Here is a 72,089-nt window from a genome sequence, read left to right as displayed (position 1 = left end):
GTTTCGACAGTCAAACGTTAAAATAACAACTTTGCAGTGTGTTTTCAGATGGTTTTTATGGTTTTGGTGTCAGTTTCTTGGTATCTAGTGACAGAATGGAAGACCTATTAACCCTTTGACTATTGAGTCCCTAAATCCTGAAGTGTCTCTGTGTTGCAAAATATTAAAAAAAAAAAAATCTTACGATATAATAGAGAATCTTTTCCCGATGGTAATGACACCAAAAGTATGAAATTAGATGGAAAACTTACGGAATTATGCTCTGGTGAAGTTAGAAATCTTGACAATATATACACATCAGCGATTTCACCCACTTTGAGCCCTATTTTCAGCCAATTCCATTGTTCCGGTCGACCAAACTCATAGCTATTTCTTTATAACTCGATTTGTTCTATTGAATGAGTACATGAACCCGCCCATCTACCAATTTCAACTACCCAATAAAGTGGTCAGAAGTTGGCAATTTAGCCAATTTCACCCAAATTAAAAAAGATGCCATTTTCAAAATAGGGTCCAGAATAAACAATACATACATTCCTGCTACTAAAATAACATTTTCTCTGTTCATTAGTCACGTCTCCAGGCCCCTCTTGTACTGTATTATTCTTGCCTTCTACTTTGAATTTTTTCACACAAAAAATAGAAGATTTACTATTATGCAGACTACTGCATTATTGTAATACTGTAATGGTATAAATAATGTCAAGCCATTCATGACTGCGTATTAGAATGGCTAGTTGGACACTCATTTGTTTACTCTTGAACATGGGCAAAAATCAAATATTTCTGCTAATTTGAGCTCAATTTCAAGGTCCTCTTCATTGTGAAACCAATCAAAATCATCTCTATTTCTGTAATATGTCCTCCATTCTATCAAATGAAACCAAGAAAATGAGAATACAACCATAAATACTATACATTTTAACCCTTTGAGGGTCGACAGGCCCTCTCCGGGACTCGTTCTCAGGGTCGGCCAAATTTAAAAAAAAAAAATAATAATAATTTTTTCTTATGAAAAGATAGAGAATCTTTTTCCCGATCATAATGACACCAAAAGTATGAAATTTGATGGAAAACTTACGGAATTATGCTCTCGTGAAGTTAGCAGTCTCAGCGATGTTTACGCATCAGCAATTTTGCCCACTTTGAGCCCCATTTTCTGCCAATTCCACTGTACTAGTCGACAAAAAACATGAATATTTCGCTAGAACTCCATTTTTTCTATCGAATGAGTGCAAGAAACCACCCATTTACCGATTTCAACTATCCAGTACAGTGGTCAGAATTTAGCAATTTTGCCAATTTCACACAAATTTCAAAAGATGCCAATTTCCGAATAGGGTCCAGAATAAACAAGAAAGACATTCCTGGCACTAAAATGACATTTCCTCTGTTCTTTAGTCACGTCTCAAGGCCCCTCTTACATTCTTTTACTTTCCACTTTGAATTTTTATTCTCACAAAAAATAGAAGATTTACTGTTATGCAGACTACTGCATTAGTGTAAAAAATGGTATAAATAATATTGGCACACTTGCGAAAGAATATTAGACTCACCAGTTGACGTGTATTGGATGCTTGGCATGATTTGTTTACTTTTGAACTTTGGTAAAAATCGAACATTTCTGCTACTTTGAGCTCAATTTCAAGGTACTTTTCATTGTAAAACCAGTCAAAATCATCTCAATTTCTGTAATATGTCTTCCATTCTATAAAATGAAACTAAGAAAACTAGAATACAACAATAAATACCATACGAAAATGCAGTGCAAAGTCGCTGTTTTATTCCAAAAAAAACGGTCAAAGTTTTTTTTCTCATGCACTGTGTGCTGCAGGATTTTTTTTATACTGTGCACACTGACCACATAAACCCATTCTTTCATATGTAGGCCTACCAGCTTTCTCCCACTAGATTTGAGGGCGCTAGAATTTAGGTGTACTAGTACGTCAAAAACCCTGGGTCGTAAGCCGTACTAGTACGGCCGAAACCCTCAAAGGGTTAATCCCAAAACACAGAGTTTTTTTTTTTCTCATGCACTGCGTGCTGCAGGGTTTTTTTTAAACTGCGCACAGTGACTACACAGACCCATTCTCTCACATGTGGGCCTACCAGCTTTCTCCCGCTTGATTTGAAGCCGCTAGAATTTTGGCGTACTAGTACATCACCGACACTGGCTCATAAGATGTATATATACGACACCAACAGTCAAAGGGTTAATGAATTAGAGATGATTTCGGTTGGTTTCTAGACTAGAAGTAGGTTGTTATTGAGCTCAAAGTAGCAGAAATATTAAATTTTTATGTGTATTCCTAAGGACTTAAAGCCTCCCTACCACTCCCAGTCTGGTCTAATTCAATTATTGGGACACTGTAAACCATGATCAATCTTTCCTGGTTGTATATTATTATCCGAGAAATAGAATAAATGTTCTATTTTTTTGTGTGAATGATGATTCAAAATAGAAAGCAAGTGCAATATAGGAAAGGCCTGGGGACACGAATATGAATATGAATATGAAACTCCTCGAAGCATAGTGTAAGACTGAGTGTTACTCCATTGCTGACAGTGCAGCAGTGACATCTGATCATGCACTGCCTTGGCTTTGTTTGTTGTCACTGTTACATATAAACATGTCTATCTGTTTGTCTTTTTGTCTATCTAGCTCTGTCTCTGCTTATCTGTCTGCCTGTGTGTGTGTGTGTGTATTCCTGTCTCTCTGTCTGCTTCTCTCTGTCTGAGAGAGCCGCTCATGAACTAACAGGTATTACACACGATGCAGAGTCATCACATCTGATTCCTGAACAAGTGAAAATGCATATTACTTGCTAGTCATGCTTATTATGTCTTATATCTACAAGCACTGTATAGCACTTTGTCTGGATTTTTTGAGTTATCCTAGGTAATTTACACTATGTATGATAACTGTGTGTACCTGTGAGATAGAGACAGATACAGACAGACGGAGATAGACAGCCAAAGTCAGCCAACCACCCGGCCTGCCAAACATGTATTACACAAGCAGGGCTCACCTGCACACCACTCTGAATCACAGCACATGTGTATGTGTTCCAGAACTGTTTCTCTTTACTTAGGGTATAGGTTATAGGACATTTTGGCAGGATGATACTACCAGTGGTATCAAAATTGAAAGGATGTTGCACAAATATTGCACATTGGCTAGTATCGAGGTTTTCGATATTTCCTCGACCACTTGTGGCCATATCCATCTCAAAGCCACTAAACTCGGGGTCAACATCATTTTCCTCTTAAAGGGAGTTTTGAGACATGACATCAGTGAATCCCTGGTGTTTGCCATGCTGTTTGCTCTAGCTGGCACTCAATTGAACTGGTGCTCCCACAAGTTACTAAGTGGTCCCAGATTTTTTTTAATACTGCGCACACCGAGTATTAAGACCCATTCTATGCTGACCAAGCATCGTAGGCCAATTGTCCCAAATTTGGAGGCAGGAAAAATAAAACGATTTACGTTTGGAGCACTAGTGGTAAGAACGTAAACCTACGTTTGGACAGTCAACGGGTTAGACCCACCAGTTGGACATATATTGGAAGAGTGATGTGATTTGTTCACTCTTGAATATTGGCAAAAATCTAATATTTCCACTATGAACTCAATTTCAACCTATTTTCAGTCCTGAAACAAAAAATCATTTCTATTTCTGTAATATATCTTCCAATCTGGAAGTTAGGAGGAGTTAGGAGGTGCGGGATTACCAAAACTGTTGTCCAGAGGGCTGAGGAAGGGTTGTTGAGGTGGTTCGGACATGTGGAGAGAATGGAGCGAAACAGAATAACTTCAAGAGTGTATCAGTCTGTAGTGGAAGGAAGGCGGGGTAGGGGTTGGCCTAGGAAAGGTTGGAGGGAGGGGGTAAAGGAGGTTTTGTGTGCGAGGGGCTTGGACTCCCAGCAGGCATGCGTGAGCGTGTTTGATAGGAGTAAATGGAGACAAATGGTTTTTAATACTTGACGTGCTGTTGGAGTGTGAGCAAAGTAACATTTATGAAGGGGTTCAGGGAAACCGGCAGGCCGGACTTGAGTCCTGGAGATGGGAAGTACAGTGCCTGCACTCTGAAGGAGGGGTGTTAATGTTGCAGTTTAAAAACTGTAGTGTAAAGCACCCTTCTGGCAAGACAGTGATGGAGTGAATGATGGTGAAAGTTTTTCTTTTTCGGGCCACCCTGCCTTGGTGGGAATCGGCCAGTGTGATAATAAAAAAAAAAAAAAATAATCTTCCAATCTATCCAATGAGACCAAGAAACCAAGAATACAACCATAAAAACCATACAAAAATACACTGCAGTCGCTGTTTTAAACCAAAAACACAGCCGCAGTTTTTTTCTCATCATGCACTACATGCTGCAGGAGTATTTTTTTTATATGGTGCACACTTATCATACAGACCCATTCTCAAATATCTAGGCCCAAATTTACCATTCACAACTCATCTGAGTGAACTGAGCCCGTGGCATAGTACTACAGCATGGCCAGTGAAGGAGTTAAAGCAAATCTGTTACCTCTATTTTCTTTACTAGAGGCATGGCTTCATGCTTAAACTTCTTGGCATCTTTATCTACACTAGATTTCCTATTTGCTGCCATGATTAATATCTAGACATGACACAGAAATAGAGTGATAACACAGGAGAGAGTAATCATATGTTACCTCTTCAAGGGGGGCTCCTTGGCGTGGTGAAGAGGCTCTTGGTCTGAGGAATTAGACCTGTCGGTCTTCTTCCTCAGACCGAACCTAATTACCCCCCAATCTCCCCTCCCCTATCCCATCCTCCCCTTTTTCCTTTCCTCCTCCTCCTCCCCACCCCTCCCTTTTGCCCTTCCTCTTTTCGGCCTTTGGGATTTCTCCCACAGGCGCGCTAGTTCCTAGGTAGGGGAAAGGATACTGGGGTCCATCCCATTCCGTTGAGGTTCTTGGCGGTGGCGTAGTTTGCCGTGGAATCTGGATCGCCTGGGGATGTCCCGATCCCTCTCCGGTATCCCGGAGTAGCTTTGGGTGTCTCGGGCGACGGGTGTATCTCTGGAAGCCACCTTTCGGATTCCGGGGGTGGTGGCCGAAGGAGGTATGCTTTGTGGCGGATATCCGGCCGCCCTCTCTTTTGTCCACCGAGGTAACTCGGCAGATGTGAGGTTGCTATCCCGGATTGTTAATTTACTAGCATGATGGGTAGGGTATGGCACGGGTTCCATGCTGCATCTGCGCTACTTGCGGTGCTGAGGTCCTCTTGGGCACGGAGGGAGATTTCTGGCCCTTTCATTCCTCCTAGGAACTATCCCTCCCCGGTCCCCCTTTTTTTTTTATTCTTTTTTTTATTTTTATTTTCTTTTCTTCTTTCTTTTTTTTTTCTTAAAAACAAAAAGAAAGAAGTAACCTAACCATGGCAGCCCTAGTCCATGAACCTCCTACCCCCGGGTCCCTTCTTGATACCGCACCCCGTTCTGACCCCGCCTCGTCTTTGGACCACTCTTCAGACACTCCTCATGCCTCTGTACCTCTTGCCGGTGCTGTTTCCTCACCCGCTTCAGGTACTGAGGCCTCGACTGACTCCTTCGATTTATCGGACCTTCGCTCTCCTCTGACTATGCTTCCGGCCTCTCCCTCTACGATGCGGCAATTTTCAAATCACCGACCCGTTCCACGTCGGACCAACTCTGGTCCCACGCCTAAACCCCAACGACAATTACCTGCTGATGATACTTCTCCACCTTCTCGTTCTTCTCAGAAACGATCGCCACGTCCTTCACTACCTTTCCACGCTGTTTCAGACTGAACAATGGACTAAATTCTTCACTTTACGACCGAATTCCTCTACTGCCTATCTTTCTGACCACAGTATTGGCAAGGCACTCCTACGCCATGTTGGTAAAGATATTTTTTTTCATGCTCTTAAGAGCGGTACTCGCATCATCACCGTACAGAATGCTACCCAGGCTCATGAGCTCTCTCGTCTTTCCCATATCGATACTGTTCCTGTCACTCTTGAAAAACATCATTCCCTCAATTCTTGTAGTGGTACCGTCATTCTGCCCCATACTATATTTCAAAAAAATTTCCAGACATGTGGCACTGACATTCTTGAACAGCTGGAACTCCAAGATCTCCCAATCCTCAAGGTAGACACTTACGTTCTTCCTGCCCGCGGGCGGAGACGATACCCTAGCAATGTGGCTCGTTTAACTTTTGACAGCCGAGAACTCCCATCCTCAGTTTATATAGCAGGACATCGGTTACAAGTCCGAAAGGTGATCCCTACACCGCAACAGTGTAGAAATTGCTGGCGATTTGGCCATCCAGCGAAATAGTGCAGATCTATCTCCAAATGCGCAGTCTGTGGTGCAGATGACCATTCTCATACGTCTTGCAATCGATCTCCCTCTTGCCTTAACTGTCATGAGGCTCACCCTTCGTACTCTCGCCGTTGTCAAGTCTGTTTAAACGAGCGGGAAATCCGTTACCTCAAAGAGACAGAAGGTCTCCCTTATGCCATGGCAGTTTCTCATCTCCGCCTCCAAGGGAGACTCCCATGTGTTTCTTATTCCCGTGTTTCAAAACGTCCCCCAACTTCTCGTATCCCATCTTCTACACCCACCTCTGTGGTTACCTCTCCCATAGTCACTCCTGTATCTAATCCTTTTGCTGTCCTCGGCTCAGACGTCCCTACTTCAACGCCTCAGTCTGATCTCGCTTCTTCGTGTTCTCTCTCACAAGCCTCAGTAACGACGAGATCTCGTATGACACCTCCTCCCAATCGTCCCTCTACTTCTCAAAAGTCAAAAAAAGGTCCGTTAACATCTCCTACCCATCTTCCACCTCCTCATTTTACCCTTCCTGTCTCTGTCCCTGGTTCTCCCCCTCTCACTGGCTCTGTTACAAGTGTAGAGGTTCACCCTCCTCCTCGTACTGTACCTTCCTCCCCTGTTCCCTCCCAGGTTTCTTCCTCTTCTGCCACCTCCCAGGTTTCTGCCTCTTCTGTTCCCTTCCACGCTTCTCCAGTTCCCTCCACCCTTTCGCCCCCCCCCTGTCTTGGTACAGTCCAATACAGTTCCAATCTTTACTCATCCTCCCCCTACCATTTCCAATATTGTCTCCCATATGACGTCTCTGAATTCCGAAACACTTGAAGCAATCTCTGAATGTATTGCAGAGACCAAACCATCAATGGACACTGATCCACCCTCTGTTCCTTCTCTCTCCTCTCCTCCATCTGCGCAACTCCTTTCTTCACAGCGCACCGTTCCTTCGCTGCTTGAACGTTTTCCACTGCCTCTGCATGTGGACTTTTCTAACCCCTCTAGTCTGTAGGAACCCTTACCTGCGGATTTCAAGTATCTTTATCATTGCCAATCATGGCCTATTTACAGTGGAATATACGCGGCCTAAGGGGTAATCGGAGTGAGCTTCAGATGTTACTCTCCCAGTTTGCCCCTGTTGGTGTTTGCTTACAGGAACCAAAATTACACTCTGCTGTTATCTCTCCCATCTCAGGCTATAATTTATTGTATTCTTCAGATCCTTTTCCTGATGGGACCTTTAATGAAAGTGCCCTTCTTCTACGCACTGATATTCCATACCATCAGCTATTTGTTCATACTTCGCTGCATTACACAGCAGCCCGTATCCACTTGCATAGGTGGTATACGCTCTGTTCTTTATATCTCTCTCCTTCTCGGGGATTATCTATTCTGGATATTGCCTTTCTTGTTTCGTCATTACTGCCACCGATTCTGTTACTTGGTGATTTTAATGCCCACCATTTCCTCTGGGGGGGTTCTCACTGTGATTCCCGTGGAATTCAGTCAGAGGCTTTTCTTGCCACCCACCCCCTCCATGTTTTAAATACAGGTACGCACACCCATTTTGATCCTCGGACTCATACTCTCTCTTGCATCGATCTCTCAGTCTGCTCTTCCTCCACCGCATTAGACTTCACTTGGTCTGTTCTCCCGGACTTACATGACAGCGATCATTTCCCAATCATTCTTACTTCCCCTTCATATTCACCACCTCTTCACATCCCACGCTGGCAATTTGATCGGGCAAATTGGAACCTTTACTCACACCTAACTGTTTTTAGAGAGGTTCCTTCTTCGTCCTCCATCGATGAGCTTTTACACCTCTTCTCGTCCTCCGTTTTAACAGCAGCTTCTCATTCTATACCCGAAACTTCGGGCATGCATTCTCAGAAATGCGTGCCTTGGTGGTCTCCTGCTTGTGCTCGTGCAGTACGTTTGAAACGCGCTGCATGGGGCAGGTACCGGTACAATAGAACCACAGAGAGACTCCTTGATTTTAAACAGAAGCGTGCGATCGCTCGCCATGTCATCCATGACACTAAACGCACTTGCTGGCGAGATTGTCTCCACCATCACCTCTGCTTCCTCTATGAGTGCAGTCTGGAAAAAAGTACGAAAACTGAGTGGTAAATATTCTCCTGACCCGGCTCCTGTTCTGCGGGTTGCCGGTGTTGATATAGCAAACCCACTAGATGTTGCCAATGAAATTGGCAATCATCTGGTCCGTATTTCTCAGGGACTCCATCTATACCCCTCATTTCTTTCCTCAAAGTCTGCCAGAGAGTTAGCACCCTTGGACTTTTCTTCTTTCAGAGAAGAACAGTATAATGTGCCTTTTACACTCCAAGAACTGGAGGCAACACTCTCAGCTTGCCGATCATCGGCAGCTGGGCCCGACGACATTCATATTCGTATGCTACAACATTTACATCAGTCAGCCCTTGCAGTCCTATTACGCCTTTACAATCTTATTTGGTCACAAGGAGTTCTTCCACAGCTGTGGAAATCCGCCATTGTTCTCCCTTTCTGCAAACCAGGCACTACGGGACATGAAACCTCCCACTATCGTCCCATTGCTCTTACCAGTGTAGTTTGCAAAGTGATGGAATGCCTAGTAAATAGATGTTTAGTGTGGTATTTAGAGACACATAACAGTCTCTCCACTCGTCAATATGGCTTTTGTAAGGGACGTTCTACCATAGACCCCTTACTACGCTTGGATACGTATGTTCGTAATGCCTTTGCGAATAACCACTCGGTTATTGCCATATTTTTTGACCTTGAGAAGGCATATGACACAACTTGGAGGTATAATATTTTAGCCCAAGCCCACTCCTTAGGCCTTCGAGGCAATCTACCATCCTTCCTTAAGAACTTTTTAACTGACAGGCATTTCCGTGTTCGGGTTAATAATGTGCTCTCCCCGGACTTTATCCAAGCTGAAGGTGTCCCCCAGGGATGTGTTCTGAGCACAACACTTTTTCTCCTTGCTATTAATGATTTGGCCTCTAGTCTTCCATCAAATATTTGGTCATCACTCTATGTTGATGACTTCGCTATTGCCTGTGCAGGCGCTGACTGTCACCTCATTACAGTTTCTCTCCAACATGCAGTCGACTGTGTTTCCAATTGGGCCACCACACGTGGGTTTAAATTTTCCAGCACTAAAACCCACCAAATTACTTTCACTAGACGCTCTGTCATCTCTGATCATCCTTTGTACCTCTATGGCTCCCGTATCCCTGAACGTGATACAGTCAAGTTTCTGGGCCTCCTCTTTGATCGTAGGTTATCCTGGAAACCTCACATTACCTCTCTGAAGGCAACTTGTCACAGCTGGCTGAACCTTCTTAAAACCCTTGCTCATCTTTCATGGGGAGCTGATCGTCGAACCCTCCTCCGCCTACATTCCACCCTTATTTTATCGAAACTTGATTATGGTGACCAGATCTATTCAGCGGCATCTCCTGCTACTCTCTCTAGCCTTAACCCCATTCATCACCAAGGATTACGTTTATGCCTTGGTGCTTTTCGCTCTTCCCCTGTCGAGAGCCTCTATACAGAAGCGAACGTTCCATCCTTATCCGATCGCCGTGATGCCCATTGCCTGCGCTACTATGTACGCTCTCATGAGCTCCGCAATCCTTCCATTTATAGAATGGTCACTGATAGACATTCTTTATTTGTTCGCCGCCCCTGTTTACTCCGTCCCTTCTCTCTTCGCCTTCATTCGCTCTTGTCTTCTCTTCAACAACCACCTTTCTCTGTACATGTAGCATCTCACTTTTCCCTACCCCCCTGGGAAGTTCCAGCTGTTCGAGTCTGTTCTTTCTCCCTCCCTTGCTCGAAAGCCCAACTGTCTACGGTCGCTTCCCACTTTCTTTTTCTTGACCACTTTCACTCTCATTCTCATGCCATTGCCGTGTACACAGATGGCTCTAAGTCTTCTGACGGCGTAGGATTCGCAGCAGTGTTTCCGGACAGCGTCGTACAAGGGCATTTACTATCTTCGACTAGTATTTTTACTGCTGAATTGTATGCCATCCTTACAGCACTTATCCGTATTGCATCTATGCCTGTGTCATCATTTGTGGTTGTCTCAGACTCCCTTAGTGCTTTACAGGCTATACAAAAATTTGATACACCTCACCCCTTAGTCCTCCGTATCCAACTTTAGCTACGCCGCATCTTTACCAAGCATAAAGATATTGTTTTTTGTTGGGTCCCTGGTCATGTTGACGTACAGGGCAATGAACAGGCAGACACTGCTGCGCAGTCAGCAGTACATGACCTACCAGTTTCTTATAGAGGTATTCCATTTACGGACTATTTTGCTGCAATATCTTCCCACCTTCACACCCGTTGGCAACAACGTTGGTCTACTATGCTCGGCAACAAACTTCAATCTATTAAACCGAGTATAGGTTACTGGCCATTTTCTTATCACCAGTGTCGAGGTTGGGAGACTACTCTCTCCCGTCTTCGCATTGGCCATACTCGTCTTACTCATGGATATCTCATGGAGAGGCATCCTGCTCATCTCTGTGAGAATTGCCAAGCTCCATTATCAGCCAGCCACATTCTGTTGGACTGCCCACTTTATCAACGAGCACGCAGAATTTACCCGTCGTCGTCTTCGCTCCGCTACTCTCTCTTTACCTTCCCTTCTCGCTGATGGACCCACCTTTCATCCGGACTCTCTCATTGACTTTTTGACAACTGACTTCACAAATTCTGATACCTTCAGCCCTTTCTATTTCAATCTCTTGCTACCCTCTACCCCCGTACTATCCCCTGCCCCGCTGTTTTCTGTAACCTGCTGATCATCCCTCCTCCCTTCTGCCATCCAATGCCCTCGCTTCCTTCCCTACCCTGCAGCGCTGTATAGCCCTTGTGGCTTAGCGCTTCTTTTTGATTATAATAATAATAATCATATGTTACACACCCATAAGGTAACTAGTGGTGGGAGGTGAGAAATATAAACAAAGCTAGGTCTACCATGCAACCAAGGAGGCCTGAGGTACATAGGAGGAAAATTGGCCTACTTATTCCACTGTAATAACTGGCCATGTTGGAGCACAAGGTGGAATTGGGTAGAGCCTCCACATACAGTGGTGAACCTTCAGACCAAAAGATGGGGAAAAAAAATTACAAACAAGCAAAAATGTGGTCTACTGTACAGTACTGTATATCAGTCTGCTGTATAGTCCTTGTGGCTTAGCGCTTCTTTTTTGATTATAATAATAATAATGTATATCAGTCTAGGTATAATTAAAACAGATATTCAGACACATTTATATTAATAACAAATTATCATTATTCACATATTTCCCAAAATCTCAAAAATATTTTTATATTTTTGCAATGATTAATTCCACTTAGAATTCAAATTAAACCTCCTAAATACTTTCTAATAAAATTTATTCCCACACCAGCTCACTCAGTACTCTAATTACAAAGTGCAATTAAAATAAATATAACCAAAGTATGCAATACGTACAATACACAGTATTGCATTAATTCACACAAAGCTTTAATTAAATAGGGTAAAAATCAGTATCATATTTATTACATTAAAAATCTCGACAAGAAAAATTATCATAAAAAAATAGGAGAAAACATATGAAATGTAACCCTTTAATTTTATTTCTCAAATTAAGTTATGAACATTTGACAACCAAGCAAATACTTGGATATTTCATCCAAGCTAGGGTGTAAGTCTCTTGGGGTCTCGGGGGAACATAGACGTCTTGCGGATATTGTCCAGACCTAGATATAGCATAGTCACTCTCTCCAAACCAATTCCCCCACCAGCATGAGGAGGACAGCCATACTTGAAAGAATCTATGTAAGACTGAATGGTGTCAATTGGAATTTCATGAGCTTTGGCTCTCTCCACCAATAAAGTGGCATCATGTATTCGCTGAGCACCTGACAATATCTCTTCCCCACGCATAAACATGTCATAGGAGTTACTCCATTTTGGATTGTTAGGGTCAGGCATGGTGTAGAAAGGCCTTACAGCTAGAGGGTACTTGTCCAATATATAAAAATCAGTATCATATTTAGCCTTCACCAGTCGGCCTAACAGTTTCTCATTTGGTGTACTTAGGTCTTCAGTTTCTTCCATTTCTATCCCTGCCTCTTTTAGCAAAGCAACTCCTTCTTTGAATTCTAGACATAATGGTGGGTCTAAAAACTTAAAAGGTTCAGCAGGGAACTGATGGTTCACTGTGGCAATCTCATCAGCATAATTATCACGAAGACCTCTAAAAATCTCTGTAAACATATTGCCAATAACATTAACAGCTTCATGGTAATGGTGAGTGAATGCCATCTCTAAATCCAGTCCAACAAATTCTGTTAGATGTCTATGAGTGTTTGAGTTTTCAGCTCGGAACACTGGGCCAATGGTGAAAACTTTACCAAAGTCAGCTGCAATAGCCATTTGTTTGTACAACTGAGGACTCTGAGCAAGAAAAGCTTCTCTCTCAAAATATTTCATTCCAAATACATTTGCTCCACCTTCTGAGGCAGAAGAGATGAGCTTAGGACACATAATTTCTGTAAAACCTCGCATCCTGAGGGCTTCCCTGAAAAGATGGCAAACTCCTGCTTCCAGCCTAAAGATTGCCTGATTTGTAGGTGTCCGCAAATCCAAGACACGATTGTCCAATCTAGTGTCCTGATTTACCTTAATTTGTAGACCTTCTGGATCATCTGCTTCTGGTCGCATAGCATCGTCAATCTGTAAGTATAAATTTTCTTTTGAAAAATCTTCTATCAGCCATAAGAGATTATTATTATTTCTGGATGTCGTGGCAGAAGAAACATTATTGTAGCAATCCCATGGTACATTACACATTTGCAATACTCCAAATACAGGACTCCCTCAACATTCGCGAGGGTTAGGGGATCAAGAGCCTCACGAATGTTTGGTGCCCCAATATACTGTAGGGAAATGTAATACAATACTGCTTCCTTAACTTGTTGAACCATGAACAATCATAAAATACACGAAAACGTCGTAAAATATTGTACTAAATACATGTTATTAAACCATAACATGTTATTAAATACCACTGCCACAACCACTGCGGGGGCACTGCTCGTATTTTGGTACAATTTCTTTCTTCAATTCTATCGTATTTCTCAATTTCTTTACCAAACGGCTGGCACTAGCAAGTTTCTTTGGGCCCATGGTTAATTATGTAGCAGTCTCACTCAATCTACAAGCACCAAACACAATGAATTATTGTGAAATGTTTGGAAGAGAGCGGAGACTAATGCTCACTCCAGCATAAACAAAGCCACACTGACTGACAATGCCTCAATCACTTCCTCCACCACTGCTTCAACCCTCGTATTTTTCTACAATTACCTTCTTCAATTCTATCATATTATTATTATTACGATAGAATTGAAGAAGGAAACTGTACAAAAATATGAGGGTTGAAGCAGTAGTGGAAGAAGTGATTGAGGCATCATCAGTGTGGCTTTGTTTATGCTGGAGTGAGGATTAGTCTCCGCTCTCTTCCAAACATTTCACAATAATTCATTGTGTTTGGTGCTTGTAGACTGAGTGGTAGAGGCAGTGGTATTTAATAACACTTATTAATAATATGTATTTTTATTATTAATAACATATATGTTATTAAATACCACTGCCTCTACCACTCCAGTTGTACTCAATCTACAAGCACCAAACACAATGAATTATTGTGAAATGTTTGGAAGAGCATGGAGACTAATGCTCACTCCAGCATAAACAAAGCCACATTGCAAGGGGCTTCAACCCTCATATTTTTGTACAATTTCCTTCAATTCTATCGTATTATTATTATTATTATTAGCAGCAGAAATGTTTGATTCTTTGCTGTGTTCAAAATTAAATACATGTATATGATGTCACCGTCCAATACCTGTCCGAATAGCCATTCCAATATGCAGTCATGAATAGCCATTCCAATGTGCAATCACGAACAGGTTGACATTATTTATACTGTAGTTTAAATATGATTTGGCAGTTGCGAATGTGTGAATCCCGCGAAAGTTGAAAACGCGAATGTTGAGGGAGACCTGTATACAGTACAATAGAACTCTCATATCCTTGAATTCGGTTTCCACGATTTCAGTTATCCACAGTTTATTGTGGCTCAAAAATAACACTGAATTTTGCTTAACCCTTTGACTGTTTTCAACGTATAAATACGTCTTACAAGCCAATGTTTCTGACGTATATATACTCAATAATTCTAGCGGCTTCAAATCAAGCGGGAGAAAGCTGGTAGGCCCACATGTGAGGGAATGGGTCTGTGTGGTCAGTGTGCACCACATAAAAAAAATCCTGCAGCACACATTGCGTAATGAGAAAAAAAAAACTGATTGTTTTTTTGGAATAAAACGCCGACTTTGAGGTGTATTTTTGTATAGTATTTATTGTTGTATTCGCGTTTTCATGGTCTTAGGTGATAAAATGGAAAACATATTACAGAAATAGAGATGATTTTCATTACTTTGACAATGAAAACGACCTCGAAACTGAGCTCAAAGTAGCGGAAATGTTCAATTTTTACCAATGTTCAGGAGTAAATAAATCACACCACACGTCCAATACACATCAACTGGGGAGTCTAATATTCTTTCACTAGTGCACTGATATTATTTATACCATTTTTACAATAATGCAGTAGTCTGCATAACAGTAAATTTTGTATTTTTTTGTATGAATAAAAAATCAAAATAGAAAGCAATAATAATATAAGAGGGGCCTAGAGATATGACTAATGAACAGAGCATGTGTTATTTTAGTGCCATGAATATCTACCTTGTTTATTCTGGACCCTATTTTGAAATTGGCATCTTTTTTAGTTTGCGTGAAATTGGCCAAATTGCCAATTTCTGACCACCATATTGGGTAGTCCAAATTAGTAAATGGGAGTTTTCTTGTACTCAGCTGATAGATAAAATGGAGTTCTAAAGAAATAGCTATGAGTTTGGTCAACTGGAACAATGGAATTGGCTGAAAATAGGGCTCAAAGTCGGCGAAATCGCCGATACGCATATGTCGCCGAGACCGCTAACTTCGCGGGAGCATAATTCCATGAGTTTTCAACCAAATTTCGAACTTTTGGTGTCATTACCATCGGGAAAAGATTCTCTATCATTTCATAAGAAAAAATATTTTTTTTTTTTTTAAAAATTGAGCGACATAGAATGACAGTTTCAGAGAGGGGCCTGAAACAGTCAAAGGGTTAACCCTTTCAGGGTTGAGAGGCCCTCTCCTAAACTTGTTCTCAGGGTCGAAAATTTTTCGGAAAAAAAAAAATTATTTTTTTCTCATGAAAAGATAATCTTTTTCCTGTCATAATGACACCAAAAGTATGAAATTTGATGGAAAACTTACGGAATTATGCTCTTGCAAAGTCAGCGATTTCACCTACTTTGAGCCCTATTTTCAGCCAATTCCAGTGTACTAGTTGACAAAAATCATAACTATTTTGCTAGACTTCATTTTTTCTATCGAATAAGTACAAGAAACCACCCATTTACCGATTTCAACTATCCAACTTGCCAATTTCATACAAATTTCAAAAGATGCCAATTTCCAAATAGGGTCCAGAATAAACAAGACAGACATTCCTGGCACTAAAATAACATTTCCTCTTTTCATTAGTCATGTCCCCAGGCCCCTCTTACATTTCTTTTGCTTTCCACTTTGAATTTTTATTCCCACAAAAAATAGAAGACTTGCTGTTATGCAGACTACTGCATTAGTGTAGAAATGCTATAAATAACATGAGTGCACTTGTGAAAGAATATTAGACTCACCAGTTGACGTGTATTGGATGCGTGGCATGATTTGTTTACTTTTGAACTTTGGCAAAAATCGAACATTTCTGCTACTTTGAGCTCAATTTCAAGGTATGTACTTTTCATTATGAAACCAATCAAAATCATCTCAATTTCTGTAATATGTCTTCCATTCTATAAAATGAGACCAGGAAAACTAGAATATAACCATAAATACCATACGAAAATACAATGTAAAGTCGCTGTTTTAAACCAAAAACACGGTCAAAGTTATTTTTTTCTCATTACACACTGTGTGCACTGACCACATAGACCCATTCTTTCATATGTAGGCCTACCAGCTTTCTCTCGCTAGATTTGAAGGCGCTAGAATTTACGCGTACTAGTACGTCAATAACCCTGGTGCATAAGCCGTACTAGTACGTCAGAAACCCTAATAGGATTAATAATGGTCCCAAAGTGCAAAAGTACAGATGGTGACAGTTCTTCAAAACCTACAGGGCACTGTGAACTGCTGCCCAACAGTGAAAAAGTGCTAATTCTCAACTTATTGTGCATAATTTATCAATTGAACTTCATCATAAGTATGTATGTAAACAAAAAAAATAACTCTATATACGAGTTTGCTACTATCCATGGTTTCAGGTATCCACAGTAGGTCTTGGAATGTATCCCCAGTGGATATGGGGGGGGGGGACAGGACTACTGTATAACCCCTCTTAACATAGGGGTTATGTTCCTGAAAATAAGCAGTTAATGAAAACCAAGTTTGTGTAAAGAATACATAGGAGACATACAATTATACTCTAGACACCTCCAAGTTTGGCAATCAATTTTTACTATTTTACTAAGCAAAAATTACCACAACTTGATTGCCTCACATTCTGTCAGGCATTTGAAGTGTATGGAGGATTAATATGGGTCTACTGGGCCATGTTGGATGTAGCAAGCTAATTTGGTGTGTGTACACAATGTAAAATAAAAGTCACATTCCCTTACAAAACTGTACCAAACATATAACTCACTACACCTATTCCATATGAACATACGAGAGGGCCCTGCATATACAGCACCCTCTTTTTTTTGTGTTCCACATTTTCGCTGGCTCTCAATCAAGCCATTGTTCATTATGTTCAGTGCTTTTATCACTTTTCCACAGTTTCTGTGCAACAGTTGTGTAAGAGAAGGGTGATCAGCACCATAATTTAAAGTATGTATTATATTTATTTTACTTTTTTATTTTTCTTTATGCCTACCTGTACTGAGCACTTAATATATGATAGAGTAAACACATCAGGTTTTAGATACATTCAATAATAAAAAAAAACCATTTCCACCTGCCAGCTGAAATGTGAAGGGTGTGCATACCACCAAATTTATGTGCCACTAAACATGCAAGGTAATGGAAAACTAATCACAGCAGGTAATTTCTAACTTCAAAAAACTACACGAATGCAATGTTTCAAAAGTGCTTTAAAGTGACCTCGGACACTGAACTGACCCTAAGAGAGTTCTGGAGGCATCACTTCAATATCCTCATTTGCATAACCCTTATAGGTAAGGCTTGGCAGAGAGTGACTTCCAGGACTTTGAACTCTGCTTGGAGAAAATTGTGGCCAGAATGTGTCCTCAACACATTGTGGCCACAATTTTGAAAGGTTTGAAGCTGGACCCTGTCAACCCTATGCCTGTTTGGAATCTACTGTGTCTTTGGGGAAGTCCATGGGGTTGGAAGTGAGTGGCCAGGATGTGGAAGAGTTGGTGGAGGACTACAGGGAAGAGTTAACCACTGAAGAGCTGCAAGACCTTCATCTAGAACAGCAACAGACCACAGCTGAGGAAATTGCTTCAGAGGAGGAAGAAGAGAGAGTCGAGAAGGTGCCGCCTTCGGTGATTAAGGACATTTGTGCAAAGTAGAATGAGGTGCAAACTTTTGTGGAAAAATATCAGCCTGCCCAAGCTGATACAAGCCATATCTGCAACATGTTCAGTGACAATACCCTAGTCCCATATTAGGCAACTCTTAAAGATACGCCAGGAAAAGAGCTCTCTGGACAGATTTTTAGTGCGACAGAGGTCCAGTGCCAGTAAAAGACAAAGAAGGGAAGTAACCCTGGCTGAAGTCCTTATGGAGGGGGACTACCTTTCCAAACGATAATCTCTGCTCCTCCTCCCTCTCCCCTCCTCACCGTCCATACCCCAACAACTTCAATAAAAGTATGTGTGATGTTAAATGTTCATTTATTCATATCATTAGTCATTTATATTTCTTTCTCATTGTTTTCTGTATGTAAACTATTGTTATTCTTTAAAAAATGTATTTTTTTTTAATATTTTCAGGTGTCTGGAATGGATTAATTGTATTTACATTATTTCTTATGAGAAATATTGCTTCGGTTTTCATCCGTTTCGGATTTAGACTGACCTGGAATGGATTAACCCTTTCAGGGTTGGTGCTGTACTAGTACGGTTTGCACGCCAGGGGTGGTGCCATATTAGTACACACAAATTCTAGCGCCTTCAAATCTAGAGAGAGAAAGCTGGTAGGCCTACATATGAAAGAATGGGTCTATGTGGTCAGTGCGCGCAGTATAAAAAAAATCCTGCAGCATACAGTGCATAATGAGAAAAAAAAACTCCAACTGTGTTTTTGGTTTAAAACAGCAACTTTGCAGTGTATTTTCATATGCTATTTATCGTTGTATTCTAATTTTCTTGGTCTCATTTTATAGAATGGAAAACATATTATGGAAATTGAGATGATTTTGAGTGGTTTCATAATGAAAATTACCTAGAAATTGAGCTCAAAGTAGCAGAAATGTTTGATTTTTGCCAAAGTTGAAAGGTAAACAAATCATGCCACGCATCCAATACATGTCAACTGGTGAGTGTAATATTCTTTCACAAGTGCCCTGATATTATTTATACCATTTCTACATGAAAGCAGTCTGCATAACATAAATCTTCTGTTTTTTGTGAGAATAAAAATTCAAAGTGGAAAGCAAAAGAAATGTAACAGAGGCCTGGGGACATGAGTAATGAATAGAGGAAATGTTATTTTAGTGCCAGAAATGTCTGTCTTGTTTATTCTGGACCCTATTTGGAAATTGGCATCTTTTGAAATTTGTGTGAAATTAGCAAAATTGCCAATTTCTGACCACGTTATTGGATAGTTAAAAATCGGTAAATGGGTGGTTTCTCGTACTCATTCGATAGAAAAAATGGAGTTCTAGTGAAATAGGTATGATTTTTGTCGACTGGAACATGGAAATTGGCCGAAAATAGGACTCAAAGTGGGCAAAATCGCCAATGCCTAAACGTCGTCGAGACCGCTAACTTCGTGAGAGCATAATTCCGTAAGTTTTCCATCAAATTTCATACTTTTGGCGTCATTATGATCGGGAAAAGATTCTCTATCATTTCATAAGAAACAATAATAATTTTTTTTTTAAATTTCCGACCCTGAGAACAAGTTTAGGAGAGGGCAACTTACAGAATTAAAGATAATATTTTTGTGAAGGTAATAAAACAAAACAAAAAAAATTTCTGATCAGTACTTACTGAGATACAGCGGCGGGAAGATGACCCAAAATGACCCGGTGGCGACAACATCAGTGCTTTCCGCAAAATCGCATTTTTTTATTTTACGTTTTTTTTATATTTTTTCTTTTCTTTTCTATTTTTTTCTTTTTCTAGTACATTTGTGGCCTGTGAGACCAATATAATGTATAATGTATAAGTGTACACTCATTGTATTAAACACAATACCTGCACTAATTTGTTTATCATTATATTGCTTACAAAACTTGTTTACAAGTTTATTGTAAACAAAATGATGAAAATATTAGTACTTTTATTGTGTTGAATACAACGGTACCATATAGTACCATATGGTACAATGGTGCCATAGGGTGCAATGGTACCATATAGTATAATTGTACCAATGGTAAAATGGTACCATATGGTACATGGTACAATGGCACATGATACAATGGTACTATATGATACAATGGTACCATATGGTAGAATATGGTACAATGGCACTATATGATACAATGGTACCATATGGTCCAATGGTACCATATGGTACATTGTACCATACAGTACAATGATACCATATGGTTCATTGTACCATATGGTACTATATGGTACTGTTGTATTCAACACAATAAACACACTTATATTTTCATCATTATTTTGTTTACAATAATTGTTTACAACAAAAATATGCAAAAATGTTGTATATTAGTAATGTTCTATTATATATATTTACAAATGTACAGGAACTGGACATGTTCTTTGAGGTGGATGACAAAGCACTTTGTCTTGGAAACTGCCGAGTCAGTAGCTAGCTTGTGTTGCCACTCACTCAGTCTTGGCTGGTGTCTCATGCTGCCACCACCACCACCTATTGACTATATGGTACATGGTATCATATGTTACAGGGTACCATATGGTACATTGTACTATATGGTATAGGGTACCATGCAGCACAGGAAAACATATGGTGCAGGGTACCATATGGTACAGGGTACTATATGGTACAGGGTACCATATGGTACAGGGTACCATATGGTACAGGGTACCATATGGTACAGGGTACCATACAGTACAGGACACCATATGGTACAGATACAGGGATCCCTATGGAAATAAGTCACCCTGACTTTTTTGGGTAATCCTAGGATTTTATACATATGCTGCTATGTATAATAATCCATGTAATTGTATTTCTGTACACCTGAATAAACTTACTCAAGCGCATGTGGCATCCTAAGTTTATTTAGGTATACACAAACAAGGTTACATAGAATATTATACTTAGCAGCATATGTTTGGAGAACCTAGGATAACCCAAAAAATTCAGAGAGACTTATTTCCATTAGGGTCCCTGTACCCTGTACTATATGGTACAATGTACCACATGGTACAATGCACCATATGGTACAATGCACCATATGGTACAATGTACCATATGGTACAATGTACCATATGGTACATTGTACCATATGGTACCACAGAATGCCATATGGTACAATGTACCATATGGCACATTGTACCATATACCATTGTATGACATGGCACCAATGTACCATATGGTACCATTGTACCATATGGTACATTGTACCATATACCATTGTATGACATGGCACCAATGTACCATATGGTACCATATGGTACAATGGTACCATATGGTTCAAAACCATAGAATTCCTCTTCAGCTTCATTTCCATCAGTCTTAGAACTGTAAGTTGTGAAGAGGAGAGTCAGAATTAGCCCGGAGAGTGAGTGGGGAGTGAGAGCTTCCTTGCCGCCAGGCACGATGAACAAAGCTACTTTGGCGGCGTTCCCACCATGCCATGCGGGCGTCCAGATTTTTTCTATAGTGTGCACACTGACCACCCAGACCCATTCTCTCAGATGTAGGCCTACCAGCCTTCTCGTGCTAAATTTGACGCTGCTAGAATTTTGGCGTAGATCTACGGTTTGGACCCTCAACATAAAGCCATAGATCTACGGCACGGACCCTGAAAGGGTTAAGGACGAAATACGGGGTTCCACTGTACTGTGCATAAAAAAAATTCATGAACAGACACAGGAAATAAATAATGACTGATAAACAAGCTAGTAACTGAGACTGTCCAAGTCAAGAATGCAAGAGAACAAACAGTATGCCAAAATATTTACCACAATACTTGCCAAACGTTAAAATAAATTCATAACTACAGTATATGTAATTTCTAACAAGCCTAAAGAATTTACCATTTTGTCCTTTGAACACTGGATTTAAAAGAGCATTTTGTGGTTTCTCATACCTGCAATGGTAGACGCTGTGCAGAAGCTGAGACAACGAACACCTTGGTGGCATAAATTTCAATGTCTTGTATGCTACAGGACTCAATTTTTTGCCCTGTCACCACAACCTGAAATCACACATAACGATAATATAAAAAAGCCACTATCATTTCATTTATGTAATCTTCCAGTGATAATCTTTTATCAACAAAGACACCTAGGTTTTTCTCTGCTTGATGTGTATAATACAGCGGAGCCTAAGTTTTCGTATGCCTTAGATGGAGAAAATTCTTAAGAGATAATTCTCTGTAAAATGTATTTTTTTGTTAATATTTTTGGAAGTCTGGAGTGGATTAACTGGTTCCATTCCAGACACCCAAAAATATTAAAAAAAAAAAACATTTTATAGATAATTTTCCCCAAGATTTTTCTCCAACTAGACCATACAAAAACCAGAGGTTCCACTGTATATTATATGTACATACGAGGGGATGCATACACCAAGTGTTTACACTAAAGCATAAAAGTGAACAATATTTAGGTAAAGGTAGGGATGTTTTCATTGCATTTGTGGATTCAGAAAAGGCATATGATAGGGTGCATTGGGGATAAATGTGGCAGATGTTGCAAGTGTATGGAATAGGTAATAAGTTATTAAATGCTGTAAAGAGTTTTTATGAGGATATTGAGGCTCAGGTTAGGGTGTGTAGGAGAGAGGGAGATGCTTCTTTCAACAAACTGGCCATATCCCACTGAAGCAGGGTGGCCCAAAAAGAAAAATGAAAGTTTCTCTTTTTAACTTTAGTAATGTATACAGGAGAAGGGGTTACTAGCCCCTTGCTCCTGGCATGTTAGTCACCTCTTACAACAAGCATGGCTTATGGAGGAAGAATTCTGTTCCACTTCCCCATGGAGACAAGAACTAGTAAGAAAACAAAAGAAAACCTAGAGGGGTGTGTATATATATGCTTGTACATGAAAGTGTAGTGTGAACTAAGTGTAAGTAGAAGTAGCAAAATATACCTGAAATCTTGCATGTTTATGAGACAGAAAAAAAGACACCAGCAATCCTACCATCATGTAAAACAATTACACTCACTTGGCAGGATGGTAGTACCTCCCTGGGCAGTTGTTGCCTACCAACCTACTACCTAGGAGAGGGAGATTACTATCCAGTAAAAGTAGGCCTTAGACAGGGATGTGTAATGTCACCATGGTTGTTTAACATATTTATAGCTGGAGTTGTAAAAGAAGAAAATGATATGGTGTTGGGAGAGGGGTGTGGAATCAAATACAAAATGGGAGTTGACACAGTTACTTTTTGCTGATGATACTGTGCTTTTGGGAGATTCTAAAGAGAAGTTGCAAAAGTTAGCGGACAAGTTTCGGAGGGTGCTTAAAGAAAGTAGAATGTGAACATAGATAAGAGTAAGGTGATGAGGGTATCTAATAAGTTAGGTAAAGAAAAACTGGATATCACACTGGAGGGAGGGAGTATGGAAGAAGTGAATGTGTTCAGATATTTGGGAGTAGATTTGTCAGCAGATGGGTTTATGAAGGATGAGATTAACCATAGAACTGATGAAAGAAAAAAAAGGTGAGTGGTGCATTGAGGTGTCTGTGGAGACAAAAAAAAAAACATTATCCATGGAGGCAAAGAAGGGAATGTATGAGAGTACAGTGGTACTGACATTCTTATATGGGTGTGAAGCATTGGTTGTGAATGCTGCACAGTGACCCTGGTAGGTTTAGTGCTTCCTTTGATTATAATAATGTGAATGCTGCAGTGAGAAGGCTGGAGACAGTAGAGATGTCATTCTAAGGGTAATGTGTGGTGTAAATATTATGCAGAGAATTCGTAGCATGGAAAATAGGAGGTGTGGAGTTACAAAAAGTATTATTCAGAGGGCTGAAGAGGGGTTACTGAGGTGGTTTGTTCATTTAGAGAGGATGAAGCAAATTAGAATGACTTGAAGAGTGTATAAATCTGTAGTGGAGGGGAGGAGGGGTAGGGGTTGTCCTAGGAAAGGATGAAAGGGGTAAAAGAGGTTTTGTGTGCAAAGGGCCTAAATATGCAGCAGGCATGTGTGAGCATGTTAGATAGGAGTGAATAAAGATGAATGGTTTCTGGGACCTGACAAGCTGTTGGAGTGTGAGCAGGGTAATATTTTCTGAAGGGATTCAGGAAAACCGGTTAGCCGGACTTGAGTTCTGGAGGTGGGAAGTACAATGCCTGCACTTTAAAGGAGGGGTTTGGGATATTGGCTGTTTGGGGTGACATCTAAACTGTCATATTTGGGCACCTCTGTAAAGACAGTGATTATGTCTGAAAGTGTTGAATGATGATGAAAATGTTTCTCTCTCTTTTTGGGTCACCCTGCCTCGGTGGGAGATGGCTGACATGTTAAAAAATTCTTTGTGTGACCTATTTTTACTTTCATCAATTTCTATTACATGACACTTAACAACATTAAATTTGAACATTCATCCATCAACCCACTTGCTCAATCTATCCATTTTTTAAAGCAGGGATACCCAATAATTTTTGTCTTAGCATACACAGGAGCTATGTATCATTAGTATAAATGTTCATAAATTTTTCTTATATAAACTAGAAAATTTATCAAAGCATGTTCCAATCCCTGTTGCACCAGGCTTGTGATCCCAAGAGGACATTTTGCTTCATATCACTGTTCTGGTACTCTTTCAAACAAGAAGTTTCTAATCCACTATAATAGTTTACCTTTTTTTTCTCCTGTGAGTTGCAGTTTAAACATCAGCCTTATGTAAGGAACTTATCTGAAAACTTTCTTGAAATCAATATAAATGTAATCTCCCATCCGTTTTGTTCCTGGATAATTTGTGTCTTTTTTTCACTATCCTAAGGTTTTTAACCATTTTCCCTAATGTTTTTTCCCAGTAATTTCAGAACACATCAGTGAGACAGGTTTGTAGTTTGGTTAGTCTTCCTGTTGCCTTTACCATTTGTCTACCAGGTTTCTCTGTAATTGAACTCATTCCTTCCACCATAATACCATTTTGGTTACATAGATATATACACACCCGATATATATGCTAGATATAGAGGTGTATACAGTTCAATCTCCTGATCATTAACATGTTAAGATCAAGAATGGAATATCAAAAGCAAAATTTTGCCTTAACCATGAAGTAAATCTCTGATGCCCCCCCTTAAAGTATATATTACTTACCAATTTTTGTTTAAATTACATCCTATGTAGACATCATCATAAAAGGCTGATTATAAGTGACAGCATAATAAAACCATGTGCTCAACAACAGGGGAAATTACCTGTAGTTTACCCATAGATAGGTCCAGGGATTATCTTCCCTATGGCCAAGTTCCAGACCAATGCTGTTGGTGCTTGCCACACAATCCAATACACTAGGGCCCCACTTACACAGCAGGTTAGGTTCCAGGCTACCACTGGAAAGCGGACATTGCCGGAAAGCAGAACATCATTTTTTTCCACTTATAAATGCATATAAATGCCAGATAACAAGTTTACACTAACATATATTAAGTAAGCAATAGAATTAGGCATTAAAAACAATAAAAAGTAAAATTACACAGACAGTATGCTCATTACTTACCTTAAAATATTTGTAGTCTTAATGTAGAGTGAGATGAGTAGTATTTATTGTAAGAAATCAGGTGTGGTAGGTATCGTAGCCCACCAGGCCACCCCACTCACATGTAATACAGCCTCTCCTCACCTAGCGATGTACTCGTTTACCGACAACTCGGACTTACGACAGGCTCTCTGACAAGTATGCATAACTAAATATTAGAGCTGATTGCTTCTATTCTGTTTATTACAATATACAACACACTAGTGTATAAAAATTTAAAAATATACCAGAAATGTTATAAATGGTGCAAAGGTGACATTAAAACAATATCAAATATGGTTGACACAAATCCACTACCATTATAGTATGCTCCTCACTTAGTGATGAATTCATTTACCAATGTGGTCTTAGGAATGGAGCTCCATCGTTAAGTGCGGAGAGGCTGTATACTATGACATTTAAAGCTCTCCAGAGCGATAAAATGCATATACAGTTTACTCACTACCTACCTTAAAATATTTGTAGTTTTAATGTAGGGTGAGAGGCGAGTAGTATTTGTTGTAGGAAGTTAGGTGTGGGAGGTATGGTAGCCAGCCAGGCCACCCCACTCACATAATACTATGACATTTAAAGCGCTCCAGAGCGATAAAATGCATATACGTACAGTTCACTCATTACCTACCTTAAAATATCTGTACAAGTCTTAATGTAGGGTGAGAGGTGAGTATATGAGATAAAATGAATAAACGAGAGAGAGAGAGTAAATGAGAGGACAGAAACGCAGAGTATGTAAACAAGCAGATGAACACATCTGGTTATGGGATGATACAAGTTCATGTCCATGTTTGTGAAGCTTATACCATAATACAAACACCTTACACTGTGTACAAGTTGTCTCCACATTGGTACAATAGAATAAACAAAGAGCGACACTCCCATTCTCATCTAACACACCATTTTTTGAAGAAATGATGCTCTGAGTGAAGGCATACAAAAGGAATAATTATCTAAAGTTACCCCTAGTAATACAGTGGAACCTCAGCACTTGAACTTAATTGGTTCCAGAAGGCTGTTTGAGTGTCGATCTGTTAGAGTACAGAACAAATTTTCTTTTTGGTTGGCTGATATCACTAACCCTCTTAGGCCCTATAGTAACTTATTTATACAATATAAAAAAACACCAAAAAATGCAAAAACACAAAATAATTTACAGCAAAGTTCTGGCAGGTTGTGTTTGTTTGGTAGAGCGCCAAGTAAATGATCGACTACCGAGCAATTTGTTTACCCAACAAAGCATTCGAATACCGAATTGTTTGAGTACGGAGCTGTTCGAGTACCAAGGTTCCACTGTACTATTGTGTACATATTTACTTTGGTGCTGAACTAGAGAAAACATTATTCTTTCTGACACTCCAACAAGATGACTGGAAAAATATCTCATACTTATGTTAAGTTATTCTACTGTGGGGTGTATTTATCATGTTTAGATGTTATGTAGCATGTTTATTGTATAATTTTAAAAAATATCCTAGATGGATTAATGAAAATGTGCATATTAATGTAAATCATGACATTTAATGCACCTCAGATTGATTATTATTGCATATTATCATTATTAGTGTGGCATCCTCAAGGCTAATAAGACCTTCTTAGTGATTTTAATGTGTACCTGCATGCCAGCACAGTGTTTAAGTTTACTGAGGTACAGGTACACATAAGTATAATTATCAGAGTACAGTGGAACCTCTACTTACGAGTGCATCCATGTGCATGTTTTTCCTGATAGAAGCAGTCGCTCAGTCGATTTCTTGCTTCCAGACGCGAGTGAAATTTCCAGATGCCAGCAGGCCTCAAGGGAGGTTCCTTGATGCTGGTAAGGGGCTCTTGCTCTTGATCTAGGGAACTGGATCTAAGTTGTTTGTTGGACTATCTTATTGAAACTTGGGCAATGTATGATTGAAAGATGCTTCTCAACGTACACAAAAAATAAAAGAAATCAGACCATAAATAACGGAGTTCACTTCTCGGCCATTAGCCGCCCCTAAGCGGTATTTTTGTATGGTTTTCATGGTTGTATTCTCGTGTTTTTGGTCTCATTTAATAGAATGGAAGATATATTGCAGAAATAGATATGATTTTGATTGGCTTCACAATGAAAAGTGCCTTGAAATTGAGCTCAAAGTAGCAGAAGAGTTCTATTCTTTGGTGATGTTCAAAAGTAAACAAATGACGTCACTGTCCATTCCAATATGCAGTCATGAATGGGTTGACATTATTTATACAATTATTACAATAATGCAGTAGTCTTGATAACAGTAAATCTTCCATTTTTTTTGTGAATAAAAATTACAAATTATTTATATTGTAATAATAATAATAATTCTCCATGGGGAAGTGGAACAGAATTCTTCCTCCGTAAGCCATGTGTGTCGTATGAGGCAACTAAAATGCCGGGAGCAAGGGGCTAGTAGCCCCTTCTCCTGTATATATTACTAAATTTAAAAGGAGAAACTTTTGTTTTTCCTTTTAGGCCACCCCACCTCAGTGGGGTAAGGCCGGTACGTTGAAAGAAAGAAAAGAATAATACAGTGGACCCCCGAGTTTCATGATTAATCCGTTCCAGAGAGCCCGCCGAAGGTCGAAATTCACGAAACTCGAAACCATTTTCCCCATAAGAAATAATGGAAATAAAATTAATCCGTTCCAGACACCCAAAAATATTAAAATAAAATATTTTTTTTCAAATTAAATAAAGATTTACATAATGAAAACAATCAGAAATCAAGTATATGCATTTAAAATAAATAATAATAACATTACACTTACCTTTACTGAAGACTTCTGGGTGGATGGAAGATGGGAGGAGGTGATAGGAGGAAGGTGTACACTATTGTTTGGAAGGAGAATCTCCTTCCATTAGGACTTTAGGTAGCAAGTCCTTATCTGGGGTTACTTCCCTTCTTCTTTTAATGCCACTGGGAACAACTTGAGAGTCACTGGACCCCTGGCACACAAAATATCTATCCAGAGAGGTCTTTTTTTGGCGTTTCTTTAAGATTTCCCTGAAGTGGGACAAACACTGTCATTGTACTTGTTGCAGATACGGCTTGTTTCAGCTTGGTCAGGGTGATACTTTTCAACAAAACTTTGCAACTCATTCCACATTCCACACATGTCCTTAATCACTGAAGAAGGCACCTCATCCACTCCCTCTTCCTCCTCCTCTGAAGCAAGTTCCTCGGCTGTGGTCTGATGCTGTTCCAGTTGAAGCTTTTGCAGTTCGTCAGTGGTTAGCTCTTCCCTGTGGTCCTCCACCAACTCTTCCACATCCCCGTCACTCACTTTATTTACCAAAGGGCTTGCACTAGCTTTCCTTGGGTCCATGATGACTTATTTAGCGGTTGCAAGCACAAAAAACAATGGATTATTATGAAATGTATTGTATGACCCCGCGGGGTGATGGTCACATGTTGGTAAACAATGGCACACTGAGCGTGAATGGCGTGGGATACTGGCTTTGTGTGCATGGTGACGGGCAGACGGGTACCGGACGGTCGCTGAAACACAAGTTTTTTCACGAAACTCGAGGCCAAATTTTTCCAAAAAAACTCGCCGAAGGTTGAATTTCGCAAAACTCGAGGCTGCTGAAACTCAGGGGTCCACTGTAATAATAATAACATGTACAGTGGACCCCTGAGTTTCGTCGGCATCAACTTTCATGAAATCCGACTTTTGGCAAGTTTTTTCGGCAAAATTTAGCCTCACGGTTCATGATTGGACTCGTGATTCGGTGACCGTCCGGTACCCATCACCACGCACACAAAGCCAGTCTCCCGCACCATTCACACTCAGTGTGCCATTGTTTACCAGCACATGACCATCACCCCGCGGTTTCACAATACATTTCATAATAATCCATTGTTTTTTTGTGCTTGCAACTGCTAAATAAGTCACCATGGTCCCAAGGAAAGCTAGTGCAAGCCCTTTGGTAAGGAAAGCGAGGAACATGATCGAATTCAAGAAGGAAATCATTGAAAAATACGAGAGCGGAATACGTGTTACAGAACTTGCCAGGATGTATGGCAAACCCCATTCAACCATCACTTCGATAGTGGAAAAGGAAATAAAGTGTGCTGTTGTTGCAAAAGGGGTAGATAGGTAAGGCTTGGGAAGGAGTGACTTGCAGAACTTAGAATTCTGCTTGGAGAAAACTGTGGCCAGAATGTGTACAAGAGAGGGATTTTGAAGGGTTTGGGGCTGACCCATAAGGAGCCTATGCCAGTTGTGGAATCTATTGTGGCACTGGGGAAGTCCCTGGGGTTGGAGGTGAGTGGTGAGGATGTGGAAGAGTTGGTGGAGGACCACAGGGAAGAGCTAACCACTGAAGAGCTGCAAGAGCTTCATCTGCAACAGCAAGAGATCACAGCTCAGGAAACTGCTGCAGAGGAGGAAGAGAGATGGAGGAAGGTGCCTTCTTCAAAGATTAAGGACATTTGTGCAAAGTGGACTTAAGTGCAAACATTTATGGATGAACTTCACCCTAACAAAGCTGTTGCAGGCCATATTGGCAACATGTACAATGACAGTGTTGTGTTCCACTTCAGACAAATCTTAAAGAAATGCCAGAAACAGAGCTCTCTGGACAGATATTTTGTGTGACAGGGATCCAGTGACTCTCAAGTTGTTCCCAGTGTCTTTAAAAAACAAAGAAAGGAAGTAACCCCAGATAAGGACTTTGTACCTGAAGTCCTAATGGAAGGAGAATCTCCTTCCTCCTATCCCCTCCTCCTGTCTTCCAACCACCCAGAAGTCTTCAGTAAAGGTAAGTGTAACGTTATCATTTTTTATATGTATGTACTTGATTTCTCATTGTTTTAAGTATGTAAATCTTTATTTAATTTGTAAAAAAATATTTTATTTTAATATTTTTGGGTGTCGGGAACAGATTAATTTTATTTCCATTATTTCTTATGGGGAAAATGGTTTCGCCATTCGGCAATTTCGACATTCGGCAGACTCTCTGGAACTGATTAATCACGAAACTCGGGGGTCCACTGTATAATAATAATAATAGTATAATAATAGTATAATAATATGTATAATAATAATACATGTATAATAATAATGCACTATATAATAATAACAGATGGCTTCGAAAGGCCGTCACTAGTGACATTGATTACCACAACAATGCAGGAGTGGTTGTGTCTGCCTCCCCTTATCACATGATGACATATATTATTCATTCTGGAGTATATATCAAGTTTTTATGTTATTTATATTGTTTATGTCATTAGTTGAATTGTGAGAGATAAATAAGCTGTAGAGTTGATATCAGCGAAATATTCAAGGAGCATTTTGTCCAGTCTCCAGACAAACTCTCATCCACTGCCGATACCACTATGTTGCCACATGTGTAATGGCATATTTTATTCATTCTAGAGTATATATCAAATTTCTATGCTATTTATATTGTTTATTATATCATATTAGATGAACTGTGATAGATAAATAAGCCACATAGATGATATTAGCGAAATATTGAAGTATCTTGTCATGCCTCCTGAGAGCCAGAACGGATCAATTGCATTTCAGCTAATTTAAATGAGGAAAACTGACTCTGTAAACGAGCAAATCCAGATGCAAGCAAGGTCACAGAACGGATTAAACTCGCAAGTAAGATGTTCCACTGTATATATAAATATGAAATAACTTTAAAACACTTGAAATTTTGGAAAGTTTCCAGACGTAATTGCAAGACATGGAGTTCACGGAGAATGTAAATAAACAGGGTGGCGTGCAGTGACCATATTTGAGTCATGTGGGAGGAGCCATATAGCGAGTTTTGGTCATAATTTGAAATGTCCATATTAGTGGAAAACCATAAGGTGAAACGTCATGAAGCGGGGCTGTACTGTATAGGCATTACAACTCATCTAATCAGAAATCTTTTTTCCACAAATTATCAAGCTTCTTGAAAATACCTATGGGTGTAGTGGTGATTCCACTTTTATTTGAAGGGAAAATCTGAAAAATCATAAACATTTTAGACTTATGAATTATGTCCATGTAATACTGCACCTCTGGAGTAAAATAAGTGTTTTTACCTATTTCTCAATCCTCCCCCTCTCATTAGCTATAATTTCACTGTGGAAATTTGGAGCCAGTCTCATCTGCATCTTTCATGTGCAAATTATAGTACTATATATCTTTCTTGCCTGCACTCCAGCAATACAATTTGAGAGATATTAGACATATGAATGAGTAAAGGTTGTGAACTCATGCTGAAGCATACTTATTGTACTAGAAAAATATGGAGACCCCCTGCAACCTTTTTTTTAAGATTAGGTTTCTTATATCACATACTGTTCAGAACATAGTACTAATACTCTTAAACTTGTACACAATAATATATTCACTAGCACCTACCTTGCCTTCCACATCAATGATGCTCTCCTTGGCAATATTGCAAACAAATTTGATCATTTGTTTGGAGACCATTTCACCAACAGCTATTACACACTGAACAGTATGCTCGCAGCTTCTTAACACAAAGAATGCTTGTCTTCCTGAGGAAAAAATCACATAAACAATGAATTCTTTCTTATTCTTGTCTTTTTCCATAAAATAGTTCATTATTAAAATTTCTCTATTTTCCCATGAATGCTGCCTTGCTCTAGGTATATGGTATTCCTTAATTACTTATTTTTTAACACACCAGCAGTCTCCTGCTGAAGAAAAGGGACCCAAAAAAGAAGAAACACTTTAACCATCATTCATTCTCTCAGTAGTATGTATATACCCATTATGTATACCCACTCACCCACATAATCGTTAAGACTGTTCCCATGGCTTGGGGTATGGTAGTGGTATTTCAAACACTGTGAGATGCTAGTCAGTGCTCACTCTCCACAGTCAGTTGTGGTTTACACATGGGCGACACAGGATGTGGAACGGGCTGCTTACGAGATTCTCATCAATAAAGCCGATGTTACCGCAAGATGAAGTATTAATTCCACTCCCATCACTCATCCCAACCATCATCAAATCCCCATGACAATTCAATCAGTTTTGCCAGAAGCATGCTGACATTACAGCTCAAACAACCCTCCAAACTGCAACAATCCCACTTCCCTTCAGAGAGGTGGAGATAAGTTGCATGCCTTTGTAATTAAAAGGTTGCAAGTGTTTCAGCAAAAACACAGGCATTCTTCAAGTCATCTGTTCTGCTGGCATACTGATGTTCAGAAATGAGTGTTTGGAGGTCTCTGGATATATCGCTCATGAAAATAGGGTTGTAATCATTGCATGGGACTGTGTATACACTTGCTTATGATGTCCTTAACTGTAGTGGATGCAGTGGAAGTTACTTGGAATTAAATGTTGAAGAGAATGTTAGAGATGTGATTGGCAGTGGAGTTGGTAGGGAAGACTATGTATCTTCTTTCACTGGTATCATGTTTATTTAAATTGAATATGTTATGTACACAGCATCTACAGTCTGATGAAGCGATAAGGATAGTGAAGTTTTGAAAATACTGGTTCAGTGATTACAGGAAAAAAACGCTCAATCTACTCTATGACTCAGACACCTATAAGCCTCTCGGAACAAACCAAGTGGACAACCTAACCAAAACTTTTCTATGCAAGACTTGTCTCATTATTAAGGACTCAGAACAAGGAAAGAAACTTCTACATACCATCCCCAGCAATCCCAGACCTGCCAGAATGTACATCCTGCAAAAGATTCATAAGCCAAAAATTCCATTATGGGTCATCTGCTCTGGAATACCATATTTTACAGCAAACAAGATGCCCCAGTGTCAAGGACATCCATTCCCCCCCAAGTCTGACTGGCTAAATTAAAAAAAAAAAAAAAAAAAAAAAAAGTATCCACTGTAATAAGAGTAATAAAGTTACATTAAGCCTGAGGCATTGTGTACAAAAACACACATTGATGGTTCGTTCTGCATTTAATCATCAGACACTGCTGACTGGCAGGGTTGCCAGTCTGTTGCATCAGCTAAAACATGCTACATTTACATGAAACAGCACTAAGAAATGCGTCATTATACAGGCGATTATTCTAGATCTGCTAAATCATAATTCTGAGCTTAAAAGGTCCTTACATCCAAAACTGACAGCAAAATGTTCTAGTGTTCTGTTCTTACATCATCATTTAGATTTTCAAATTAGGAAGTTTATTTAGGTACAGGTACACATAAATACAGTTACACAAATTATCATACATAGTAATGTGTGTAAATTACCTAGGATAAACCAAAAAAGACAAGTGGCTTATTTCCATTGGGGTCCTTGATTTCCATTTTGTCTTTGTATACTGAATGGTTCTTCAGTTTTCTTGTGCTTGGCAATATTTTTGTCTTTCAGTGTTACTCAACTAATTGCAGTTGAACATTTGCAGGATACTATTATACTCATATGAGTCATGTATAATATATGAACTGGACCTGACTGGCCATGTTAAATTTTTGCTGATATTCCAGAGTACACAGAATAAAATGAATAAAGATTTTATTTTTTTGCAAAGGTTACAATGTGTAATTACAATTTTGATTCGTTAAAAACAAAGAAAGCCACTATCATGCTGGATCAGACTAATCCTACTTAAGTCTAGACAAGAAAACTGTGGCTAACTTTTTAATAAATCTATATTTTATCTTAATATTAATGTGAGGCAGTCAAGATGGAGGTTTGTAAATATGTACAATAATCTTGAAGTTGCACATAATAAAAACAATATTACAATTAATGGTTCACACAGTAATGTTTTATGGATTGGCAGATGTTTTAATAGACTAGAGGTCATATAAAATAATACAGCAGTACCCCGAGTTTCAAACTCAATCCGTTCCAAGAGCTAGTTCTAAAATCGAAACGCTCGAAACTCGAAACAGTATTTCCCATAAGAAATATTGTAAATCCAATTAATTCATTTCTGCTGTCAGGAGGCATGACAAAATAGTACTTCAATAGGACACTATTATCAACTCTACTGCTTATTTATCTATCACAATTCATCTAATATGACATAATAAACAATGCATATAAATAACATAAAAACCTGATATACACTCTTAGAATGAATAAAAGATGTATGTCATTACGTATGTGGTGGCGGGGGAGGATACAGTCGTGGGCAGTCTTCCTCCAGCTATGAAAACGTCTTCCCATTCTTTCCTCCTTCGGACGTGTTAGTATAAGAGAAAATGGAGTTTGTAATGCTAACTGCATTAGATTACTTCTTTCATAAGAAAACCATAATGTAGAAATGAAATGGTGTACATACACCATTTACATACCTTGCAGGAAAATAGGCTTTAAATTCCACAACTTGCACCCATGCTGGCATGCAGGAACACATTAAAATCATTAAGTGTGTGTTATTAGTCATGAAGATGCCATATTAATAATAATAATAATAATAATAATAATAATAATAAAACAATAATAATCACTCTGAGGAACATTAAATGTCATATAAAACGTTAATATGGACATTTTGCTTAATCCATCTATGATATTTTTTTCAAAATTATATAATAAACACTCTACATAACATATAAACATATAAATTAACATAAATATGAGATGTTTTTCCAGTCGGCTTGACGAAGTGAACAAAAACCATTCGTGTCCTGGTATCAATAACAACAACTGGTTTGTTTACAAAACCTGTGAATATGGGGGTCATATACCTACCACACTTTAATACCTACCTACCTCACTATGCACCCTACATTAAGACCATTAAGACTACAAATACAGTGGGCCCTTGGGTAACGGCGGCATCGGCTAACGCCCAAGAACTCGGTTAAGGGCATTCGTCCCGAACGTGTCTGCCTGTCCGCCCGGCCTGAGTGCTTGAGCCACCCTGCCTTCAGCTAGTATGCCATTGTTTACAAGCCAGTCCCGACGATTCCACGCGTGCATGCGATACATTTTGTATTATTCCATTGTTTTTAGTGCTTGTAACTGCTAAATAAGCCACCATGGGCCCAAAGAAAGCCTCTAGTGCCAACCCTGTGTTAAAAAGGGTGAGAAATACTACTGAATTAAAGAAAGAGATAATCGCAAAGTATGAAAGTGGAGTGCGTGTCTCCGAGTTGGCCAGGTTATAAAACAAACCCCATTCAACCATCACTACTATCTTGGCCAACAAAAACGCAATCAAGGAAGCTGCTGTTGTGAAAGGTGCAAGTATGCTTACAAAACAGAGATCGCAAATACTCAAAGATGTGAAGAGACTGTTGTTGGTGTGGATCAATGAGAAACAATTATCAGGAGATAGTGTTTCTCAGTCAATAACATGTGAAAAGGCAAGGCAGTTGCATGATGATCTAATTAAGAAAATGCCTGAAACTAGTGCTGATGTTAGTGATTTTAAGGCCAGCAAAGGTTGGTTTGAGAGATTTAAGAATCGTAGTGGCATACACAGTGTGATAAGGCATGGTGAAGCTGCCAGTTCTGACAAAAAAGCAGCTGAAAAATATGTGCAGGACTTTAAGGGGTACATAGAGGCTGAAGAATTAAAACCCCAACAAGTGTTCAACTGTGACAAAACAGGCTTGTTTTGAAAGAAAATGCCACACAGGACCTACATTACTCAGGAGGAAAAGGCACTCCCAGGACAGAAGCTTATGACAGACAGGCTAACTCTCATGTTTTGTAGTAATGCTAGTGGGGATTTTAATGTGAAGGACATTTGTGCAAAGTGGGTTGCAGTGCAAACCTTTATAGGTGAACATTACCCTGACACAGCTGTTGCAAGCCATATTGGCAACATGTACAATGACACTCGTGTCCCATTTTAGGAAAATCTTATTAAACAGACCCCAGAAACAGAGCTCCCTGGACAGATTTTTGGTGTGACAGGGGTCCAGTGACTCTGAAGCTGGTCCTAGTGCCATTAAAAAACCAAGAAGGGAGGTAACCCCAGAAAAGAACTTGTTACCTCAAGTCTTTATGGAAGGGGATTCCCATTCCAAAAAACTGTAAACTCTTCCATCCTCTGCCCTCCTCCCATCTCATCACTCATCAATAAGTCTTCAATAAAGGTAAGTGTCATTTCAGTATTGTTTATTGTGCATGTCTCATTGTTTTCTGTGTAGGGAAATGTATATTTCATGTAAAAAATTTTTATTTTGTTTAATACTTATGGGTGTCTGGAACGGATTAATTGGATTTCCATTATTTCTTATGGAGAATATTAATTCGGCTAACATCCAAATCGGTTAAAGGTGAGCTCTCTGGAACAGATTAATGCCGTTACCTGAGGGTCCACTGTATTTTATGGTAAGTAATGAGTGTACTGTATATGCATTTTATCGCTCTGGGGCACTTTAAATTCCTACTATATAATGTGTGGGGTGAGGTGGCCAGATGGGGGTTGCATAATTACCACACTTTGATACCTACCTGCCTTACTATTCACCTTGCACCCTATATAAGGCCATTAAGACTACAAATATTTTAAGGTAAGTAATGAGTGTACTGTATATGCATTTTATCACTCTAGGGCACTTTAAATGCCTAGTATATAATGTAATGTTCACTCGAGAAACAAAGCCAGACTGACTCACGATGCCTGTACGGGGAGGCGCACAGGCGTGGGGCAGGCAGACAGGTCTGGTACATGGTTCGAAACATGGGGCAGTTTTGATACTTGGGACAAAATTGGTGCGAAAAAAAGAGGTCGAAACTCGGGGTTCCACTGTATTTGGGAGAGTTGCCTCAAACTGATTAGAAGTTGTTTTGGTTGGTTTAGTTAACCCTTTGACTGTCGCGGCCGTATATATACGTCTTACGAGGTACCGTGTTTGATGTATATATACTCATAAATTCTAGCGGCTTCAAATCAAGCAGGAGAAAGCTGGTAGGCCCACATATGAGAGAATGGGTCTGTGTGGTCAGTGTGCACCATATAAAAAAAATCCTGGAGCACGTAGTGCATAATGAGAAAAAAAAACTCCGACCGTTTTTTTTAATTAAAATGCCGACTTTGTGGTCTATTTCCGTATAGTATTTATGATTGTATTCTCGTTTTCTTGGTCTCATTTGATAGAATGGAAAACATATTATAGAAATAGAGGTGATTTTGATTGATTTTTCTATAAAAAGAACCTAGAAATGGAGCTCAAAGTAGGGGAAATGTTTGATTTTTGCCAATGTTCAAAAGTAAACAAATGATGCCATTGTCCAATAAATGTCCAACTAGCCATTCTAATATGCAGTCATGAATGGGTTGATGTTATTTATACAATTATTACAGTATTGCAGTAGTCTGCATAATAGTAAGTCTTCTATTTTTTGTTTGAATAAAAATTCAAAATAGAAAGCAAGAGTAATATCAGAGGGACCTGGAGACATGACTGATGAGCAAAGAAAATGTTAATTTAGAGCCAGGAATGTCTGCATTGTTCATTCTGGACCTTATTTTGAAATTGTCATATTTTTTAGTTTTCGTGAAATTGGCCAAATTGCAAATTTCTGACCACATTATTAGGTAGTTGAAATCGGTAAATGGGCAGTTTCTTGTACTCAATCGATAGAAAAAATGGAGTTCTAAAGAAATAGCTATGAGTTTGGGCGACTGGAACAATGGAATTAGCCGAAAATAGGGCTCAAAGTGGGCGAAATCGCCGATTTGTAAACAGCGCCGAGGTCGCTAACTTTGCGAGAGCATACTTCCGTCAGTTTTCCATCAAATTTCGTTTTTTTGGTGTCATTACAATCGGGAAAAGATTCTCTATCATTTCATAAGAAAAAAATTTTTTTTTTTTTTAAATTTTGCGACACCAGGAGACACCTCAGGATTGGGGGTTGCGACAGTCAAAGGGTTAATATTGAGAGATGAGATGATTTTTAAGCATAGCCCTAAATTGGTATGTAGTCAGGGGATCCCTTACTGGTTCAGGTAGTGAATTCCAGATCTTCAGGCCCTTTATGTGAATTGCATTTTCGCACAGTGTGAGACTGACATGAGGGATGTCGAAATGTGTCTTGTGCCTTGTACTGTGACTGTGCATTCTGTTGTAGCTATCAAGAAGTTTAAGCAGAGGGTTTATATTGGAGTTTAATGTTCTGTATATGTAGTAGGCACAATAATACGAGTGTAGTCTTGTATATTTAGTAGATTCAGGCTTTTGAAAAACTGGTGGGGTGTGCTGTCTGGCATAGGAGCTGGTAATCAAGAATATACAACTGGCTAGTCTAATACACATTTAGGAATGCACTGACATTATTTATACAATTATTACAATAATGTAGTATACATGACAGTACATCATCTACCTTTTTGTGTGAATAAAAATTCAAAATGGAAAGCAAGTGTAACATAAGAGGGGCCTGGAGACTTGATTAATGAACAGAGAAAATATTATTTCAGTGTCAGGAATGTCTGCACTGTTTATTCTGGACCCTATTTTGAAACTGCCATTTCTTGAATTTTGTGTGAAATTGGCTAAATTACTAATTTCTGATCACTTAATTGGGTAGCTTAATTACTTGAATGGGCAGTTTCTTGTACTCAATCAATAGAATGGAAGACATACTAGCAAAATAGCTAAGAATCTGGTCAACTGGAACAATGGAATTAGCCTAAAATCAGACTCAGTGGACAAAATCGCCGATGGGTAAATATCGCTGACATGGCAAAATTCACGAAAGCTGGTTTTATGTGCTGCTTTTTCAACAGACTTTTGGACTTCCCATTGGTTTCCCCAGTTAGTGCTGTACTGGTGAACCTATACATGGAACATCTTGAGGTTGAGTGGTTTTCCCCTATTATTCCTTCCTCACTCCCTAGCTTTGTTATGTGACAGCATACTCAACATGCTGTTCAACATTTAACATATATTCCTGCTCTATAACACAAGCTCAACCAGGTCAAGCTTCAATCCAATTTATACTCCAAGTAGTGTATGACACTTACTTTCTTTAATGTTCTTCTCTGCAAAGCTGACCATGAGCTTTTTTAAAGTCTACTATAAACCAACCAATCAGCACAATCTTCTCCAATTCTACTCACACCACAATGCCAAAATTAAATGTGGAGTAATCACAGGCTACTTCCTATGTGCCCTCTGTATTTGCAGCACTGAATTCCATGAAGAACGCTCTTTCATTGAACAAGTATTTTCTATACTTCACTATCCTCATCACTTCATCAGACTGTAAACGGCATGCACATAACATACTTAATTCACTTAGATGTGGTACTAATGAAAGATACATGCACAGTCTTCCCTACCAACTCTACTGCCAAGCATGTCTCTAGCATTCTCTAACACCACTGAAGGATATCATCAGTAGGATCAACCCTCTGCAGGTGCATTAAACAATCTTTTGCACCAACTGCAACCAAATATACATGTGCAAAACATCCAAACCTCCAAACATTCATTTCTGAACACCAGTACACCAGCAGAATGGATTACATGAAGAACGCCTGTGTTTTGCACTGAAATTTATACAACCATTTAATTACAATGACACAACTTATTGCCATTGAAGAAAACATACTGAGATGCAAGATCTGGAAATTATCAGTCATTAGCATATCCATCAATTTCAACCAGAATAATGGATTCTACATCACAGATGAGCCTCTTGCCAGGAAACTTTCATAGTTATCCCACACAGCAACAACATTACAGCAGGCCTACTGACCTATGGTAGACAGGTCTTGCTCACATCCAACCTTTTCCTAGTCATCAGTCTACCTAAGAAATAAGCTTCAGCATACATCACCTGACTCTTCATGCCACCACACTATATATATCTTTCTTTCTTTCAACACACCGGCTGTATCCCACCACGGCAGGGTGGGCCAATAAGAAAAACAAAAGTTTCTCTTTTAAATTTAGTAATTTATAAGGGAGAAGGGGTTACTAGCCCCTTGCTCCCGACATTTTAGTCGCCTCTTACAACACGCATGGCTTACGGAGGAAGAATTCTGTTCCACTTCCCCATGGAGGTAAGAGGAAATAAAAAGAACTAGAAAGAAAATAGAAGAAAACTCAAAGGGGTGTGTATATATATGCTTGTACATGTATGTGTAGTGTGACCTAAGTGTAAGTAGAAGTAGCAAGACGTACCTGAATCTTGCATGTTTATGAGATAGAAAAAAGGACACCAGCAATCCTACCATCATGTAAAACGATTACAGGCTTTCATTTTACACTCACTTGGCAGGACGGTAGTACCTCCCTGGGCAGTTGCTATCTACCAACCTACTACCTAGGATATATATATTCTTCTTTCAACAAACCGGCCGTATACCACCAAGGCAGGGTGGCCCAAAAAGAAAAACGAAAGTTTCTCTTTTTAAATTTAGTAATTTATACGGGAGAAGGGGTTACTAGCCCCTTGCTCCCGGCATTTTAGTCGCCTCTTACAACACGCATGGCTTACGGAGGAAGAATTCTGTTCCACTTCCCCATGGAGATAAGAGGAAATAAACAAGAACAAGAACTAGAAAGAAAATAGAAGAAAACCCAGAGGGATGTGTATATATACATATATATGCTTGTACATGTATGTGTACTGTGACCTAAGTGTAAGTAGAAGTAGCAAGACGTACCTGAAATCTTGCATGTTTATGAGACAGAAAAAAGGACACCAGCAATCCTACCATCATGTAAAACGATTACAGGCTTTCGTTTTACACTCACTTGGCAGGACGGTAGTACCTCCCTGGGCGGTTGCTGTCTACCAACCTACTGCCTAGGATATATATACAGTGGACCCCCGCTTAACGATCACCTCCCAATGCGACCAATTATGTAAGTGTATTTATGTAAGTGCGTTTGTACGTGTATGTTTGGGGGTCTGAAATGGACTATTCTACTTCACAATATTCCTTATGGGAACAAATTCGGTCAGTACTGGCACCTGAACATACTTCTGGAATGAAAAAATATCGTTAACCGGGGGTCCACTGTATTCTTCTTTCAACACACCGGCTGTATCCCACTGAGGTGGGGAGGCCCAAAAGGAAAAACGAAAGTTTCTCCTTTTACATTTAGTAATATATATAGGAGAAGAGGTTACTAGCCCCTTGCTCCCGGCATTTTAGTCGCCTCTTACAACACGCATGGCTTACGGAGGAAGAATTCTGTTCCGCTTCCCCATGGAGGTAAGAGGAAATAAACAAGAACAAGAACTAGTAAGAAAAATGGAAGAAAACCCAGAGGGGTGTGTGTATATACATATATGCTTGTACATGTACGTGTAGTGTGACCTAAGTGTAAGTAGAAGTAGCAAGACGTACCTGAAACCTTGCATGTTTATGAGACAGAAAAATGGACACCAGCAATCCTACCATCATGTAAAACAATTACAGGTTTCCGTTTTACACTCACTTGGCAGGACGGCAGTACCTCCCTGGGCGGTTGCTGTCTACCAACCTACTGCCTAGGATATATATATATATCTATACACATATATACATGTATATACTTGCATCTTATTCCAGGCAGATGTGTTTGTTACTTGATAAAGCCCACTACATGGGCGAGACATTGTCAATAAATTACTGCATTTGTCTCTCTTTTTTTTTATGTTGATATTTTATACCATTACACTCCAAGATATGACATGCAATAGGAAAAAATAGGAAAAAAATTTTGCTACTTGTTAATCAAATTTTATGCAGTTTCTAATTAAATTTATGCACAAATATTTCTTTCTTGAAATAGTTTCCCCCAAATGTTCTGAAATCTTGGAACCAACCCCAAATGTTGAGGAAGATATGCCTCTACTGTAACAACAATTATATGATACAAATACACAGTAAAGCCTCAGTATAACAGACCTTAATATAACAGACTTTTAAACTTATAGGCAAAGTTTAGTATTTATTGTAGTATATCTATAAACTTCTACTTACACTTAGGTCACACTACACATACATGTACATGTTTATTTATACACACTCATCTGAGTTTTCTTTGATTTAATCTTAATAGTTCTTGGTCTTATTACTTTTCCTTTTATATCCATGGGGAAGTGGAATAAGAATCTTTCCTCCGTAAGCCATGCGTGTTGTAAAAGTCAACTAAAATGCCGGGAACAATGGGCTAGTAACCCCTTTTCCTGTAATAATTACTAAAAAGAATAAGAAGAAGAAAATTGTCAAAGTGGGAAGTCTGAATGTACGTGGATGTTGTGGAAATGATAAGAAAGAGATGATTGTGGATGTTATGAATGAGAAGCAGCTGGATGTCCTGGCTTTAAGTGAAACAAAGATGAAGGGGGTAGGAGAGTTTCAGTGGAGAGGAATAAATGGGATTAGGTCAGGGGTTTCAAATAGAGTTAGAGCTAAAGAAGGAGTAGCAATAATGTTGAAGGATAAGTTATGGCAGGAAAAGAGGGACTATAAACATATTAAGTCAAGGATTATGTGGAGTAAAATAAAGGTTGGATGTGAAACGTGGGTTGTAGTAAGCGTATATGCACCTGGAGAAGAGAGAAGTGTAGAGGAGAGAGAGAGATTTTCGGAAATGTTGAGTGAATGCGTGGGGAGTTTTGAACCAAGTGTGAGTAATGGTGGTTGGGGATTTCAATGCTAAAGTGGGCAAAAATATTGTGGAGGGAGTAGTAGGTAAATTTGGGGTGCCAGGAGTAAATGCAAATGGAGAGCCTTTAATTGAGCTATGTGTAGAAAGAGGTTTAGTAATAAGTAATACATATTTTATGAAGAGGATAAATAAATATACAAGGTATGATATAGCACGTAATGAAAGTAGTTTGTTAGATTATGTATTGGTGGATAAAAGGTTGATGGGTAGGCTCCAGGATGTACACATTTATAGAAGGGCAACTGACATATCGGATCATTATTTAGTTGTAGCTACAGTTAGAGTAAGAGGTAGATGGGAAAAGAGGAAAATGGCAACAAGTAAGAGGGAGGTGAGAGTGTATAAACTAAGGGAGGAGGATGTTCGGGTGAGATATAAGCAACTATTGGCAGAAAGGTGGACTGGTGCAAGTATGAGCAGTGGGGGGGGGGTTGAAGAGGGTTGGAATAGTTTTAAAAATGCAGTATTAGAATGCGGGGCAGAAGTTTGTGGTTATAGGAGGGTAGGTGCAGAGGGAAAGAGGAGTGATTGGTGGAATGATGAAGTAAAGGTTGTGATAAAAGAGAAAAAGTTAGCTTATGAGAGGTTTTTACAAAGCAGAAGTGTTATAAGAAGAGTAGAGTATATGGAGAGTAAAAGAAAGGTGAAGAGAGTGGTGAGAGAGTGCAAAAGGAGAGCAGATGATAGAGTGGGAGAGGCACTGTCAAGAAATTTTAATGAAAATAAGAAAAAATTTTGGAGTGAGTTAAACAAGTTAAGAAAGCCTAGGGGACAAATGAATTTGTCAGTTAAAAATAGAGTAGGGGAGTTAGTAGATGGGGAGAGGGAGGTTTTGGATAGATGGCGAGAATATTCTGAGGAACTTTTAAATGTCGACGAAGAAAGGGAGGCGGTAATTTCATGCACTGGACAGGGAGGTATACCATCTTTTAGGAGTGAAGAAGAACAGGATGTGAGTGTGGGGGAGGTGCGTGAGGCATTACGTAGAATGAAAGGGGGTAAAGCAGCTGAAACTGACGGGATCATGACAGAAATGTTAAAAGCAGGGGGAGATAGGGTGTTGGAGTGGTTGGTATTTTTGTTTAATAAATGTATGAAAGAGGGGAAGGTACCTAGAGATTGGAGGAGAGCATGTCTAGTCCCTTTATATAAAGGGAAGGGGGACAAAAGAGATTGTAAAAATTACAGAGGAATAAGTTTACTGAGTATACCAGGAAAAGTGTACGGTAGGGTTATAATTGAAAGAATTAGTGGTAAGACAGAATGTAGAATTGCGGATGAGCAAGGAGGTTTTAGAGTAGGTAGGGGATGTGTAGATCAAGTGTTTACATTGAAGCATTTATGTGAACAGTATTTAGATAAAGGTAGGGAAGTTTTTATTGTATTTATGGATTTAGAAAAGGCATATGATAGAGTGGATAGGGGAGCAATGTGGCAGATGTTGCAAGTACGTATATGGAATAGGCGGTAAATTGCTAAATGCTGTAAAGAGTTTTTATGAGGATAGTGAGGCTCAGGTTAGGGTGTGTAGAAGAGAGGGAGACTACTTCCCGGTAAAAGTAGGTCTTAGGGTCTTAGACAGGGATGTGTAATGTCACCATGGTTATTTAATACATTTATAGATGGGGTTGTAAAAGAAGTAAATGCTAGGGTGTTTGGGAGAGGGGTGGGATTAAATTATGGGGAATCAAATACAAAATGGGAATTGACACAGTTGCTTTTTGCTGATGATACTGTGCTTATGGGAGATTCTAAAGAAAAATTGCAGTTTAGTGGACGAGTTTGGGAGTGTGTGTAAAGGTAGAAAGTTGAAAGTGAACATAGAAAAGAGTAAGGTGATGAGGGTATCAAATGATTTTGATAAAGAAAAATTGGATATCAAATTGGGGAGGAGGAGTACGGAAGAAGTGAATGTTTTCAGATACTTGGGAGTTAACGTGTCGGCGGATGGATTTATGAAGGATGAGGTTAATCATAGAATTGATGAGGGAAAAAAGGTGAGTGGTGCATTGAGGTATATGTGGAGACAAAAAACATTATCTATAGAGGCAAAGAAGGGAATGTATGAAAGTATAGTAGTACCAACACTCTTATATGGGTGTGAAGCTTGGGTTGTGAATGCAGCAGCGAGGAGACTTGGAGGCAGTGGAGATGTCCTGTCTAAGGGCAATGTGTGGTGTAAATATTATGCAGAAAATTCGAAGTGTGGAAATTAGGAAAAGGTGTGGAGTTAATAAAAGTATTAGCCAGAGGGCTGAAGAAGGGTTGTTGAGGTGGTTTGGTCATTAGAGAGAATGGATCAAAGTAGAATGACATGGAGAGCATTTAAATCTGTAGGGGAAGGAAGGCAGGGTAGGGGTCGTCCTCGAAAAGATTGGAAGGAAGGGGTAAGGGAGGTTTTGTGGGCGAGGGGCTTGGACTTCCAGCAGGTGTGCGTGAACATGTTTGATAGGAGTGAATGGTGACGAATGGTATTTGGGACCTGACGATCTGTTGGAGTGTGAGCAGGGTAATATTTAGTGAAGGGATTCAGGGAAACCAGTTATTTTTATATAGCCGGACTTGAGTCCTGGAAATGGGAAGTACAATGCCTGCACTCTAAAGGCGAGGTTCAGGATATTGGCAGTTTGGAGGGATATGTTGTGTATCTTTATACATATATGCTTCTAAGCTGTTGTGTTCTGAGCACCTCTGCAAAAACAGTGATTATGTGTGAGTGAGGTAAAAGTGTTGAATGATGAAAGTATTTTCTTTTTGGGGATTTTCTTTCTTTTTGGGTCACCCTGCCTCGGTGGGAGACGGCAGACTTGTTAAAAAAAAAAAAAAAAATATCTGTAAACTGTGTGCTCATTACTATATTAGGTATACAGTAATTTATGGCACTTTTTTACTATTTTTTAACTTCATTTAGATAAAATAGACACCCCTATTATTCTGTTATACTGAGGTCCACTGTCCAAGGCTAATCTTCTAAGAATAACAACCTGACCTAACAGGTGAAAAAATCTGATAAATTAAAGAACATATATCTAGACAGAAAAGGTACCAGATGATGATAATATTGAAGCTTCTATTTCAGACTAGAAGTAAATAACAAAACAGCATGTAGAAATGGCATAGTGAAATGCCAGAGAAGATTGCAGGGTTATAAAATAAGGAAGATGACTCAGTACTGATGGTTGCATGGAAATATCAATGAATATGGTCGCTTTAAGATACCAGAAGTAAATTTCTTTGCTGGAAATCAAGAACTAAAATATTAAATACATTATACATTATTATACCTTTGCCACGACTTGTATGAAGTCGTGCTCGAATTGTAACATTTTGGTTGGCTAAACTTTCATCGAGATCTTTTAACTCTTTGTGTGTAACTGGTAATTTCTCTTGACTTTTATTCAGTGTTAGGTTTCCATACAAACCCACTGAACAGTCTACTTCTGCTCCCTCTTGGGTTGCATCCTGAAAAAAAAAAACTCAGTTCAACAAATTAATATAGCAATACAAAATAAAATAGACAAAACAAGCAGTTTAACTTACAGTAACCTGCTTAAAATAAGTACCTCCTAGATCATAGTGATCATTAAGAATAATGAATTCTTAGGATATTGATTAGAAAAAAAATCAGATCTTATAATTTATTCTCAAACACAAATACTCAACCCTCAAACTGGCCCTGACATATATCTGCGTGGAAAACTGGGCAAGATACACTACAGTGTATATAACAGTAGAGAGCTCAAAGTAAGGCCTAAGTTCCTTGATTTATGTTGGGAGAATCTTGTAACCCTAATGTACAAAATTTATGTCTAGTCAAAAAAATTTTTGTGTCAGTGTAAAAACCAGTGTTTGTATGTAACCTCTTGACAGTTACCAGGTCAGGACACTTCACCACCTTCCACCACACATCACCACCCTCCACCACACGTCACCACCCTCCATCACACGTCACCACCCTGCAGCAACAGCAAGCAGCCGCAGCAAGCAGCAACAAGGCTGCTCCTATATCTTGCCGTCCCCTGTGTAATAAGGGGTTCACTGTAAGGGGTTTGTGAAGTTAAGGGAAAAGTGAGCAGTGAAGAGGGTTTTGAAGAAGAAAATTTACTAGTAATTCAGTGGTGATTGCTAAAGCAGATACTAGGGTGTACTAGGTGACTAGAAAAGAGAAATAAATATTATTGTATATGAGTCAAAGAGCGAAGAGTGAAAATGGCAGGCATTAGGGGGGTACAGGATGCCATAATTATATTTATCTTTCTTCTTCAATTCCATGAAGAAAGAAATCAGTCATGGGGGCTGGAAAAGGTGAATGGAGTAACAGCGCCCTGGACAGTAAAAGCCCAACAGTTGCCATCCTACCAGAAAAGTAAATGTCACTATCGCCGCAAGGTATGGCAACACCGCATACCCAAACAAAAACAGTGGCACACAGCTCTTATTGTAGCGCTCTTAAGTGGTGATATCCAAATTAATCCAGGACCTCAAACTATTGTGCAGAGGCAAAACAGACAGATAAATGACGGTGATAATGACAGTCTAGTAGCTAGGAATGATAACCTTAACTCCATATGTAATGCATACATAGGTCAATGTGAGACAATACAACCATTATTATCTCAAACACTACCAAACAGGTGCATACACTGTACTAAAGTATGCATGAAAAACAGAAAAGGCAAATTATGTAAAATGTGTAAGGGGTGGGTGCATGATGGATGTATGTACAATTATAGCAACGGTGCCAGAATTCATTTTGTGTGTAACAAATGCACTTTGGCACAGTTACCCTTTAGCAATGATGACATTGATTTACCTAATTTTAATACAAATGACCCATTGCCATATACTGATGATTAAAATTGTTTTATGAAAACAGGCCTTCACTTTATTCATGTCAACGCAAGATCACTTCTTCCTAAATTGGCAGAGATTAAGATTCTAGCTAACAAAATTAGGGCGGCAGTTATAACCATCTCTGAACCCTGGTTGGATGATACGGTGACTGACGACGAGGTCAAAATAGGTTACAATATAAAACGCTTAGATAGGAACAGAAAGGGTGGTGGAGTATGTGCCTACATTAGAAATGACTTAGCTTACAACCCAAGACCTGATTTAAATAACAATAAACTGGAGATTCTATGGTTTGAAGTGCTGCTTCCCAAGACCAAACCCATCTTAGTAGGAACTAGTTACCGCCCTCCTACCCAGGACCAGCTCTTAGAAGACTTTTCCAGAGTATTGTCCGGACTTGAAAACAATTGCAAGACAATAATACTGGGCGACTTCAATATCTGTTTTCAGCAGCAAAATAACGGGATATGCAAAAGGTATAAGCAAATTCTAGGTTTAAATAGTTACACTCAACTAATTAATACACCATCCTGGATCACACAGTTCTCAGCCACCCTAATTGACCACATACTTTGTAATCGCTCTGAGAACATTAGTCAGTCAGGCGTCATTACCACAGGTCTTAGTGATCATTTCATCATTTACTGCACCAGGAAAATCACTAGGGATAGGATAGGTCTACACAGGACAATAAAAATGAGGTCAACTAGAAACTACAGTGAAGAAACACTGGTAAATAGGCTACACAATTGTGACTGGACAGAAATAACAAGTTGCACGGACATAAACGATGCCTGGGAAAAATTCAAAACAATGTTCAGTACCATCCTTGATAATATTGCACCAGTTAAAGAGGTTAGGATTAAACGAAGAACTGAACCCTGGATGACTACTGAGATATTTGATAATATGAAATTCAGAGACCAGCTGCTAAAAAGATTTAAAGCAAACAGACAGGATATTGCAGCACTAAATGAATTCTAAAGGGTGAGGAACAGAGTACAGAGACTTATAAAAGGAGCAAAGGCAAAGCACTATTGCTCAAAAATTGAAGAGTATAAGCATAACCCCAGAAAGCTCTGGCAACAACTAAAACAGTTGGGGTATAGCCATAAGCCAGTAGATAGGTCTAACATAGTACTCACTATCGATAATGAGGTATGCCACAAAACATCTAAGGTGGCAAATTGCTTTAATTCCTACTACACATCTGTTGCATCAACACTAGAAAGTAAACTACCAGCTGCATCAAATACCTTTAACACAGACTCTGATAAGTTTCAAACATACTATACCAATAAAGGGGTAACCCCAAATAGTTGTCAACTAGTAAGTATATCTCATGACTTTATTCAAAAAGAACTGAGCAGGTTAAACCCAACTAAGAGCACAGGCCCTGATAACATTCCGTCTAAGTTCCTAAAAGATGGTGCTTCTGAACTGTCAATCCCTATTGCTCACATAATAAATCTATCAATCACCAATAATACCGTACTGGAGGGGTTCAAGGAGGCCAGAGTTACTCCTATCTTCAAGAAAAATAGTAGGTCTGATGTCAGCAACTATATTCCTGTTAGTATACTCGGTATAATATCCAAAATTCTAGAGAGGGCGGTGTCCCGGTGGCCTGGTGGCTAAAGCTCCCGCTTCACACACGGAGGGCCCGGGTTCGATTCCCGGCGGGTGGAAACATTCGACACGTTTCCTTACACCTGTTGTCCTGTTCACCTAGCAGCAAATAGGTACCTGGGTGTTAGTCGACTGGTGTGGGTCGCATCCTGGGGGACAAGATTAAGGACCCCAATGGAAATAAGTTAGACAGTCCTCGATGACGCACTGACTTTCTTGGGTTATCCCGGGTGGCTAATCCTCCGGGGTTAAAAATCCGAACGAAATCTTATCTTATCTTATCTTACTCTCAAGTAGTTAAGTACCTTAATAACAACAACATTCTCCATAGCTATCAATCGGGCTTTAGAAGATCTTACTCAACCGACACCTCCCTAATTAATCTGATGGATTACCTGAGAACTGAAATGTCAAAGGGGAACCTCATAGGTATGGTAACCTTAGACCTGCAAAAGGCCTTCAATACTGTCAACCACAATATATTATGTAAGAAACTTCAAGCTATCGGTATAGGTTCTGTAGACTGATTTAAGTCCTACCTTAGCAACAGGAGACAAATTGTCAAAATCAACAAAACGGAATCAGAACCCCTGCCGATAGCATGTGGAGTTCCCCAAGGTAGTATTCTGGGTCCCTTATTATTCTTATGTTATGTCAATGACATGCCTATCAGTGTCAAGTGCAAACTCCTACTGTATGCAGATGACAGTGCCCTGTTAGTGTCAGGTAAAGACCCACAAGATACAGCTAATGTTTTAACACTGGAAATGGAGTCCTGCAGCAAATGGTTAGTAGACAACAAACTATCATTACACCTCGGGAAAACTGAGAAGGGTAAATAATTTTAATGTCCAGTGTAATGGGGAGCCCATCACTTTGGTTTCATCAGTAAAATATCTGGGAATCCCCTTTGACCCATGCATGTCAGGAGAATTGATAGGGAACAGTGTAGTAAAGAAAGCGAATGCCAGACTGAAGTTCCTGTATAGACAAACACAGTGTCTACCTACTGAGGCTTGCAGGACCCTATGTCTAGCCCTTATACAATGCCATATGGATTACGCTTGCTCTTCATGGTACTCTGCCTTGACAAAAAAACTGAAAGATAGACTGCAAACCACCCAGAACAAAATCGTAAGATTCATCCTGGGGCTGGGACCAAGAGAACATGTAGGCCAGGATGAATTACAGCAGTTGGATATGCTGAATGCTGAAGACAGAGTAAAACAACTGAAGCTAAATCTTGTTTATAAAATTGCTCACAAACAGTGTCCAGAATATCTTGCTGTCAATTTTGTCAAGGTTGGGAACCAAAGCAATCATAGTACTAGGGGGAAGAGAGCACAACTTTGTAGTACCCACAGCCATTGGCCAGGCTTCAAACACCTTTTATTGTACAGCAATAAAGGAATGGAACAGACTACCCGCACATGTCAAAGCCAGTCATAGCATGAACCAGTTCAAGAAGAGTGCCAAAAGGTGTCTGATGAATGTAGCTACAGAAAGGGAGGGGAATGATTTTCTATTTTTTAGCTAACATACATGTAAATTTTACCTTGTTCCTAGTAATGACCCTTGTATTGTCGATAGTCTTAATGACCCTCGTGTAGTAGATAGTCTTTTTAGTATGATAATAAGATGTTATCTTCATTATAGAATAATAACAAAATATTATAACCTTTATATTATAATAATAAGGTAAAAGGACCCCAATGGAAATAAGTTACTCTGTCTGACTTTTTTGGGTTATCCTAGGTTCTCTACACATATGCTGCTATGTATGATAATTCTATGTAACTGTATTTGTGTATACCTGAATAAACTTACTTATCACATGTCACCACCGTCCATCACGTGTCACCACCCTCCACATTTCACCCTCCATCACACATCACCACCCTCCACCACATGTCACCACCCTCCTCCACATGTCATCACCCTCCATCATGTGTCATCACCCTCCATCACATGTCACCACCTTCCACCACTTGTCACCACCCTCCTCCACACATCACCACCCTCCATCACATGTCACCACCCTCCACACTTCACCCTCCATCACACATCACCGCCCTCCACCACACATCACCACCCTCCTCCACATGTCATCACCCTCCATCATGTGTCATCACCCTCCACACTTCACCCTCCATCACATGTCACCACCTTCCACCACTTGTCACCACCCTCCTCCACACATCACCACCCTCCATCACATGTCACCACCCTCCACACTTCACCCTCCATCACATGTCACCACCCTCCACCACACATCACCACCCTCCTCCACATGTCATCACCCTCCATCATGTGTCATCACCCTCCACACTTCACCCTCCATCACATGTCACCACCCTCCACACTTCACCCTCCATCACGTCACCACCCTCCTCCACACATCACCACCCTTCACCATACATCACCTTCCATCACATGTCACCACTCTCCATCACATGTCACCACCCTCCACACTTCACTCTCCATCACATGTCACCACCCTCCACACTTCACCCTCCATCACATGTCACCACCCTCCTCCACACATCACCACCCTCCATCACACATTATCACCCTCCATCACACATCACCACCCTCCATCACCCGTCACCACCCTCCATCACCCGTCACCACCCTCCATCACACATCACCACCCTCCATCACACATCACCTTCCATCACAAGTTATCACCCTCCATCACCCATCACCACTCTCCATCACACATCACCACCCTCCATCACACATTATCACCCTCAATCACACATCACCACCCTCCATCACATGTCACTACCTTCCGCCACACATCACCACCCTTCACCATACATCACCCTCCATCACATGTCACCACTCTCCATCACACATCACCACCCTCCACACTTCACTCTCCATCACACGTCACCACCCTCCACACTTCACTCTCCATCACACGTCACCACCCTCCACACTTCACTCTCCATCACATGTCACCACCCTCCACACTTCACCCTCCATCACATGTCACCACCCTCCACACTTCACTCTCCATCACACGTCACCACCCTCCACACTTCACCCTCCATCACACGTCACCACCCTCCACACTTCACCCTCCATCACACGTCACCACCCTCCACACTTTACCCTCCATCACATGTCACCACCCTCCACACTTCACCCTCTATCACACATCACCACCCTCCACACTTCACCCTCCATCACACATCACCACCCTCCACACTTCACCCTCCATCACACGTCACCACCCTCCACACTTCACCCTCCATCACACGTCACCACCCTCCACACTTCACCCTCCATCACACGTCACCACCCTCCACACTTTACCCTCCATCACATGTCACCACCCTCCACACTTCACCCTCCATCACACATCACCACCCTCCACACTTCACTCTCCATCACACGTCACCACCCTCCACACTTCACCCTCCATCACGTCACCACCCTCCACACTTCACTCTCCATCACACATCACCACCCTCCACACTTCACCCTCCATCACACATCACCACCCTCCACACTTCACCCTCCATCACACATCACCACCCTCCACACTTCACCCTCCATCACATGTCACCAACCTCCACACTTCACCCTTCATCATATGTCACCACACTCCACACTTCACTCTCCATCACATGTCACCACCCTCCACACTTCACCCTCCATCACATGTCACCACCCTCCACACTTCACCCTCCATCACATGTCACCACCCTCCACACTTCACCTTCCATCACACGTCACCACCCTCAACACTTCACCTTCCATCACATGTCACCACTCTCCACACTTCTCCCTCCATCACACATCACCACCCTCCATCACAAGTCACACATCACTACCCTCCACCACATGTCAATAACTTATAGAAATAAAGTTTAGAAAACACCTCAAAGTCACTATTTTAAACCAAACACATGGTCAGAGTTTTGCTTTACCCATCATGCACCACATGGGGCAGGATTTTTGTTATTACTGCACACATTGCACAGACCCACACCACGGCTTATTTATGGGAGCTGAGCTCAAAATGTAGATCTACGTGAGTGACACTGGTATCAATGATATTGGTCTACATGAGTGACACTGGCATCAATGATATAGGTCTACATGAGTGACATTGGCATCAATGATATAGGTCTACATGAGTGACACTGGAATCAATGATAGATAGATCTATCTGAGTGATATTGGTATCAGTGACAGGTCTACATGTGAGACAGTGAAAGGGTTAATGTATTTTTACTGATGTAAATACTGACAACTACATATACTGTACTGACTAGCCTCTCTTTCCTTGACTTCTTCCCTCACTGCCTTTGGTATTCCTGGTAGTAGTGTAATGGTGATAATAGTAACTAGTACAGGTCAGCCATCACTAATCCAGCATCATTGGGATCTGTAGTGTGCTGGATTAGTGAGTTTGCCTGATTACAGAGTGGGTAGGTTAGAATACACTTACATTTCGGCCTTTTTTTTATTAGTTTATCCTGCAGCATGTAAACATTCATTATTTCTTGTTCACTTATAAAACTGCATTGCTCTAGACCTTTTAGCAGTTCACCTGTCAACTGAATTAACCTATCAATAGAGAGACTTTCTGCTACATCATCCTCATTTTCATCACTTTCTCCCCCACTGGCTTGATGCTGTGGATTTTACAACCATTTTCACAATTTCTTAACCAGTATAATGATGAAATTTGAGTCAGTATAATGATCTGAGTAAGTATAATGATGAAATTTGAAATTATGATAGCTGAAATTAGTGCCGGATTACTGATGGAACCGGATAACTGACTGCCGGATTAGTGATGGCCAACCTGTACATAAATACAGTGGAACCTCTACTTGCAAGCGTGTCGACATGCGAGCTTTTCCAAATACGAGCAGTCGATGGATTGATTTTTTGCTTCCATATGCAAGCAAAATTTCCACAAGCGAGCAGACCTCAAGGCAGGTTCCTTGACACTGGTGAGGGGCTCTTGCTCTTGATCTCGGGAATTGTATCTCATTTGTTTGTTGGGCTATCTTATTGAAACTTGGGCAATGTATGATGGAAAGATGCTTCTTAACGTACACCAAAAATGAAAGAAATCTAAGCATAAATAATGGAGTTCACTTTTCAGCAATTAGCCGCCCCTTAGCGGTAATATCGAATGGCTTTTATGGTTGTATTCTCGTTTTTTTGGTCTCATTTGATAGAATGGAAGATATATTACAGAAATAGATATGATTTTAATTGCTTTCACAACAAAAAGTACCTTGAAATAGAGTTCAACCTAGGGGAAATGGTCCATTGCTTGGCTGTTTCAGAGTAAACAAATGACATCACTGTCCATTCCAATATGTAGTTGTGAATGGGTTGACATTATTTATACAATTATTGCAATAAGGAATAACAGTAAAGCTTACATTTGTGTGAATAAAAATTAGGTAGTAGGTTGGTAGACAGCAACCACCCAGGGAAGTACTACCGTCCTGCCAGATGACTGTGAAACAGAAACCTGTAACTGTTTTGCATGATGGTAGGATTGCTGGTTTCTTTTTCTGTCTCATAAACACGCTAGATAACAGGGATATCTTGCTACTCTTACTTACACTTTGGTCACACTTCACAGACACGCACATGCATATATATATACATACATCTAGGCTTTTCTCCTTTTTCTAAATAGCTCTTGTTCTTCTTTATTTCTTCTAGTGTCCATGGGGAAGTGGAAAAGAATCTTTCCTCCGTAAGCCATGCGTGTTGTATGAGGTGACTAAAATGCCAGGAGCAATGGGCTAGTAGCCCCTTCTCCTGTAGACATTTACTAAAAGAGAGAAGAAGAAAAACTTTATAAAACTGGGATGCTTGAATGTGCGTGGATGTAGTGCGGATGACAAGAAACAGATGATTGCTTATGTTATGAATGAAAAGAAGTTGGATGTCCTGGCCCTAAGCGAAACAAAGCTGAAGGGAGTAGGGGAGTTTCGGTGGGGGGAAATAAATGAGATTAAATCTGGAGTATCTGAGAGAGTTAGAGCAAAGGAAGGGGTAGCAGTAATGTTGAAGGATCAGTTATGGAAGGAGAAAAGAGAATATGAATGTGTAAATTCAAGAATTATGTGGATTAAAGTAAAGGTTGGATGCGAAAAGTGGGTCATAATAAGCGTGTATGCACCTGGAGAAGAGAGGAATGTAGAGGAGAGAGAGAGATTTTGGGAGATGTTAAGTGAATGTATAGGAGCCTTTGAACCAAGTGAGAGAGTAATTGTGGTAGGGGACCTGAATGCTAAAGTAGGAGAAACTTTTAGAGAGGGTGTGGTAGGTAAGTTTGGGGTGCCAGGTGCAAATGATAATGGGAGCCCTTTGATTGAACTTTGTATAGAAAGGGGTTTAGTTATAGGTAATACATATTTTAAGAAAAAGAGGATAAATAAGTATACAAGATATGATGTAGGGCGAAATGACAGTAGTTTGTTGGATTATGTATTGGTAGATAAAAGACTGTTGAGTAGACTTCAGGATGTACATGTTTATAGAGGGGCCACGGATATATCAGATCACTTTCTAGTTGTAGCTACAGTGAGAGTAAAAGGTAGATGGGATACAAGGAGAATAGAAGCATCAGGGAAGAGAGGTGTGAAGGTTTATAAACTAAAAGAGGAGGCAGTTAGGGCAAGATACAAACAGCTATTGGAGGATAGATGGGCTAATGAGAGCATAGGCAATGGGGTCGAAGAGGTATGGGGTAGGTTTAAAAATGTAGTGTTAGAGTGTTCAGCAGAAGTTTGTGGTTACAGGAAAGTGGGTGCGGGAGGGAAGAGGAGCGATTGGTGGAATGATGATGTAAAGAGAGTAGTAAGGGAGAAAAAGTTAGCATATGAGAAGTTTTTACAAAGTAGAAGTGATGCAAGGAGGGAAGAGTATATGGAGAAAAAGAGAGAGGTTAAGAGAGTGGTGAAGCAATGTAAAAAGAGAGCAAATGAGAGAGTGGGTGAGATGTTATCAACAAATTTTGTTGAAAATAAGAAAAAGTTTTGGAGTGAGATTAACAAGTTAAGGAAGCCTAGAGAACAAATGGATTTGTCAGTTAAAAATAGGAGAGGAGAGTTATTAAATGGAGAGTTAGAGATATTGGGAAGATGGAGGGAATATTTTGAGGAATTGTTAAATGTTGATGAAGATAGGGAAGCTGTGATTTGGTGTATTGGGCAAGGAGGAATAACATCTTGTAGGAGTGAGGAAGAGCCAGTTGTGAGTGTGGGGGAAGTTCGTGAGGCAGTAGGTAAAATGAAAGGGGGTAAGGCAGCCGGGATTGATGGGATAAAGATAGAAATGTTAAAAGCAGGTGGGGATATAGTTTTGGAGTAGTTGGTGCAATTATTTAATAAATGTATGGAAGAGGGTAAGGTACCTAGGGATTGGCAGAGAGCATGCATAGTTCCTTTGTATAAAGGCAAAGGGGACAAAAGAGAGTGCAAAAATTATAGGGGGATAAGTCTGTTGAGTATACCTGGTAAAGTGTATGGTAGAGTTATTATTGAAAGAATTAAGAGTAAGACGGAGAATAGGATAGCAGATGAACAAGGAGGCTTTAGGCAAGGTAGGGGGTGTGTTGACCAGGTGTTTACAGTGAAACATATAAGTGAACAGTCTTTGAGGTCTTTGTGGCATTTATGGATTTGGAAAAGGCATATGACAGGGTGGATAGGGGGGCAATGTGGCAGATGTTGCAGGTGTATGGTGTAGGAGGTAGGTTACTGAAAGCAGTGAAGAGTTTTTACGAGGATAGTGAGGCTCAAGTTAGAGGATGTAGGAAAGAGGGAAATTATTTCCCAGTAAAAGTAGGCCTTAGACAAGGATGTGTGATGTCACCATGGTTGTTTAATATATTTATAAATGGGGTTGTAAGAGAAGTGAATGCAAGGGTCTTGGCAAGAGGCGTGGAGTTAAAAGATAAAGAATCACACAAAGTGGGAGTTGTCACAGTTGCTCTTTGCTGATGACACTGTGCTCTTGGGAGATTCTGAAGAGAAGTTGCAGAGATTGGTGGATGAATTTGGTAGGGTGTGCAAAAGAAGAAAATTAAAAGTGAATACAGGAAAGAGTAAGGTTATGAGGATAACAAAAAGATTAGGTGATGAAAGATTGGATATCAGATTGGAGGGAGAGAGTATGGAGGAGGTGAATGTATCCAGATATTTGGGAGTGGACGTGTCAGCGGGTCTATGAAAGATGAGGCGAATCATAGAATTGATGAGGGGAAAAGGGTGAGTGGTGCACTTAGGAGTCTGTGGAGACAAAGAACCTTGTCCTTGGAGGCAAAGAGGGGAATGTATGAGAGTATAGTTTTACCAACGCTCTTATATGGGTGTGAAGCATGGGTGATGAATGTTGCAGCGAGGAGAAGGCTGGAGGCAGTGGAGATGTCATGTCTGAGGGCAATGTGTGGTGTGAATATAATGCAGAGAATTCGTAATTTGGAAGTTAGAAGAGGTGCGGGATTACCAAAACTGTTGTCCAGAGGGCTGAGGAAGGGTTGTTGAGGTGGTTTGGACATGTAGAGAGAATGGAGCGAAACAGAGTGACTTCAAGAGTGTATCAGTCTGTAGTGGAAGGAAGGCGGGGTAGGGGTCGGCCTAGGAAAGGTTGGAGGGAGGGGGTAAAGGAGGTTTCGTGTGTGAGGGGCTTGGACTTCCAGCAGGCATGCGTGAGCGTGTTTGATAGGAGTGAATGGAGACAAATGGTTTTTAATACTTGACGAGCTGTTGGAGTGTGAGCAAAGTAACATTTATGAAGGGGTTCAGGGAAACCGGCAGGCCGGACTTGAGTCCTGGAGATGGGAAGTACAGTGCCTGCACTCTGAAGGAGGGGTGTTAATGTTGCAGTTTTAAAACTGTAGTGTAAAGCACCCTTCTGGCAAGACAGTGATGGAGTGAATGATGGTGAAAGTTTTTCTTTTTCAGGCCACCCTGCCTTGGTGGGAATCGGCCAGTGTGATAATAAAAAAAAAAAAAATTAAAATTATTTATACAGTGGAACCTCAAATATCGAACTTTCTTCGGTCCAGAAGTCTGTTCGAGTGCCTTTACCGAATGAATTTATTCCCATCAGGAATAATGTAAATTAGATTAGTCCATTTCAGACCCTTAAAAATACACTTATAAAAGCACTTACAAAAATACACTTACATAATTGGTTGTGTTGGGAGCAGTTCAATTTTTGAGGTTCCACTGTATAATAATAATAATAATAATAATAATAATAATAATAATAATAATAATAATAATGAAAGAAATCTTAAGCATAAATAATGGAGTTCACTTCTCAGCAATTAGCCACCCCTTAGCGGTAATTTTGAATGGTTTTTATGGTTGTATTCTCGTTTTTTTTTGGTCTCATTTGATAGAATGAAGATATATTACAGAAATAGATACGATTTTGATTGCTTTAACGACGAAAAGTACCTTGAAATTGAGCTCAACCTAGGACAAATGGTCAATTGCAGTCGTGAATGGGTTGACATTATTTATACAATTATTGCAATAAGGAATAGCAGTAAATCTTTTATATAATAAAAGATTTTATAATAATAATATATAATTATATAATAAAAATATTTTTATATAACAATAATATGTATAATAATAATACAGATATAATAATAATGTACTACATATAACAATTATAATGGACGGCTTTAAAAGGCCGTCACTAGAGGCAGTGTTTACCACAACAAAGAGGGAGGGGTTGTGGCCGCCTCCACCTGTTACATAATGATATATTTTATTCATTCTAGAGTATATATCATGTTTCTGTTATTTTTATTGTTTGTTATGTCATATTAGATGAACTGTGGTACATAAATAAGCCGTAGAGATGATATTAGCAAAATTATTCATGAAGTATTTTCATTGGTCTCCAGACAAACTCTCGTCCACCATCGACATCGCCCATACCGCTAATGAATGACATTTTATTCATTCTAGAGTATATATCATGTTTCCATGTTATTCATATTGTTTGTTATGTCATATTAGATGAACTTTGGTAGATAAATAAGCTGTATAGATGATATTAGCTAAATTATTCATGAAGTAGTATTTTGCCCGGTCTCCAGACAAACTCTCATCCACCGCTGACACTGCCCATACCACCACATGAATGACATTTTATTAATTTTAGAGTATACATGTATATCAGGTTTGTATGTTATTTATATTGTTTATTATGTCATATTTGATAAAGTGAGACAGATAAATAAGCCATAGAGTTGATATTAGCGAAATTAATTAAGTACAGAATTCCACTGGAACGGATTAATTGCATTTCAATTAATATAAATGAGAAAAATTGACTATGCAAACGAGCAAATCCAGTTGCGAGCAAGGTCATGGAACGGATTAAACTCGCAAGTAGAGGTTCCACTACAGTACATGTGTGATATATTGTATATTAACCCATTAACTGTTCAAACGTAGATCTATGTTCTTACCACTAGAGCTCCAAACATAGATCTACGTTTTATTTTTCCTGCCTTTAAATTTGGCACGACTGGCCCGAGATGCCTGGTCAGCATAGAATGAGTCTAAACACTTGGTGTGCACAGTATTAAAAAAATCAGGGACCACTAAGTACCTTGTGGGAGCACCAGTTCAACCGAGTGCCAGCTAGAGCAAACAACATGGCAAACACTGGGATTCACTGATGTCATGTAGTACAGTGGACCCCCGCATAACGATCACCTCTGAATGTGACCAATTATGTAAGTGTATTTATGTAAGTGCGTTTGTACGTGTATGTTTGGGGGTCTGAAATGGACTAATCTACTTCACAATATTCCTTATGGGAACAAATTCGGTCAGTACTGGCACCTGAACATACTTCTGGAGTGAAAAAATATCATTAACCGGGGGTCCACTGTATTAACACTCCCGTTTTAAGAGGAAAGTGATGCTGACACCAAGTTTAGTGGCTCTGAGGTGGATGTGGGCACAGGTAGTCGAGGAAATATAAAAAAAACCTTGATAATAACCCATGTGCAACATTTAAGCAACACCCTTTCAATTTTGATACCACCAGTAGTGTCATCCTGTCAGAATGTCTTATAACCTTTGCCCTAAGTAAAGAGAAACAATTCTGCAACATGTAATACATGTTTTGTAGGCTGGTTGGGTGGCTGCTTGGCTGGCTGGCTGCCTGGTCAACTGGCTGGCTGGCAGTTGGCTGGCAGCTGGCTGGCTGGCTGATTGACTTTGGCTGTCTCTGTCTCCGTCTGTCTGTATCTGCCTCTGTCTAGCTCTGTCCATCTCTATCTATCTCTGTCTATCTCTGTCTCACAGGTACATAAATACAATTATACATAGTGTAAATTACCTAGGATAACGCTCCTGTCTGTCTCAACTACTGGATCACTACGACAAGGTCCTAAATGCACTAGAAGACAAAAAGAATGCAGATGTAATATATACAGACTTTGCAAAAGCCTTCGACAAGTGTGACCATGGCGTAATAGCGCACAAAATGCGCGCTAAAGGAATAACAGGAAAAGTTGGTCGATGGATCTATAATTTCCTCACTAACAGAACACAGAGAGTAGTCGTCAACAGAGTAAAGTCCGAGGCAGCTACGGTGAAAAGCTCTGTTCCACAAGGCACAGTACTAGCTCCCATCTTGTTCCTCATCCTCATATCCGACATAGACAAGGATGTCAGCCACAGCACCGTGTCTTCCTTTGCAGATGACACCCGAATCTGCATGACAGTGTCTTCCATTGCAGACACTGCAAGGCTCCAGGCGGACATCAACCAAATCTTTCAGTGGGCTGCAGAAAACAATATGAAGTTCAACGATGAGAAATTTCAATTACTCAGATATGGTAAACATGAGGAAATTAAATCTTCATCAGAGTACAAAACAAATTCTGGCCACAAAATAGAGCGAAACACCAACGTCAAAGACCTGGGAGTGATTATGTCGGAGGATCTCACCTTCAAGGACCATAACATTGTATCAATCGCATCTGCTAGAAAAATGACAGGATGGATAATGAGAACCTTCAAAACTAGGGAGGCCAAGCCCATGATGACACTCTTCAGGTCACTTGTTCTATCTAGGCTGGAATATTGCTGCACTCTAACAGCACCTTTCAAGGCAGGTGAAATTGCCGACCTAGAAAATGTACAGAGAACTTTCACGGCGCGCATAACGGAGATAAAACACCTCAATTACTGGGAGCGCTTGAGGTTTCTAAACCTGTATTCCCTGGAACGCAGGAGGGAGAGATACATGATTATATACACCTGGAAAATCCTAGAGGGACTAGTACCGAACTTGCACACGAAAATCACTCACTACGAAAGCAAAAGACTTGGCAGACGATGCACCATCCCCCCAATGAAAAGCAGGGGTGTCACTAGCACGTTAAGAGACCATACAATAAGTGTCAGGGGACCGAGACTGTTCAACTGCCTCCCAGCACACATAAGGGGGATTACCAACAGACCCCTGGCAGTCTTCAAGCTGGCACTGGACAAGCACCTAAAGGCAGTTCCTGATCAGCCGGGCTGTGGCTCGTACGTTGGTTTGCGTGCAGCCAGCAGCAACAGCCTGGTTGATCAGGCGCTGATCCACCAGGAGGCCTGGTCACAGACCGGGCCGCGGGGGCGTTGACCCCCGAAACTCTCTCCAGGTAAACTCCAGGTAACCCAAAAAATCCAAAGTGCTATACTGTGCTTGTCAATATAATGCGCAGTATGCATGACTGGCAAGTAATACATGTTTACACTTGCTCAGGAACCAGACATATGATGCAGCTGTGTGTAATACCTGTTGGTTCATGAGTGGCTCTCTCTGAGACAGTGAGAGAGACAAGCAGAGGGAGACAGATAAGCAGAGACAGAGATAAACGGAGCAAGACAGACAGATAGATGGAGAGCTAGACAGACAGACACATGTTTATGTGTAACAGTGAAAACAAATAATGCCAGGGCCGTGGACACTCATCAAATGTCACCAGTGCACTGTCAGCAGTGGACTGACACTTGTCTTACATCATGCTTCAAGGGATATTATTATTATTATTATTATTATTATTATTATTATTATTATTATTATATACTCCCGCATATCCAAAACATTGCTGGGATCTATAAATACTTTGTATACATGTATATTCCTAGACAATAGTAAATGACCAAGGCAGGCGTAAATGTTCATCTGTCAGTGTGTTTGTGACAATTTGAGTACAATTTCAGTACCCAATACTAGTGTCAGAACAAAGATTGGCTATGAAACCATAAGAACTACTGTAAATTGTAATTATCAGAACATAAAACTTATATAAAATAATAAGAAAACTAGAAAAAAGGTATATCGGCAACACTTCTGCAAGCGGCAGCACTCCACGTTGCCATCAGGTGATCATCAAGTGCCAACTTCACAGGCTCATATCTCTAAATATTTTTTTATCCTATGTCACAGAAAAATGCACTCTTTATTTCTATATAAAAAAAAAATTCAAAATATTTGGAGTGCTGGGCAAGAAAATATAGATCTACACTTGGACAGTTCAAGGGTTAAAATAGTTTTAGAAAACTCCTTAAATCAAGGTGTGTCTAATACACTGATACATCTTATGTATGGCAAATGTAGTAAATGGACCCAATGAACTTGAACTTACATCCTGTACTGCATTTTGTGCTTTATACTCTGCTTTCTTTGCAGCTTTCTCAGCAGCCTTCTGTGCTTTCTTCAAGGCTTTCTTACTCGGCCCATCTTCTGAGCTGAAGGAAAAAAAGGAAATTAACAAATAATATTTCTACCTTATCTTGCAACAATATTTTAATGACTTGTTTTTTTGGTAAATCTATCACTTTAAAAAATAGGCAAACAAACAAGTATAGGACACTACAGAAATTTATCTAAAATGTACAGGGCACCACAGAAATTTATCTAAAAAAATTTATTCAATTCTATTCACAAAATGCACAAAATCACTTCCATTTACAATCTAGATAACAAAGTACTGTAATGTAAACACCAGTAACTTTAAGGGATCATCTGATATTACTCTGCTTTATTTACAGTTAATTTGTATACATTTACAAAATTTTTAATTTACAAAATCATAAGTGATGTCATGTCTCAGGGCAATGCATGGTATAAATATTATGAAGAAAACTGGATACTTGGAGTTTAGGAGGTGCAGGGTAACTCTAGGCCAATATCCAGCTTGCCATTACTGTCTAAAATCTTTGGAAAAATAATACCCAAGATGTTTTCTATTGATGGATATTAGGATGCTATTTGTAAGCCACAGGCTCAGTCTCTTTGCTGAGATCTGCTTCGTTATCATTAGACAATGTCTATTATAGAGGTTTTGGGTTTTATGTAGAAATATTTTGACACATTTATCAATATCATGTATGTCTGCTAGCTCGCCCAGCCAGTCAGTGTTATGCAAGGCAGAAGTAAAATTATTTACTAAAGACTCATCATGTAGTCGAAGAGAGATCTTGGTCATGTCCTGTGGCAATCTACCTAAGTCAGTATGATACAAATCATACATTTAAAATTGCCCCTTTTGTGGAGAAATTTTCTCCGGGAGGGGGGTATCAGCCCCCTTTAGCCCTTTTCAGCCCTGAAGGGTCAGCCCTCTCCAAAGGGGCAAGCATCTTGTTTACTGCTACATCAATTAATTACCAGCAGATGTTTAACCAGCGTGTACCAGTTACATGGTCATGCGGCTCTTTGCAGGAGACCACTGTTGCAAGTGTGTGGTTTAAGTAAGATACATCAATCTCTTACCTTAACACAACAATTAAGGAAAATCCTGTACCCACTTTATTACCATGTTAAAAATGTACATTGTTGTCTACACTTAAGACAGCAAGAATCAAGCATTCTGCATTGCTTCCTGGTGGAAGTTTGGCAAGGAGGTGAAATGTGCTAGGTCAGCTTTTCCTTTATGTGCTAGGGGCATTGGCAGTGGCGTAGGAGGCTGTGGGGTTAGATTGTTTTTGACCCTGCTAGAGGATACATTGACGCCGGGATAACCAACAAAGAACACTGATCTGCACATTTTTGTGCATAAAAGTATCTCAAAAAACACACCTTAACACTTACAGAGAAGTGTGATCAGCTTCTTCAGTGATAAGATTGTGATTAATAAAAACAATACTTGAACAGAATGCAACAATGAGTGTTGCGATCCTAACGGAGTGTGTGCGACATTCTTCAAAGAACACGTCTGTTTCAATGAAGACAAGGGATAACTGGGTGCAACTACGAGCCAGCTACAAATACCCAAGTGCATTTAATATACATGATAGTGGTAGGTCAGCTGCGCAGTGGATATCCTTTTATGTTTATTAACGTAACAATACCCTGTGAAACGCGGACTTTTGACTCCACACACGTGAGTATTAGTTCCAGTCAGCAATCAATTTCTGAGATATGCTGACATAACGCCCCCTAGGGGTAATTATACTCACCCATAATTTATTTTCCAGCCCGTTGAGGGATGCATACGACAGTTTCTCAAGAAATCGCCTGCAGGGACGGCTGTTTAGGGGAAAGCTGTCTATCAAGATAAGTCCCCCTACAGTCCATATTTAATCTTTGACTTAGCTTGTAGCATTATCCTCAACACCTTTTGTACATCAGTTGCCTTTCTTATTGTGCATATAATTGTTAACTGCTTAGGAAATTCTACTTAAGTGAAGGTCAATAAATCAGTCTGAAATATTAATGCATACTTTTAAATAAAGTATGTAATGTTGTTCATTTAGATACCTGTCTTTTTGTACATTTAAAGAAATCAAACTAAATTATTTATACCTAATTCTTAAGTAGTCTTTCAGCATTAGGATCAGTTTGCCCAAAATGCAGTACATACTAGTGGCTTTTTTTATTTTATTACATGTAAACTACAATATCTGTATACTGTATAAGAAAAATAAAAATTTATGATGAGTAGAACACTGTCTAGGAGTCACTGAAGCTGAAACTCTGGGTAGCGTCACGTACAGAATGGTTAAATAATACATGAGTGAGAGGGGGCCTTGCACATTTTGAATTAGCAAGGTTATCAAAGTTAATTCCTTGGATAGCCTTGAGAATGGGTTGGACAAATATTTTTGTTAGAGGGTTTGGTTTAGAGAAAGACTTGCCTAGTATGGGTCTGTGTTCCTCCATTCTTATGTTTTATATAAACAACTCATAATGACTGCTACAAGATAATTATTTTGTAAATAGTTTATTACCACTAACTTGCCTAGCTATTGAAACTTTGTGGCCCAGTCCCTAGACCCGTGTGTGCATGCATGTGTGCGTGTGTGTGCACGTGTACTCACCTATTTGTGGTTGCAGGGGTAGAGACTCAGCTCCTGGCCCTGCCTCTTCACTGACTGCTACTGGGTCCTCTCTCTCCGTTCCATGGGCTTTATCATACCTCATCTTAAAACTATGTATGGTTCCTGCCTCCACTACATCGCTTGCCAGACTATTCCACTTCCTAACAACTCTATGGCCGAAAAAATACTTCCTAACATCCCTTTGACTCTGAGTCTTCAATTTCCAATTGTGACCCCTTGTTTCTGTGTCCTATCTCTGGAACATCCTGTCTCTGTCCACCTTGTCTATCCTATGCAGTATTTTGTGTGTGTGTGTGTGTGTGTGTGTGTGTGTGTGTGTGTGTGTGTGTGTGTGTGTGTGTGTGTGTGTGTGTGCGTGCGCGCGTGTGCGTGCGTGTGTGCGCGCGTGTGCGTGTGCATGTGCGTGTGTGTGTGCGTGTGCACATGTGCATGTGTGTGCACGCACATGTGCAGCTTGTTCTTTCTAAATTGAAAGTATTACTGAAACAAAGGGTCTATATGCTACTGACAATTGGGCGTGCAATAAACCTTGTATAATCTTCCTCTCATGAAAGTATTGATGTGCCTACAAATTTACATCCAAAAACAGTTTGCTCAAGAAATAAATATCTGTGCCTGGATTTGGATACCTGGAGTTTACCTGGAGAGAGTTCCGGGGGTCACTGCCCCCGCGGCCCGGTCTGTGACCAGGCCTCCTGGTGGATCAGAGCCTGATCAACCAGGCTGTTACTGCTGGCTGCACGCAAACCAACGTACGAGCCACAGCCCGGCTGATCAGGAACCGACTTTAGGTGCTTGTCCAGTGCCAGCTTGAAGACTGCCAGGGGTCTGTTGGTAATCCCCCTTATGTATGCTGGGAGGCAGTTGAACAGTCTTGGGCCCCTGACACTTATTGTATGGTCTCTTAACGTGCTAGTGACACCCCTGCTTTTCATTGGGGGGACGTTGCATCGTCTGCCAAGTCTTTTGCTTTCGTTGTGAGTGATTTTCGTGTGCAAGTTTGGTACTAGTTCCTCTAGGATTTTCCAGGTGTAGATAATCATGTATTAGTTCCTCTAGGATTTTCCAGGTGTAGATAATCATGTATCTCTTTGGTAGGATCATATACTGCACTAAAGCTATACAAAAAAACTTCTAAATAATTTAAGATTGCTCAAGTTAAACTTAATTCAGCTTTGTCCTTGGAGGCAAAGAGGGGAATGTATGAGAGTATAGTTTTACCAACGCTCTTATATGGGTGTGAAGTATGGGTGATGAATGTTGCAGCGAGGAGAAGGCTGGAGGCAGTGGAGATGTCATGTCTGAGAGCAATGTGTGGTGTGAATATAATGCAGAGAGTTCATAGTTTGGAAGTTAGGAGGAGGTGCAGGATTACCAAAACTGTTGTCCAGAGGGCTGAGGAAGGGTTGTTGAGGTGGTTCGGACATGTAGAGAGAATGGAGCGAAACAGAATAACTTCAAGAGTGTATCAGTCTGTAGTGGAAGGAAGGCAGGGTAGGGGTCGGCCTAGGAAAGGTTGGAGGGAGGGGGTAAAGGAGGTTTTGTGTGCGAGGGGCTTGGACTTCCAGTAGGCATGCGTGAGCGTGTTTGATAGGAGTGAATGGAGACAAATGGTTTTTAATACTTGACGTGCTGTTGGAGTGTGAGCAAAGTAACATTTATGAAGGGGTTCAGGGAAACCGGCAGGCCGGACTTGAGTCCTGGAGATGGGAAGTACAGTGCCTGCACTCTGAAGGAGGGGTGTTAATGTTGCAGTTTAAAAACTGTAGTGTAAAGCACCCTTCTGGCAAGACAGTGATGGAGTGAATGATGGTGAAAGTTTTTCTTTTTCGGGCCACCCTGCCTTGGTGGGAATCGGCCAATGTGATAATAAAAAAAAAAAAAAAATACTATATATTGTGCTAAGGATTGTTCAACCATAAACTCATTACTTCAAAATTAGATTCTTAGATTTCATTGTTTTAAATAATACTCAATTTTAATAAGCTCATATTGCAAATTGTTTTAAATTGCTCTAATTGTAATAATACTAATTGTAATAATACTAAATTTTAATAATCTCATGTTGTAAATTGTTTCAAATTGTTCTAATTGTAATAATTTAATATTGTAATTGTTTTTAAAGTGTTCCATTGTAATATTTCTAGTGTAAAATAATTCAAATTGTACCAATGTTTGATATAATGTAATTTTTATAAACTAACTTTAAACGTTTAATTACTGTGCTCAACATTACTCATCAAAGGTCCATATAATTATCTGTAATTGCTTTATTAATCTTGAGTTAATATTAAGTTTGCTATGTGCTAAAATGTAATACTCTAACTACCTCTGCTGATATATAAAAAACCAATGTTCAATTCGAACCAACTAAGACATATATATCTCTTATTAAGTAGAGTCAGTAAAGTATTAGGTTTAGTCTGGCCAAAATGCCTCAGCATGAGAGTGACTTTCTTGGCACTTGCAAATCAATATTGTAATTAAACATTGTAAACTATGCATGGAAGTAGACTCCTTAGAACATGTCAGTCACACATTGTAAAATTTGCAAAGAAATAAAAATCTGAATTTGAAAGGATCATATACTGCCTGGGAAAATGGGACATATATAATTATATTCGATGGCATGGAGACAAGACGGTTCATTCCTTGGATCAAGAACTCTTCTCTGGCTCAAGGGGATGGTTACGTAAGTTTATTCAGGTACACACAAATACAGTTACATAAATTATCATACATAACAGCGTATATATAATTACCCAGGATAACCCAAAACAAGTCCCATTGGGGTCCTTTCAACAAACAATATGTACCTCTTAACAAACTCAACCTAGAAATAGTTCACGTTTGAGAAGAAGTAAGGCAAAGTAAAGCACAACTTAAACATAGTAAAGAGTTGAATTTGCACTATACTTTTCTTTGTTTTCATTGGTCATTCTGAGGCCGAAATATGTTGATGTAGACGCGAAAATGACAACCTCGTGCAGCAGCAGCAGCAGCAGCAGGTGAAGCTGATGTTGGGCTGAAGAATCACAACGGTCTCAGGCATGTATGAACCCTGCAGTCTGTGTCACAACCACCACTCACTATGGTCTCAGCCATGTATGAAGATAAGATAAGATTTCGTTCGGATTTTTAACCCCGGAGGGTTAGCCACCCAGGATAACCCAAGAAAGTCAGTGCGTCATCGAGGACTGTCTAACTTATTTCCATTGGGGTCCTTAATCTTGTCCCCCAGGATGCGACCCACACCAGTCGACTAACACCCAGGTACCTATTTGCTGCTAGGTGAACAGGACAACAGGTGTAAGGAAACGTGTCGAAATGTTTCCACCCGCCGGGAATCGAACCCGGGCCCTCCGTGTGTGAAGCGGGAGCTTTAGCCACCAGGCCACCAGGCCACCCTGCAGTCTGTGTCACAACCACCACTCACTATGGTCTCAGCCATGTATGAACCATGCAGTCTGTGTCACAACCACCACTCACTATGGTCTCAGCCATGTATGAACCCTGCAGTCTGTGTCACAACCACCACTCACTATGGTCTCAGCCATGTATGAACCCTGCAGTCTGTGTCACAACCACCACTCACTATGGTCTCAGCTATGTATGAACCCTGCAGTCTGTGTCACAACCACCACTCACTATGGTCTCAGCCATGTATGAACCATGCAGTCTGTGTCACAACCACCACTCACTATGGTCTCAGCCATGTATGAACCATGCAGTCTGTCACAACCACCACTCACTATGGTCTCAGCCATGTATGAACCCTGCAGTCTGTGTCACAACCACCACTCACTATGGTCTCAGGCATGTATGAACCCTGCAGTCTGTGTCGCAACCACCACTCACTATGGTCTTAGGCATGTATGAACCCTGCAGTCTGTGTCACAACCACCACTCACTATGGTCTCAGTCATGTATGAACCCTGCAGTCTGTCACAACCACCACTCACTATGGTCTTAGGCATGTATGAACCCTGCAGTCTGTGTCACAACCACCACTCACTATGGTCTCAGGCATGTATGAACCCTGCAATCTGTGTCACAACCACCACTCACTATGGTCTCAGGCATGTATGAACCCTGCAATCTGTGTCACAACCACCACTCACTATGGTCTCAGGCATTTATTTATTTATTTATTTATTTATTTAGTAATTTGAGCACACATACAGGGGTAAAAAAAAATACAGGTAAGAGCAGCATGCCAATGCCACTTGTATGCGTAGCATTACGCGCAGGCTTAAAATTAACTTAAGATTAACTAAGCAATGATGTAATCAGTGATAAAACATTATTGTAAACAGATAACAATAAAGCACAAATGAGTATTACAAAGACAGGTCATATGGTTGCATGCATTGCTGTACATTCAGTAGAATGGAGTATTCTGTTAGGTAGTGTATTTAAAAAATCACAAAGTTAGATTGGGTCTTAGGTTTAACATTTGTGTGATATAATTGTGAGAAACATTTAAGATATACAATTTATAAGGTTCAGTTATTCAGTATTTATTTGGTTTTGGGTGAGTAAGTGATCTTTGAGAAGAGACTTGAATTTGTAAACAGGTAGTGTTTCTTTTATATTTACAGGTAATGAATTCTAGATTTTAGGGCCTTTTATGTGCATTGAGTTTTTGCATAGTGTGAGATGGACACGAGGAACATCAAAGAGTGATCTGTGCCTTGTGTTATGGTCATGTGTTCTGTTGAGGTTGGCAAGGAGATGTTTGAGGGGAGGGTTAATATCAGAGTTAAGTGTTCTATGTATGTAATAGGTGCAGTAATAAGTATGGATGGTTTGTATGATGAGTAGGTTTAGTGTTTTGAATATTGGTGGAGTGTGCTGCCTGTAGTGGGAATTTGTTATCATTCTGACTGCAGCCTTTTGTTGGGTAATTAGTGGTCTGAGATGGTTAATTGTTGTTGAGCCCCATGCACAAATTCCATAGGTGAGATAGGGGTAAATAAGAGAGTGATATAGGGCCAGGAGGGCTGACTGTGGAACGTAGTACCGTATCTTCGATAGTATGCCTACGGTCTTGGAAATTTTCTTAGAAATTTGTTGTATATGTGTATGAAATTTGAGTCTATTATCAGGGTGGATTCCTAAGAATTTTCCCTCTGTTAGCTTTGTGATAGGTGATCCGTTTATCATTATGTTAAGAGGGACATCTGTAGTTCTGTTACCAAACTGAATGAAGTAGGTTTTGTCAATGTTTAGTGTAAGTTTGTTAGTCCTCATCCAGGTAGATATTTTCTGTAATTCGGTATTTACAGTATTGGCTAGCGTGACTGGGCTCGGGTGAGAGAAGACGTATGTAGTGTCATCTGCAAATAGTGTGGGTTTGAGTAATTGCGATGCATTTCAAATTCTCTCTAAGGATTACAATGCTGAGTTTACAGAATTTGGTTATTGTGTGGTTTACATGTAGTAAAATAATAATTACAGAGTGTACCACTAGAACACCTAGCATGGCTAGGCAGATTAGAGATTTTGCCACCGAAGTGGCTAGTTTATTGTGCACCCCATATCCATCCTGTGGACGGTAGCGCGAGAGCATATGGATACACAAAAGGCCTAGGAACTAGGCCCCAAAGGGTTAACAGGAATACATATGGATTTATATCTACATATCTATAGTTCACTTATCTGTTACAAGCAAATTTAGGAAATTTGCTTAGTATATCTGGTATCTTATTTTCATTAATAAGATATCTTGACATGTCACATAGGTAATTATACTGTCTGTCTCTGTATTCCTCAATAAGTGGACAATTAAGCACATAGTGTTCAAGAGAATGACCATATGCCTGATCACATAATTTACATTTAGTTTGATCATCATCTGTGTGTCTCCCAAACTGCCAGAAGTACTTATAACCAAGCCTAAGCCTGGCCACTACAACATCAGTCAGTCTGTTCACATTGCAAGTTGCTCCATAAACATACTTATCTACGTTCATGTTATCATAGTGGGTTATAGATCTACTCAGGCTTCTAACTGCATTCCTATAACAATCATTTTCATTATTTACTTCTCTCCTAATATTATTCCTAATGCTAGACACAGTTATACCAAAGTTATATTCTACATTCTCCTT

General features: G+C 39.9%; 1 protein-coding gene across 1 annotated transcript; it reads right to left on the bottom strand.

The window, feature by feature from the left end:
- Positions 1 to 11,606: 11,606 nt before the first annotated feature.
- Positions 11,607 to 69,055, bottom strand: AspRS (aspartyl-tRNA synthetase). Its single transcript, XM_053786508.2, has 6 exons — positions 68,893 to 69,055; positions 63,282 to 63,384; positions 46,414 to 46,591; positions 31,956 to 32,095; positions 21,953 to 22,060; positions 11,607 to 13,071 (listed from the first exon to the last, which is right to left on the bottom strand). The coding sequence occupies exons 1-6, from the start codon at positions 68,913 to 68,915 to the stop codon at positions 12,031 to 12,033; spliced, it is 1,593 nt and encodes a 530-aa protein (XP_053642483.2). The 5' UTR covers positions 68,916 to 69,055; the 3' UTR covers positions 11,607 to 12,030.
- Positions 69,056 to 72,089: the final 3,034 nt, after the last annotated feature.

Source organism: Cherax quadricarinatus, chromosome 42 (assembly GCF_038502225.1).
Source record: "Cherax quadricarinatus isolate ZL_2023a chromosome 42, ASM3850222v1, whole genome shotgun sequence".
Classification (NCBI taxonomy): Eukaryota; Metazoa; Arthropoda; class Malacostraca; order Decapoda; family Parastacidae; genus Cherax; species Cherax quadricarinatus.
This window is presented reverse-complemented; position numbering and strand designations above follow the sequence as displayed.

What these genes read in the sequence shown, in the direction of transcription:
- AspRS (XM_053786508.2), bottom strand. Translation starts at nt 68,915, where the DNA reads ATGACCAATGAAAACAAAGAAAA. An exon ending in ACCAATGAAAACAAAGAAAA is followed by an intron (nt 63,385 to 68,892) that starts GTATAGTGCAAA and finishes TTTTTCCTTCAG; the next exon opens with CTCAGAAGATGGGCCGAGTA. An exon ending in TCATACAAGTCGTGGCAAAG is followed by an intron (nt 32,096 to 46,413) that starts GTATAATAATGT and finishes TTTTTTCCTCAG; the next exon opens with GAAGACAAGCATTCTTTGTG.